The sequence below is a fragment of the Coregonus clupeaformis genome, chromosome 26 (assembly GCF_020615455.1).
Source record: "Coregonus clupeaformis isolate EN_2021a chromosome 26, ASM2061545v1, whole genome shotgun sequence".
NCBI classification, from domain to species: domain Eukaryota; kingdom Metazoa; phylum Chordata; class Actinopteri; order Salmoniformes; family Salmonidae; genus Coregonus; species Coregonus clupeaformis.
This window is the reverse complement of record NC_059217.1, coordinates 40,007,383-40,060,356: the sequence shown is the minus strand read 5'-3', so window position 1 is coordinate 40,060,356 and position 52,974 is coordinate 40,007,383. Positions and strand designations below refer to the sequence as shown.

Sequence of the window (52,974 nt, the reverse complement as noted above, 5' to 3'; positions counted from 1 at the left end):
GGATTCTGAGCAAATGCTGTTGTTTCTTAATCTCACTTTCCCCAACCAGCACCTGATGATAGAAGGGGACTGTGAGTCTGTTTGCTCGTTCGTTCCTGTGTGGTTTACACTTTTCTACGTTTTTGTTTGATACTACAAGCACTAATGTTCCACTCACACAAACTATATTGGCAGCACTCTGCACAGATGAAAATTGTGAGTAGCGTAGGATACAAGACGTCTCAGAGAGTTCTTGTAATATCAACTTCAGTTCTATACATCTATTTGTTTAATCGGTAATGTTTGTTCCACACTGTCAGGTGAGAAGCATCTTCAAAAAGGAGGTGGAGACTATGAAGCGCTTTGAGTCGCCAAACATCCTGTGAATGTTTGGGATCTGTGTCCAGCAAGAGAGCGGTGAGTTAGCTTCTCTATTTGTTTTACAGTATGTGAAATAGTTGCTGAAAAGATAGGAGATGGGATATAATCACCATTTGATTGCAGGATATGATAACAAAATGTGATGATGATCTGCCCTTGTTGCATTTAATCATCCTTTTCTCTACCCTTGTTGTCCTGTAGGTCCCAATCCAAACTATTTTATTGTGATGGAGTTTTGTGAGAAGGGCAGTCTAAGAGAGGTGCTGGATTCCCAAAGCAAGCTGCCCTGGGATAGAAAGGCTCGCATGAGTCTGGATGCAGCACAAGGCCTCTACATGTACAGTATACCACTCTTTACCCTGTGCCTTACACACGTAGACCAGACAGTGCACCTATTACACATTAAGCACCATCTCTGCCATATCGTTGCCATAAATGTGTTATATTTATACAATTTGAACTAAGGAATCGGCCTATCATACATTTTTTATGTTGAATAAGGTCTCTGTCGCAACCAGTACAGACACCTTCAACATGAAATGTTGGCGGACATGAAAGGGTTCCGCCAGCGCGGTGGAAAGCGACATCAAAAGCTGGTTAATAAAGTCGCACCTCTGATGGTCACACCCCTGCCACAGGTAAATGTCACTGGGTACACGTCAGGTACAATTTGGCTAAATTCGACAGAGGAACGTTGGATGCTATTCATGCATCTTATGATCCACCTATTAAAACTTCTACCCACCAATACTATACAGTATGCTCTGGTGTTTCCTCTTCACTAAAATAATGGGTACACTGTATCTGTTCCCTGTGCCTTGCTCACCAACGTTCACAGAACAAGTATATCCTAATCACATTGAGCTACTCTGACATGACTAGCTAATCCCTCTCTCACTGTAGATTACACCAGTCTGAGGAGAAGTTTAAAGTGCATGGGTGCATCAACAGCAGCAAGTTCCTAGTACATACCGGGTACTGAGTGAAGGTATGAGGTTTAATGCATTCCTCTACACATCCATGTGTGTTTGGCACTACAAAGTGATAGGTGAAGTACTCCATCTCAATGTAATTGTTGTTCATCTGTTCTGTGTGGTCAGCTACGAGGTTTGGAGCTGGTGAAAACAGAGACTTCGTTGAAGAAGACTAAGGACAGGAAGAGCAGCTCCTTACGCTACAGCTCCCCTCAGCAGCTTGAGAGTATCAACCACCGCTACAACAAAGCCTGTGAGATGTACAGGTCAGTTTTCCATTACACTTATAACACACTCAGATATTGTAAATGAATGTAAAATCACAGAAAACACATGAGATTTATTATGTTGAAATGGTATTTGTTAGTCTAATTGTAGGCCCTCATTGCAGTTTTGGCATTGTCCTGTGGGAGATTGCAACCCGCAAGATTCCCTTCGGAGGTGTATGTCAACTCCATTAGTAGAAAGGCTGTGGGTAATAAACACTAACAGCAATGCCAATGATACATCTGTAAATAGCATGGTTGGGTTTTCACTCTCTCTATAAGCATATGGTCATATTTAGACATCTGTCATTCCATTTCTGTTTTCTCTTGTCTTCTGATCAGACTGCTTACCAGAAGAGGTGTATCAGAGGGTGAGTAAAGACAAATATACTGAACCTCTTCCTGAAGACTGCCCAAAACAGTTGGGAGAACTGATCAACACCTGTCGCTCCTATTACAGCTTCCACAGGCCAACGGCAGGAGGTAATACCTTCAACACACACAACTAATAGGCCTAGACGTTGTGATATACTGTAGGCCTACATACAATTATTTCACCTGTTCCATATTGATTCCTATTTGTCCTCTGTTATCCTTGTTTCTTATTTCCATTCTGATCATCATCATTAAGAGGTGTTATCATACCCAGGACAGATTGAGTAATCAAGTTTGTCTGTTCCACAGTGTTGGTGGACAAGCTCCGCAAAGTGGTGGAGTAGTTAGAGGAGGACTAACAAACAAAGAGTTTCATCTCCAGAGTTCTCAGATACATGGCTGGAGAAGAGGAAAACCAAGAACAGTTATCAGCTCCAGGTTAAAGACAGACCAACTGACTGCCTCAAATTCATCATGGGATGAACAACACCCACACCCACAGACGTTTGATCAAGTGCATGTGATATAATTTTAGCCTAGTACATTTTCACAACATTAGTCAGGAACAACTTTGATTGAAACTGTGAAATGATTTGCAATTGATTTTACCAACCATTAAACCACCACCATCAAATGTTTGCTACTATGGTACAAAGCTTTGAAAATAAAATATATAATAATAAAGCCATTTTTTGGTGAGTGACAATTTACAGTTTTCAGGCCAGTATTCATTAGCATAATATTTAGTAGTCTGGCTCCGCACCAATGGTGGTGTTGAAACATTATGGGGCGGGCTATTGAAGACTGGCGGGGATATTCGAGCCTTCCAAATGACGGTGGGGATAGCAACGAAACTAGGAATGCGAACGGATTATTTTCTACATCAAATGTTATGCTTTTTAAATTAAAAGTAATGTAGTTGAGCCATTTAGATGTCATGGTAACCCACGAAGTTTGACACTGGCAAGGATCGTTTTGGTAAAACGCGAATTTTCAAGGTAAGAAGAGGCGAGCTGCTACAATGCCAAGCTATTGCCAGCAGCAGCAGACTTTTATCTGAGGGGAGCTAGCTAGCATTATAACTAGCTAGCTTACTAGCAAGGAGGCTATTTCCAAATAGAGTAGCCACTAGCAATATATGAAAACTCTGCTATTTCATTGATCACATTCGAGACTGTCATTAAATAATCACATCGGTAGTGTACCGTAACTAGCTAGCTAACGGTAATTGTGATGTTTACTGTTTCAAGTAACTAACGTTAGCTAGCTAACTAGTTAGCAGAGCGGCCTTCGGTTTCTGTCTTTCAATGTACCGTTTTCCGAATCCTGTTTTGCTCTGCCTGTAGTAGTAGCAGCTGACTAACTAACTAACTAGCTAACTAGCTCTCATTGTTACCAAGCTAGCTGGCTACCTGTGAACTGTGCCAATTGTCGCCTAACATTTACTTTACATAGCTAGCTGGCTAATGTGTTCTCATTTACATAATAACTGGTCTTATCACTAACGTTAGATTGTCCATCCAATTTAGCTTGCTTGTGTTAACCATTTTTCAAGTAATGTGTGGCAATTTAGTTAACTAGTTAGCATTGCATGCAAGTTACAGTGCCTTCACACCCCTTGACTTTTTCCAAGTTTTGTTGAAGTGGGATTAAAATGGATTTAATTGTCATTATTTGTAAACGATCTACACAAAATACTCTGTCAAAGTGGGAGATTATTATTATATATTTTATTTTTATGTATGGAAAATAAAACTCTTGATTAGATAAGTATTCAACCCCCTGAGTCAATACACATTAGAATCACCTTTGGCAGCGATTACAACTGTGATTCTTTCTTGGTAACTTTGCACACCTGGATTGTACAATATTTGCCCATTTATTATTTAAACAATTCATCAAGCTCTGTCAAGTTGGTTGTTAATTATTGCTAAAATCAGCAATTTTCAAGTCCTGCCATAGATTTTCAAGCCGATTTGAAGTCAAAACTGTAACTAGGCCACTCAGGAACATTCAATGTTGTCTTGGTAAGCAACTCCACTCCAGTGTATATTTGGCCTTGTGTTTTAGGTTATTGTCCAGCTGAAAGGTGAATTGGTCTCCCAGTGTCTGGTGGAAAGAGGTCTGAACCAAGTTTTCCTCTAGGATTTTGCCTGTGCTTAGCTCTATTCAGTTTATTTTTATGCTAAACTCCGTAGTCCTTTGCCGATGACTAACCTGATGCAGCTACCACCATGCTTGAAAATATGAAGAGTGATACTCAGTGATGTGTTGTGTTGGATTTTCCCAAACATAACGCTTCGTATTTCTTAGCCAAATTTTTTGCAGTATTACTTTAGTCCCGTATTGCAAACAGGATGCATGTTTTGGAATATTTGTATTCTGTACAGGCTTCCTTCTTTTCACTCTGTCAATTAGGTTAGTATTTACATTTACATTTACATCATTTAGCAGACACTCTTATCCAGAGCAATTTATGATAGCCAGTGGGACAACCACTTTAAAAAAAAAAAAAAAAAAGTATGTAGCTTTGACTGGGCTGAGCGGGAACTGTGCTTCCGTAGAGGTAGGGGAGCTAGCAGGCCAGAGGTGGATGAATGTAGTGCCCTCGTTTGGGTGTAGGGTCTGATCAGAGCCTGAAGGTAAGGAGGTGCCGTTCCCCTCACAGCTCCGTAGGCAAGCACCATGGTCTTGTAGTAGATGCGAGCCTCAACTGGAAGCCAGTGGAGTGTGCGGAGGAGCGGGGTGACATGAGAGAACTTGGGAAGGTTGAACACCAGACAGGCTGCATCGTTCTGGATAAGTTGTAGGGGTTTAATGGCACAGGCAGGGAGCCCAGCCAACAGCGAGTTGCAGTCATCCAGACAGGAGATTACAAGTGCCTGGATTAGGACCTGTGCCGCTTTCTGTGTAAGGTAGGGTCGTACTCTGCGAATGTTGTAGAGCATGAACCTGCAGGATCAGGTCACCGCTTTGATGTTAGCGGAGAACGACAGGGTGTTGTCCAGGGTCACGCCAAGGTTCTTTGCACTCTGGGAGGAGGACACAATGGAGTTGTCAACCGTGATGGGGAGAACATGGAGCGGGCAGTCATTCCCCGGGAGGAAGAGCAGCTCCGTCTTGCCGAGGTTCAGCTTGAGGTGGTGATCCGACATCCACACTGATATGTCTGCCAGACATGCAGAGATGCGATTCGCCACCTGGTTATCAGAAGGGGGAAAGTATTTTGGAGTAATCCTTGTGGCGGGCCGAGCGCATGCACACTGACTTCGGTCGCCAGCTGTACAGTGTTTCCAACGACACATGGTGCGGCTGGCTTCCGGGTTAAGCGAGCAGTGTGTCAAGAAGCAGTGCGGCTTGGTGGGGACGCATGGCTCTCGACCTTTGCCTCTCCCAAGTCCGTACGGGAGTTGCAGCGATGGGACAAGACTGTAACTACCAATTGGAAATCACGAAATTGGGGAGAAAAAGTACCCAAAAAAAGTATTGTGGAGTAACTACAATGTTGTTGATCCACCCTCTTATCTCCTGTCACAGCCATTAAACTGTAACTGTTTTAAACTCACCTCATGGTGAAATCCCTGAGTTTCGTTCCTCTCCGGCAACTGAGTTAGGAGGGGCGCCTGTATCTTTGTAGATGGCGAAGTAGTGCAGTCCTGTTTCTGTCGTGTGTCTGTAAATAGCCTGTAAATACCCTGTTTTTTTGTATTTTTCGTACATATTTCCCTATCAGACTTTTCATCCTTCTACAAAATATACTTTCCTGCAACCCGCCTCACTCAATGTGGAACGGATTCTATTATTGACTTACCTTTATCTAGAATCTCCAGTTGAAACTAGCTAGCCAGCTAACTAGCTACTTGCTATTAGCCACAGCTAGCGGTGTTTCACCCAGAACATTGGATTTTTTTCCCGGGATTAATTTTAATCACTGGACATTGATCACCGGATATTCGGCCAGTCTGCACAGCGCGTTATCGACCCAGAACATATCAGTTTTTCCGCCGGAATCACTGAATCACTGGACCTTTAACTCCGGATTCATCGCTACCAGCTGGCTACAACAAAACGGACGCTGTGGTCTGGCTAATCATCCTGAGCTAGGCCCATCTCCCGGCTATCTACCTCTCTGTCAACCGGACGGGACCACCTAGTGTTGACACGGAGCCCCGCCGATCCTACACGACTGGTCTGCCGACGAAATCGTCTGATGTGGTTACGACGTTAACCACGAAGATTCCATCCATCTGCTAGCCCTGGCCCGCTAGCACACGCTATCCGTGGCCTCTTACTCACTAAACTGAACTAGCTACTGAACTAGCTACTTGCTATTAGCCACAGCTAGCGGTGTTTCACCCAGAACATTGGAATTTTTTCCGCGGGATTAATTTTAATCACTGGACATTGATCACCGGATATTCGGCCAGTCTGCACAGCACGTTATCGACCCAGAACATATCAGTTTTTCCGCCGGAATCACTGGACCTTTAACTCCGGATTCATCGCTACCAGCTGGCTACAACAAAACGGACGCTGTGGTCTGGCTAATCATCCTGAGCTAGGCCCATCTCCCGGCTATCTACCTCTCTGTCAACCGGACGGGACCACCTAGTGTTGACACGGAGCCCCGCCGATCCTACACGACTGGTCTGCCGACGAAATCGTCTGATGTGGTTACGACGTTAACCACGAAGATTCCATCCATCTGCTAGCCCTGGCCCGCTAGCACACGCTAGCCGTGGCCTCTTACTCACTAGTGCTTCACCACCGGACCTTATGATAACTCAGCTATACAGCTGATATCTGCTGGACTGTTCCTTTTACGGTACTACATCCTGTTTATGTTTAGCCTCAGCCCAAACATGGTTAGTTTATTGTTGTTTCGGTTATTTCTAATTGTACTATATCACTGTAGACCCCCCAGCCTAGCTAAACCTGCCTTAGATAGCTCCTTTGCCCCTCCCCCTATACACGCGGAGACCGACTCAATTGATGCCTCCAGCGATGCTATCTCTTTCATTGTTACCCAACGCTTAGGTTTACCTCCACTACTCATATCCTTCCATATCCTTGTCTGTACATAATGCCCTGAATCTTTTCTATAACACCCGGAAATCTGCCCCCTTTATTCAATGTACCCAACGCACTAGAAGACCAGTTCTTAAAGCCTTTAGCCGTATCCTTATTCTAGTCCTCCTCTGTTCCTCTGGTGATGTAGAGGCTAACCCAGGCCCTGCAGCCCTCAGTATCACTCCTACTCCCCAGGCGCTATCATTTGATGACTTCTGTAATCGCAAAAGTCTTGGTTTCTTGCACATAAATATCAGAAGTCTACTTCCTAAGTTTGAGTTATTCACTGCGTTAGCACACTCTGCCAACCCTGATGTTCTAGCAGTGTCTGAATCCTGGCTCAGGAAGGCCACCAAAAATTCTGAAATTTCCATCCCCAACTATAACATTTTCCGTCTAGATAGAACTGCCAAAGGGGGTGGAGTTGCAATCTACTGTAGAGATAGCCTGCAGAGCTCCATCATACTATCCAGGTCTGTGCCCAAACAGTTTGAGCTTCTACTTCTAAAAATCCACCTTTCCAGAAATAAGTCTCTCACTGTTGCCGCTTGCTACAGACCCCCTCAGCCCCCAGCTGTGCCCTGGACACCATATGTGAATTGATTGCCCCCATTTATCCTCAGAGTTTGTACTGCTTGGTGACCTAAATTGGGATATGCTTAATACCCCCAGCCATCCTACAATCCAAGCTAGATGCCCTCAACCTCACGCAAATTATCAACGAACCTACCAGGTACAACCCTAAATCCGTAAACATGGGTACCCTCATAGATATCATCCTGACTAACATACCCTCTAAATACACCTCAGCTGTCTTCAACCAGGATCTCAGCGATCACTGCCTTATTGCCTGCGTCCGAACTGGGTCCGCGGTCAAACGACCACCCCTCATCACTGTCAAACGCTCCCTAAAACACTTTAGCGAGGAGGCCTTCCTAATTGACCTGGCCCAGGTATCCTGGATGGATATAGATCTCATTCCGTCAGTAGAGGATGCCTGGTTGTTCCTTAAAAGTAATTTCCTCTCAATCTTAAATAAACATGCCCCATTCAAAAAATACAGAACTAAGAACCGATATAGCCCCTGGTTCTCCTCAGACTTGACTGCCCTTGACCAGCACAAAAACATCCTGTGGCGTACAGCATTAGCATCAAATAGCCCCCCGCGATATGCAACTTTTCAGGGAAGTTAGGAACCAATATACACAAGCAGTCAGGAAAGCAAAGGCTAACTTTTTCAAACAGAAATGTGCATCCTGTAGCACTAACTCCAAAAAGTTTTGGGACACTGTAAAGTCCATGGAGAATAAGAGCACTTCCTCCCAGCTGCCCACTGCACTGAGGCTAGGAAACACTATCACCACCGATAAATCTACAATAATCGAGAATTTCAACAAGCATTTTGCTACAGCTGGCCATGCTTTCCATCTGGCTACCACTAACCCGGCCACCAACTCTGCACCCTCTGCTGCAACTTGCCCATGCCCCCCGCTTCTCCTTCACACAAATTCAGACAGCTGATGTTTTGAAAGCGCTGCAAAATCTGGACCCCTACAAATCAGCTGGGCTAGACAATCTGGACCCTTTCTTTCTAAAACTAGCCGCGAAATTGTCGCAACCCCTATTACTAGTCTGTTCAACCTCTCTTTCATAACGTCTGAGATCCCCAGAGATTGGAAAGCTGCCGCGGTCATCCCCCTCTTCAAAGGGGGTGACACTCTAGATCCAAACTGCTACAGACCTATATCCATCCTGCCCTGCCTTTCGAAAGTATTTGAAAGCCAAGTTAACAAACAGATCATCGACCATTTCCGAATACCACCGTACCTTCTCCGCTATGCAATCCGGTTTCCGAGCTGGTCACGGGTGCACTTCAGCCACGCTCAAGGTCCTAAACGATATTATAACCGCGATTGATAATAGACAGTACTGTGCAGCCGTCTTCATCGACCTGGCCAAGGCTTTCGACTCTGTCAACCACCGCATTCTTATTGGCAGACTAAATAGCCTTGGTTTCTCAAATGACTGCCTCGCCTGGTTCACCAACTACTTCTCAGATAGAGTTCAGTGTGTCAAATCGGAGGGCCTGTTGTCTGGACCTATGGCAGTCTCTATGGGGGGTGCCACAGGGTTCAATTCTTGGGCCGACACTTTTCTCCGTGTATATCAATGATGCCGCTCTTGCTGCTGGTGACTCTCAGATCCACCTCTACGCAGACGACACCATTTTGTATACATCTGGCCCTTCATTGGACACTGTGTTAACAAACCTCCAAACGAGCTTCAATGCCATACAACAATCCTTCAGTAGCCTTCAACTGCTCTTAAACACTAGTAAAACTAAATGCATGCTTTTCAATCGAACGCTGCTAGCACCCGCCCACCCGACTAGAATCACCACTCTCGACGGGTCTGACCTAGAGTATGTGGACAACTACAAATATCTAGGTGTCTGGTTAGACTGTAAACTCAACTTCCAGACTCACATAAAGAATCTCCAATCCAAAGTTAAATCTAGAATCGGCTTCCTATTTCGCAACAAAGCCTCCTTCACTCATGCTGCCAAACATGCCCTCGTAAAACTGACTATCCTACCGATCCTTGACTTCGACGATGTCATTTACAAAATAGCTTCCAACACTCTACTCAGCAAATTGGATGTAGTCTATCACAGTGCCATCCGTTTTGTCTCCAAAGCCCCATACACTACCCACCACTGTGACCTGTACGCTCTTGTTGGCTGGTCCTCACTACATGTTCGTCGTCAAACCCACTGGCTCCAGGCCATCTATAAATCACTGCTAGGCAAATCCCCGCCTTATCTTAGCTCATTGGTCACCATAGCAGCACCCACCCGTAGTCTGCGCTCCAGCAGGTATATCTCACTGGTCATTCCCAAAGCCAACACCTCCTTTGGCCGCCATTCCTTCCAGTTCTCTGCTGCCAATGACTGGAACGAATTGCAAAAATCTCTGAAGCTGGAGACTCTTATCTCCCTCAATAACTTTAAGCATCAGTTGTCAGAGCACCTTACCGATCACTGCACCTGTACACAGCCCATCTGAAATTAGCCCACCCAACTACCTCATCCCTATATTGTTATTTATTTTGCTCTTTTGCACCCCAGTATCTCTATTTGCACATAATCTCTTGCACATCTAGCATTCCAGTGTTAATACTATTGTAATTATTCTGCACTATAGCCTATTTATTGCCTTACCTCCATAACTTGCTACATTTGCACACACTGTATATATATTTTCTGTTGTATTTCTGACTTTATGTTTTTTTTACCCCATATGTAACTCTGTGTTGTTTTTATTGCACTACTTTGCTTTATCTTGGCCAGGTCGCAGTTGTAAATGAGAACCTGTTCTCAACTGGCTTACCTGGTTAAATAAAGGTGAAATAAAAATAAAAAAATAAAAAATTGGGTGTATTGATACACCATCCAAGGTGTAATTAATAACTTGTTCAGAGATGGTTAATGTCTGCTTTTTCTTTTAACCATCTACCAATAGGTGCCCTTCTTTGCGAACTATTGGATCGTCTTTGTGGTTGAATCTGTGCTTGAAATTCACTGCTCGATTGAGGGACACAGAGTGAGTCTATGCAATTTATTATGTGACTTGTTAAGCACATTTTTACCCCAGAACCTATTTAGACTTGCCATAACAAAAGGGTTGAATACTTAGTGACTCGACATTTCAGCTTTTCATTTTTTATGAATTTCTAAAAACATAATTCCACTTTGCCATATTATGGGTTATTGTGCATAGATCAGTGACATAATCTCAATTGAATCAATTTTAAATTCAGGCTGTAACACAACAAAATGTCGAAAAAGTCAATGGTTGTGAATATCTTCTGAAGGCACTGTACATAACCAGATTTTTGTTGTCACCCTAGTTATGTGGCTCCATGCAGCATTGCATGCCCTACAGGGGTGTATTGTATTCATTACGCAGCTTCTGTTACAAAACGTTTCGTTTTTTGCAACGAAAACACGTTTTGCAACAGAAACCGTTTACTCCAAACGGAAAACCTTTTGCAACGAAAACAAGTTTCTATTAGACACATTCAGGATAATAATAACAATAGATATATTTTATATAGTGCTTTTCAAATGGAGGCGATGGAGGTGGACTTGCAGCTGGGGGGCCCCAGTAGGGAACCAGAACCAGATGCTATGGCAGGCCAGGTAGATCTCCCTATCATCATTCCTGACTCTGGCAGCGAAACTGAGGTAGAGGACGAGGCAGACGCGGCTCCCCTTGACCCACCACGGCTCCCGACCACCTGGGCGTTCAGTCAGAACAGAGTCAGAGTGGAGGGTCAAGTTGGGCCCAGGATCAGAATGGAGGGTCATATTGGGCCCAGGGTCACTACAGCAGCAGCCCTGAGGCAGCGGAGAGCCAGGTAGAGATGGTTGGACTGGAGTCACTCACTCTAAATTGTACCGGAGACATTGTCATATACTTCATTGAGTCCCTATTTCACCCACAACTCGTTGATTGTACCTGTATTGTCTGTGTATTATAAAGGCCAGGCGTCAGGGAGCTGTACCCCACCCAGACCTCTGCTAGCCGCTTCCTAGATTTCCTGCTGCGAGTCCCTACAGCCAACCAGGCCGAGCCTGACTCTGGCAATACCACAGAGGTGAGCGAGTCAGAGGATGAGGCAGAGCCAGTAGACTCTCACAACCCTGGCGAACTTGCCTTTCCCTCCAGCCCTCGTCTGAACCCTCCCGTTGCAGCCATGCCACTGCAAGGCCTAAATCCTTCAGGTAAACCAACCTCGAGCTCAAGTCTGATCCACGCTTTGCCATTTTACACTGTCACCTATGAAGAGTTAAATCTAACCATGTCTATCCTGTGTATAGATTCTAATGCAACCACAGAGGCTGCGAGGACAGAGTCTGGAAATCAAGTGAATCCTGAGGTAAGACCACATTCTTTGCCAGTGATAGGCCTAGAATCTTGGAGGGGAATAATATTTCCATGATTAGCTAGCTAGTGCAGTTTCTGTAGTACCATTGGCATGCTCTCTCGGTCCCCTTTCTAGAGTGTTACAGCCCCAGTGGCCACCAGTGGTGCAGCTCTTCGGTCGTCCCAAGGGGATGAGGGGGACGGGGAGACCTGCTCTATCTGCTTTGAGCCCTGGACCACGTCAGGGGAGCACCGCCTGGCCACCCTGCGCTGCGGACATCTCTTCGGCTACACCTGCATCGACCGCTGGGTGAAGGGCCAGGGCCAGGGAGCCAAGTGTCCCCAGGTCAGTGTCTGTCTGTCAGCCTCGGCATGTCTGCGGGCAGAGGAGTGGAGTTGCTCAGGATGGTCTGTACTCAGTATTTGCAGTCACTCCTTAGTGACAAAAAGAGGTCCTGGTTCCACTGTAATGACTGGTACCAAATTGACTCTGTGCTGGAGATGGAATTTCCTCAAGCACTCAAAAATCATTTGAAACAAAATAAATGCCCTCTGAATTACTTAAATCTGAGAAAATACTGCCACAAAATGAGTAAAATACAGTTGCATTGACTTACCATGCAGACAATGATGTAATTTATTGATAAGAAAACATTCCCTCAGATTATGTCTGGTCCTTATAATGACCGTTTACTGCTCTGTGAATATCTGCAGTGCAACAAGAAGGCCAAGCGCTCTGATATCGTCCTCCTGTACGCACGCAAGCTGAGGGCTTTGGACAACACAGAGCAGGAGAATATGAAGAGGTAAGGTAGCTGAGCTCCTCTCTAGTTTATTTTCTGACTTGCTGATATTGCCATTGATTTGACCTTATTCACAGCTGTGTGTAGGGAGCGGTTCAGAGAGTGATGCACACTTTTCCACAATGCATTGGAAGAGGTGGGCTGCGAGGGATAGGGCCTAGTTCTCTTGAAGTAGCCAAACAACAAAACTAGGCTACTTAATTGGGAAGATGCCGAATAGCAAAGCTTCTGTGGTGGTGTTCAAATGTAGGCTAAGTAGTTTTTGTTCTCCTTAAAATGATCACGGGTATTGCATTGTAGGCTAAACTGAAGTCTTATTTAGTTTATTTTTTTATACATTGTTTCTTGTTCTCTTGGCATTTGTCAGAGCTTTTAAACTAAATACTAAACCATCTTTTGATTTCTGAATGTGTCAGCACCGGGGACTCGGGATGTGTCTGCGTTGTTGATGTTAGTCAGGCCTTTTGATTTGAACATATGGATTGTTTTAGTTTTGTAGGCTACCTATTTAATTTATGGATCAAGCCTTAGCAGTCATTCTGATCTCATTGCCAATGATCAGTGCTTTACATTTGACCTTTTAGTCATTTAGCAGATGCTCTTATACAGAGCGACTTACAGTTAGTGAGTGCATACATTTTCATACTTTTTTCATACTTTAGTTTATTAGGTTGCTGTCCAGCGGTTCTGAATTTGCGATGCACCCGACTGTCCATGGTTTCTATGCAATAGCCTTTTGATTTGAACATTTGAGAAGTTTTGGTGTGTGTACTAGGCTATTTGATTTAATTTATATATGTTACAGCACTTTGGTTTCACTAATAAATATGTTGAAATGGAACCACATTATCTGTTTCTGTCTTCAGTCCTTTTTAAATAGGATAGATGGGCTATATGGGCTACTTATAGGTCTAATGTGATAGTCTGCCTATAACCAGCCTGAGTAGGCCTAGAACTCCTTTCCTATTCTATTCAGAGTTTAGAGAAATTAATGAAATTGCAATTGAGCTATTATCAGGCTGGTTAATGCGATGCATGTCTGTTGAATTGGGAAAAATCCACCCTCGCTCGGCCCCGCCCCACCTACTCAACCAGTCAGGAGCCTCTACTGCGTTGTGGCCGTGGCGTACTGCATACTTTTTACTAAATGGTACGTGCTAAATAGTATACGACGGTGAGTATGCAGTTGAAGTATGTAGTACGCTGGTATGGGTATTTGGACATGGCTAGTGAGTCTGAAGGTGTTGTTATATGTGCAGGTCATTGGAGCAGGAGCAGTCAATGCGGAGGAGGGCTGAACTAGAGTCAGCCCAGTGCCGACTACAACTGCAGGTGATGACAGATGAATGTGGGAAACTACGCAAGCAGATACAGGTACTTTGTTCCTTTTGATGTTCTCATTGATTTAGCTGTCTCCCCCCCCCCCAGTTGGATCACTCTCTACCTTCTCTCCCAGGAGCTGAAGATGCTGATGGCCCAGACTGGCTGTGGGCCCTCTAAGAACTCAGGGGCCTCTCTCTCCGGGCTCTCACAGAGACAGGACAGCACCCAGGGCGGCCACTACGTCTTCTCCAAGGCCGTGCTGGTGTCTCAGGCGGGGGGCTGCAGGGTGCTGGCCTACTGTGAACCACTCAGCTGCCTGCTGGCCTCCCATCCCTCCCCACACACCACCCTGGTGCCCGGTAAGACCTTTGATAAGCGTTGATATGCTTTCAGTACGGAATAGCTGTGTGAATTTTAGTTTTTTTGCACAGATTGCATAGATGTGAAAATATCAGAAGGCATATTTTCAACCATCTGTGAAATATTTTCTACCTCACAATAAGTATTTCTGTGTTTTCTAAGACATGAAAGACATTTCTTGGAATCATTTCTCTCCCTGTGTCTGTCTCTCTCTTCCTCTCTCTGTGTCTACCTGCCAGGCTACGGGGTGAAGAAGGTGAGTACGGTGAATCTGAAGGCATGCCAGTACGTTCCCATCCATGCCAAACAGATCAGAGGCCTGGCGTTCAACAGACAAGCTGACAGCCTCCTACTCTCTGCTGCCCTGGACAACACCATCAAACTCACCAGGTAACCACAAGAGACACATAGTCAGTCAGTGTCCAAGCAGATAGAGATTTATCAGGACAGTGTGTTTCAGAGTGGTGTTGACTTAATAGCCCCAGGCTCTGATGGAGAACAACATTGCACTTGCTAAGGTAGAACATTCTTTGATTGCAAGAATCAGTCAGACCTAGATTGAAAACAAAACCCTGATGGTTAAAAGGACAGTATTTTCCAACCTAAATCAAATATTACATTTACATTTACGTCATTTAGCAGACGCTCTTATCCAGAGCGACTTACAAATTGGTGCATTCACCTTATAGCCAGTGGGATAACCACTTTACAATTATTATTATTTTTTTTTTTTTTTGGGGGTGTGGTAAGGGGGGGTTAGAAGGATTACTTTATCCTATCCCAGGTGTTCCTTAAAGAGGTGGGGTTTCAAATGTCTCCGGAAGGTGGTGAGTGACTCCGCTGTCCTGGCGTCGTGAGGGAGCTTGTTCCACCATTGGGGTGCCAAAGCAGCGAACAGTTTTGACTGGGCTGAGCGGGAACTGTGCTTCAGCAGAGGTAGGGGGGCCAGCAGGCCAGAGGTGGATGAACGCAATGCCCTCGTTTGGGTGTAGGGACTGATCAGAGCCTGAAGGTACGGAGGTGCCGTTCCCCTCACAGCTCCGTAGGCAAGCACCATGGTCTTGTAGCAGATGCGAGCTTCAACTGGAAGCCAGTGGAGTGTGCGGAGGAGCGGGGTGACGTGAGAGAACTTGGGAAGGTTGAACACCAGACGGGCTGCGACATTCTGGATGAGTTGTAGGGGTTTAATGGCACAGGCAGGGAGCCCAGCCAACAGCGAGTTGCAGTAATCCAGACGGGAGATGACAAGTGCCTGGATTAGGACCTGTGCCGCTTCCTGTGTAAGGCAGGGTCGTACACAAGCCTAAATACATTCAGGAGTAAAAATGTGCTTAAAAAATCACAAGTTGCATGAACTCACTCTGTGTGCAATAATAGTGTTGAACATGATTTTTGATTGACTACCTCAAATATGACAACTGTACCATTTCTCTCCTGCAGTCTAATGACCAACACAGTGGTGCAGACGTACAACACGGGTAAACCAGTGTGGAGCTGCTGCTGGTGCCTGGACAACAACAACTACGTGTACGCTGGTCTCAGTAACGGCTCTGTGCTGGTGTATGACACCAGAGACACCAGCACACACATCCAGGAGCTGCAGCCACTACGCACTAGGTAAGTCCGATAGCCAGACCAGGGGTCATAGGTCAGCTAGTCTATATTCTCAACCACAGTTTGCACCACTACACCTATCTATATATCCTACAGTGCCTTCAGAAAGTGTTCACACCCCTTTACTTTTTCACATTTTGTTGTGTTACAGCCTGAATTGTTTTAATTGATTACATTTAGATTTTTTGTCACTAGCCTATTTTGAATTTTTTACAAATTAATAAAAAATGAAAAGCTGAAATGTCTTGAGTCTAAGTATTCAACCCCTTTGTTATGACAAGCCTAAATACATTTGCTTAAAAAATCACAAGTTGCATGAACTCACTCTGTGTGCAATAATAGTGTTGAACATGATTTTTTATTGACTACCTCATATCTGTACCCCACACATACAATTATCTGTAAGGTCCCTCAGTCAAGCAGTGAATTTCAAACACAGATTCAGCCACAAAGACGGGAGGTTTTCCAATGGGAGGCACCTATTGGTAGAAAAGCAGACATTGAATATCCCTTTTTGAGCATAGCGAAGTTATTCATTACACTTTGGGTGAATGGACCAATTTGTAAGTCGCTCTGGATAAGAGCGTCTGCTAAATGACGTAAATGTGCCCTTGAGCAAGGCACTTAACCCTAATTGCTCCTGTAAGTCGCTCTGGATAAGAGCGTCTGCTAAATGACTAAAATGTAAATGTAAATATGGTGTATCAATACACCAAGTCACTACAAAGATACAGGCATCTTTCCTAACTCCGTTGCCGGCGAGGAAGGAAACCACTTAGCGATTTCACCATGAGGCCAACAGTTACAGAGTTTAACCTCTACGGGATTGGTGTCCTGTATACGGGACGGTTGAGCTAACGTGCGCTATTGTGATTAGCATGACTGTTGTAAGTAACATCAAACTTTCCAGGACATAGATGTATTTTATATGGGCAGAAAGCTTAAATTCTTGTATGTATTACCATATCATTTTTGTATGTTCTCTATAGTTATGTACTTCAAAATATATCAATTGACAAAATAGTCCAGTATTGCAATGCTTAACTGGATCAATCTGAAACTTTGCACAAACTGCTGCCATCTTGTGGGCAAAATCAAAAGTGCACATAAACTGCAAGATTATATTTTTTCACATTTGCATTTTAGTCATTTAGCAGATGCTCTTATCCAGAGCGACTTACAGTTAGTGAGTGCATACATTTTCATACTGGTCCCCCGTGGGAATCGAACCCACAACCCTGGCGTTGCAAGCGCCATGCTCTACCAACTGAGCTACACGGGACTCATTTTGTGGCCTTTCTCTTATAATATAAATAATATAATATGCCATTTAGCAGACGCTTTTATCCAAAGCGACTTCCAGTCATGTGTGCATAAATTTTTACGTATGGTCTCTTGCATTTCAAAGATGATGGAACAAAAAAAATAATAGAAAATGCATGTTTTTTGTTTGTATTATCTTTTACCAGATCTAATGTGTTATATTCTCCTACATTAATTTCACATTTCCACAAACGTCGAAGTGTTTCCTTTCAAATGGTAGAATATGCATATCCTTGCTTCAGGTCCTGAGCTACAGGCAGTTAGATTTGGGGATGTCATTTTAGGTGAAAATTGAAAAAAAGGGTCCGATCCTTAAGAGGTTAATGGCTGTGATAGGAGGAAACTGAGGATGGATCAACAACACTGTAGTTACTCCACAATACTAACCTAATTGACAGAGTGAAAAGAAAGGAGCCTGTACAGAATTCCAAAATATGCATTCTGTTTGCAACAAGGCACTAAAGTAATACTGCAATTCACTCTTTGTCCTGAATACAAAGTGTTATGTTTGAAGCAAATCCAATACAACACATTACTGAGTACCACTCTCCATATTTTCAAGCATAGTGGTGGCTACATCATGTTATGGGTATGCTTACCTAGAGCGTAGTGGCTGCAGCTCCTTGACGTGTGTGCTGGTGTAATCGTTAAAAACTGGAGTTTTTCAGGATAAAAAGCTGAGCACAGATCCTACAGAAAAACCTGGTTCAGTCTGCTTTCCACCAGACACCGAGAGATGAATTCACCTTTCAACAGGACAATAACCTAAAACACAAGGCCAAATCTAAGATGGAGTTGCTTATCAAAAAGACAGTGAATGTTCCTGAGTGGTCGGGTTAGTTTTGACTTAAATCTACTTGAAAATGTATGTCTAGCAATGATCAGCAACCAACAATTCAGGTGTGCAAAGCTCTGAGACTTACCCAGAAAGACTAACAGTTGTAATCGCTGCAAAGGGTATGAATACTTATGTAAATTAGGTTTCTGTATTTCATTTTCAATACATTTGAAAATAAAATCTAAAAACATGTTTTCACTTTATGGGGTATTGTGTGTAGATGGGTGAGAGAAAAACAACTATTTTAATCAATTTTGAATTCAGGCTGTAACACAACAGAATGTGGAATAAGTCAAGGTTTATGAGTACTTTCTGAAGGCACTTTCTAGGGCCCTGTTTTTTTCCTTCCTGACCACAGGATCTGACCAGGAGAAGTTACATTTGGTATTTTATTTTCAGCAGTTGGGTTTTGCTACTCATTCTCAAAGATTGTTAAATGTAATATTCATGTACACGGTGTGTGAAATGTCATTCACATGGTGTAATATATTACGTAATACATATACAGCGTGTGATTAAAACCACAAGGCCAAACCATGACCTCTGGCTCCTCCCAGGTGTCCCGTGGCCTCTCTGTCCTACGTGCCTCGCGCCTCCTCCAGCTCGTTCCCGTGCGGCGGCCTCATCTCAGGCTCTCTGGAGGGGGGCTGCTTCTGGGAGCAGGTGGACGGCACCACTTACAGACCCCACATTTTACCCCTGGAGACAGGAGGCTGTACAGACATCCAGGTGGAGCCAGAGAGCAGACACTGTCTGGTCACCTACAGACCAGGTGAGACACTATGATGGACAATGAAGCGCTGTCTGTAGTAAAGAGGAGCTAAAGTGTGTGTCTGCCATCATTACATTTTACTGGTGGCAAAGGGTTGTGTTCAGCTCTTCTCTACTCAGAGCTAATCGAACACCGAAGTGCTAGCTGAATCACTGTGTGTGTGGCTAGATTTCCATCCAATTGGCGACAGATTTTCATGCAAATATTCAAATATATGCATAAAAACAATATGCACATTTTCCCACCAGAGAGATTTTTGTTGTGCGTGATGAAGTAGTGCACACAACTCTTGCGGTTAAATTCCCATGTACCAAATAAAAAATACAATTTAAATGGGTTTCCATTGCATTTTCAACTCTACTGTTGGTTTTATCACAAAATAAATACAGTGCGGATATAGCCTACTACATGATGAGATTATTATAGACAAAAGAGCGAGATTATTTTTATTTGTCAAACGGCAGCCATCATGATCATGTCACCAGAATAAGACCCTCAATATTTATTGGGAAGGAGCATCAAGCTCATCACCGTGCACTTTCACCACCCTGTGAAGTTCATCATAACTTATTTAATCTGTAGCCTAATAAACTGCATGCTTTCCCGAGTCGTAGTGGGAGGACCACCCACCATTTCTCGCATAATTAATTTTACAGACACAAAAAGATCCCACCCTGTCTGCATTTATAAAATTGTACTGAAACTTCCTGTTTCCATCACAGCTGTCGTGAGTTTTTTTTTTTTTTTAATACGGTATGACTTTACATAACTGTGGATAGAAATGTGTGTTTAAAAATAACATGTATAATCTTTTGTCTGTTACAATTCTGCTTGATACTGCTGCCAGAGTCTTTGTTGGATCTAGGAAATCTGCCCACTGTCACACTAGTCCTGGCTTCTGTCCACTGGCTGCAGGATTGATTCTAATATCTCTAAGCAGGTGTTTTTAGCTGGGCATGAACAAAAGCCTGAATTCCCCAGTAGCTCTCCAGGACCAGGGTCGGTGTTGACCACTAGCTCCTGTATTTAGACTGACAGTCTCTGTGTGTTTGGCCCCAGGGCGCTCCAACCCGTCTCTGCGTTGTGTTCTGATGGAGCTGAACAGGACTTTCCAGCAGGATACGGCCCAGGAGCCCTCGTGTTCCTGCTACCCTGTCCAGACCTTCAGCGCCGGCTCCTCCTGCAAAGTGCTCACCAAGAACGCTGTGTTCAGAAGCCCGGCCGGGGAGGGCTCCACACTGGTCTGTGCCGGGGACGAGTCCACCAACTCCACCATGGTGAGCCACTGGCTATGTTGCGTGCGTGCGTGCGTGTGTGTGTGTGTGTGTGTGTATACGCACGTATACAGTGGTGAGCATTGATTGGCAATGATACAATTATGTGTGTGTCACTTGTGTACAGAATGGTGGCCATTGGCAATGATGAAATTGCTTTGTGAACATCTGTATGCAGCACTGAAAACAGGGTCAAGGAAATCATGGTCCACTGTGGAGACAGGGAGCACATTCTGTCAGTCATTACAGATGGAGCCCTAAACTTTCCTCCTGCTGAGATTAGGGAAGAATCAATGGTTCAACTGTTTTGTGGTTGAAATAACTCCATAATACTGAGAGGCATATGACTCTGATTTGAGGCAGTTTTGGAGATAGTTTGAATTATATGAAACAGCATCAAGATCTTCACATTGATCTATTGATTCTAATCATGTAATTTTACTTTTAAGGTGTGGGATGCAGGGAGTGGATCCCTGATTCAGAAGTTGCCTGCTGACCTCCCAGTGTTGGACATCTGCCCATTTGAGGTGAATCAGGGCAGTTACCTGGCCTCTCTCACTGAGAAGATGCTCAAAATCTACAAGTGGGAATGAGGAGAGATTATGGCGGAGAACATACACACCACCAGCATAGAGCATGTATGAGTAGGGCAGCTGCTGCACTGTATAAATGGCATCCATTTAAAACAGCCTTTTCTTAGACTACAGAGGAGCCTTTGTTGGGTTTGCATTGCAGTGGAGGGACTGGAGAGATGTCACACTGCTGCACTGTTATCAAGGAACTGATAACTGGAGTGCCTGTACACATACACCACTGTCCTAAATGTTTACATTTGAGAATCACTGAAAACATCCCATCAAAATGAACAGATATAATACAGCAAGACAGGGGTACCCTACCCACTCACCACTACCCAGCTTTTCCTTTGGATGTGAAGATGAATCTGTGTTTTTGTCAACCATGCTGCCAATGCTTGTTTTAATTTTGCAATGTTATGTTAAAACATTGGGCTATGTTCAGTTGGTGAACGTTGCAGATAGAAATTCCATGAATAGAGCCGATGTGAGTCCTTATTCTACATATCAGAGAGGCATGTTTGAGCTACATTGCCTGTTTCTAGCTGAACGTTCCAAAACGTTAAATCCTGCTGAACGTGCTGCTGGTCTCCTGGTTCACACAGGCAGCCCAATTGTGGGGCGCGTTCAGCAGGATTTAACTTTTTGGAATGTTCAGATAGCCTATTTCTATGTAGATCAAACATGCCTCTCTGCTATGTAGAATAAGGAATGCCATCGGTTCTATTCATGACATTTCTATCTGCAACGTTCGAGAACGTTTAGCAGCTGAACATGGCCCTGAACTTTTTTCCACTAATTGGTCTTTTGACCAATCACATGAGTTCTTTTCACGTCAGATCTTTTTCAGTGCTGATCTGATTGGTCAAAAGACAAATTAGTGAATAAAATATCAGAATTGGGCTGCCTGTATAAACGCAGCCTTTGAGATGGATCCATGGATAAAAATCAGGACATCTATAGCTAACAAGTGTTACATTTCCTGGAATTTGATTAGAGCAACTGATCAGCAGGCTTTATCAAAAATCGTTAAGAATATAAATACAATGATGGTTTGCTTATTTTAGTTCCAGAGGAAATTGTATATACATGTATATTTGATACCAAATGTTTGTGTACAATTTCAAATGTAATAAAATATAAATAATTGGTTATTGTTCATCCTGATGTAGGTTTGGGCGGTATCCAGATTGTCATAACTTTATACCGACCTTGTGCCATACCAGGATATTCAGTAATACCGGCACGGAACACAAGGGGAGCTGTAATCCAAAGGTTAGCAATGCTAACAAGTACATGTAAAATACCATAGAAAATGCTAACGATCGCATTGGGAACATTTAGTGCAGTTTCTGACAAATTATACAAGTAACTCACACATGCTACACAGTTTGCTGCACGCACAAAACAAATATTAGTCAGCAAGGTTCTTGATCCATGAGGGGATTATCTGCTGTTGTCAAGCTAATGCTTGATTTTGGAAGAAGCTAACCCCTTAGCTAGATAACGAACTAGCTACTGAATTAGTAAACCAAATGCACAACTCCAGAGCATTTAGCACATTTTAGACAGTTAACTTAATAGTTATAAGATATCTAGCTGGCAAACATTTTAGTTGTAAATTCCATACAGTAATTAGATCACCTGGTGCATGCTGCACAACAGTGAGTGACTCACAAGGCTCCGGTCTCTCGTCATTGTGTGCTTGTAAACAAACACCACATGATGTGACTGGGTACTATGTGTAAGCTTCATACTAATGTGACAGGTGAAATGAAGAACGCAATGTTCTTTATCTCCTAACTTATTGCACAAGTTAACTGCAGGTATGTACTTAAAAACTAGCTACAAATTCACATTTATTAAACTTTAAACAGTATTTATTTATTTTTTTACTGTTTCAATGGTATTGACGGTATTGAAAAACCCTCCAGTGGCTTTTTCCAAATACCCCGTTATATGGTATATACAGTATACCGCCCAAGCCTATCCTGATGTGATTCATACTGCAGATTGCTTGCTGCAAAAGGTTAGCTAGCTTGCTATTTTCATAAACCTTATTTTTTTCAATAAAAAACATTGTCTTCACCCATGAGCATTGTCTATAGCTATCTTCTAAAGATCACTAATCAATGATTTTGTATTTTCATAGATCAAATATCAGTATCATGGTTTATGTCAGGAACAAATGAGAGCAGACAACATTTAAATTGTTTTACATTTTAGTCATTTAGCAGACGCTCTTATCCAGAGCGACTTACAGTTAGTGCATACATTATTATTTTTTATTTTTTCATACCCCCTGTGGGAATCGAACCTACAACCCTGGCGTTGCAAACGCCACGCTCTATCAACTGAGCTACATCCCTAACTGAAACAAAAGTAGTAGATTTCCCCATTGAGATAGGGAATTTACACAGGCAGCCCATTTCTGATCTTTTTCACTAATTGGTCTGTTGACCAATCAGATCAGCTCTGAAAAAGAGCTGACGTGAAAAGATCTGATGTGATTGGTCAAAAGATCAATTAGTGGGAAAAATATCAGAATTGGGCTGCCTGTGTAAACGCAGCCGAATAGAGTCCCACACTATATTTAATTGTGTTTATTGCAAGTGAAAGGGTGATTGTGCTACAGAGAAACAGTAACGAGACGGACCATATCAATGTTTTCTCAATGAGATTTTCAGTCTAGAAAATGTAGCTCTATGACTTGAGGTTGCCAACAACGCACACGCCGACGTATGCACGGAAACGTCCCATCCCACTGTAGTCATAATTTGCAGCTAGCAATCCAAGCTAGTTAGTTATCCGAAGATGGCGGCTTGTAGACGTGTTCCTCTTCTGCTTTTGATGTCTATCCTTCTGCATGTGCATCCCATTCGAGGACAGAATCCTGTGAACAATGTAATCGTTAATCCTGTAGCTAGGGTTAATATCCAGGCTCAAAATCAAGGCGCAGCACCGGCTGCTGTAAATGGAGGTCCTCCAGTCGTCGCGGCCTCGCCACCTCGTAGGCGCACCAGCGGCTGGAAGCTGGCCGAAGAGGGGGCTTGTCGGGAGGACTTGACCAGGCTTTGTCCGAAACATTTCTGGAACAATAACCTGGCTGTACTTGAGTGCCTCCAGGATAGGAAAGAGGTATGGTGGAGTGAGCGATATTGTGTCCAGAGTTTGGGTGTGGGCTTTACCCAAACTATAACGTTATCGTTAGCTTGCCGATGCTAACTTTTAGCTAGCTGGCTACTTGGCTAACGACGTTAGCTAGCTCGCTGTTTGGGGTGTAAAAAGAGGATATAAAGAAAGTATGGTAATTTATTATTATTCAACTATATCATTTGAGAAAAGTACTGAAAATACTGATTTATTTCTTCACCAGCCTATATCACTTAACTTTAACTAATTAACTAGTCCGCTAGCTAATATGTAAAGATGTGCCAAGCTATGACCATTGCTGAATTAGCAATGACTAGTTTGATCCTCTAATGATATGTTGGGAATTATGTCAAACCCTGGTCTAACACATGTGTCCTTTTTACTGTCTATCAGAGCCAACATTTACAGCAATGTCCTGTTCAGAAGAAGAATAGGAGGATGTAGGAGGAGATTCAGTGACGGTTTTTAAGCTTCCAGCCAATGGTTATGGATAGGCTTGGAAAGGCAATATATACAGGAATCTGTGTTGAGGGACCACCTCTGCCTGGGGCCAGAAAGCTAGAGGTGAGACCGTCTATCCTAATCTGAACCAGTACCTGGTCTTGAGGAGACGATGAATATGACGAGTTCTTCTCTGACGCCCAGGATCCTTAAATTCAAAGTCCCATTAGTCAGCTCTGCAAACGTTATGTCAAAATACTTTCGGTACTCACCAAGATATGGAGTTTCCCAGAGCAACTATCGTCATTACTGCCGTTACGCACGTAAGCACGGTATGTACTTCCGAAAAAAGGGCTAAATAAAATCAATTATCGTTCGGGATACTGTACTGTTGCTGGATCAGCCGACCTGTGCGTGACAGTAATGAGGGAATTTATTTGAGGTGCCAAAGGTGGATTTGCCGCATGGACACTTTTTGGTCAAAAACAATGCTTTTTATTTAGATCTTTTTGGGAAGTAAGTACACGCCGTGCGTAACTGCTGTAATGGTGATAGTTGCTCTGCGAAACGCCATATTTTGGTGAGTACCGAACGTATTTTCACATAACCTTTGCAGAGCTGGCTAATGGGATTTGAATTGAGGTATCCTGGACATCAGAGGAGATCTCATCATCCCCTCAAGCCCAGGTACTGGTTCAGTCCTAATCAGGTGTTTGCAGAAGGCAGATTTGTATAAGCACCTGAGTCTCAAGGCAATGGCCCTGATAGCTCCAGGGGCTAGTACCTGCAGTGGTCTGGTGTGATGATTGTTAGTCATTCTGTAGACATTCTGTAGTCTAGAGTATCTATTCTATGTTAAGCCTTGATTTTTTTGGGGCAAGGAGCTTGTTGTCCTCTGTTTATGACAGGTAGTTTCTCTCATCTCAGTCCTCTTCATTGTGAAATGCTGATTATTGTTTTATTTATTTTCCACCAGATGTTGAAGCCTATTTCAGTGGCCTTTTCATTGAGGAGGCTGGAGAGTCATGTAGTCTTGGCTTAGCTCTCTTGGGTGTGGGTAGGTTTAGAGGCACACAGCATTTTGCCTGTCTCCAGGCTGCTGCTCTCACTGTCAGCCTCCCCTGTAGTTGTGGTTTTGTTTACGTGGTCCAGTCAGAGTAGGGAGGAGGCCATGGCAGTGTGGCTTTACTTTCAGGCCTCGTGGATTGACTCGTTTAGTTCTGAAAGTTCTGGTTTGGAATTGTTGAAAGGTCTTCAGCTTCAGAGCCCTGTACTACGAACACAGTTTGAGGAGTTGGCGAGGTAACGTTGGTCAACTCAGGATAACCGGTACCACGAAAGTGGCTCAACTTTTAGCCAGGAACATTTCTATAGCAACGAATCCTTCAGCACTAACCTGCTCCAGAGAAGGCTAGCTCGGGGCTCCATGATTATTCACTGTTGTATTGATGGGCCCCCGTGTAGCTCAGTTGGTAGAGCATGGCGCTTGCAACGCCAGGGTTGTGGGTTCGATTCCCACGGGGGGCCAGTATGAAAAATGTATGCACTCACTAACTGTAAGTCGCTCTGGGTAAGAGCGTCTGCTAAATGACTAAAATGTAAAAATTTAATGATATTATGAACACTGATTCTGTAGCAGTTGGCAAAGTCACTGCCTTTTTGTTTTGGCTTCCTACAAGCCTTTTGGGCTGGTGTTTAGAGAACATATGGTGCTGTCTCATTAGGATATAAAGGACCTGTCTCTAAGAAGCCAGTTAGACATTTTCTCTGCTTCTGTGCAGGGTGGTGTCTCCCTGTTGCAACTTGTAATAAACCGGATAGATTTTTGGTGAACTTTACCACACCTGCGCTTCTTTTTGTTCACCTGGAAATTCCTATTACAACCCATACAGCCATGTTTCATTAGTTTTTGGAAAAGAGTTGTTTGTATTGAAGAAGCCTATGGGATTAGTCAGACCGTGACAAACCAATGAGATGTAGACGCAATGACAAGTTCAGATTTGCTCCAGAAGCTGTCTGTCTGGTATTGACGAATCCATTAAATGAAGTCATAATGTCATGATGGCTGTGGAAATGGCTGACGTCTCATCTTGTGCAGTGTCGATTTCCCTGCCCTATAGAGGGAGAGCCTTTTTCACTCCGATATGCTTCAGACAAGACAAAGAGTCTTTGAGAGCTGACGTGATATTTATGGGTTTAACATTAACTTGCTTTCATGCAGTTTAGGAAATGAGTGTGGATATAAAGAGTGACATCTGGAGTGAGGGTCTCTATAGGGAGCAGTCTGAAGGGAGGTGACATTAATGCCCCCTCAGTGATGTACAGTGGGGGAAAAAAGTATTTAGTCAGCCACCAATTGTGCAAGTTCTCCCACTTAAAAAGATGAGAGGCCTGTAATGTTCATCATAGGTACATGTCAACTATGACAGACAAAATGAGATTTTTTTTCTCCAGAAAATCACATTGTAGGATTTTTTAAATGAATTTATTTGCAAATTATGGTGGAAAATAAGTATTTGGTCAATAACAAAAGTGTCTCAATACTTTGTTATATACCCTTTGTTGGCAATGACACAGGTCAAACGTTTTCTGTAAGTCTTCACAAGGTTTTCACACACTGTTGCTGGTATTTTGGCCCATTCCTCCATGCAGATCTCCTCTAGAGCAGTGCTGTTTTGGGGCTGTTGCTGGGCAACACGGACTTTCAACTCCCTCCAAAGATTTTCTATGGGGTTGAGATCTGGAGACTGGCTAGGCCACTCCAGGACCTTGAAATGCTTCTTACGAAGCCACTCCTTGGTTGCCCGGGCGGTGTGTTTGGGATCATTGTCATGCTGAAAGACCCAGCCACGTTTCATCTTCAATGCCCTTGCTGATGGAAGGAGGTTTTCACTCAAAATCTCACGATACATGGCCCCATTCATTCTTTCCTTTACACGGATCAGTCGTCCTGGTCCCTTTGCAGAAAAAAACCCCATGCTTCACAGTAGGTATGGTGTTCTTTGGATGCAACTCAGCATTCTTTGTCCTCCAAACACGACAAGTTAAGTTTTTACCAAAAAGTTCTATTTTGGTTTCATCTGACCATATGACATTCTCCCAATCCTCTTCTGGATCATCCAAATGCACTCTAGCAAACTTCAGACGGGCCTGGAAATGTACTGGCTTAAGCAGGGGGACACGTCTGGCACTGCAGGATTTGAGTCCCTGGCGGCGTAGTGTGTTACTGATGGTAGGCTTTGTTACTTTGGTCCCAGCTCTCTGCAGGTCATTCACTAGGTCCCCCCGTGTGGTTCTGGGATTTTTGCTCACCGTTCTTGTGATCATTTTGACCCCACGGGGTGAGATCTTGCGTGGAGCCCCAGATCGAGGGAGATTATCAGTGGTCTTGCATGTCTTCCATTTCCTAATAATTGCTCCCACAGTTGATTTCTTCAAACCAAGCTGCTTACCTATTGCAGATTCAGTCTTCCCAGCCTGGTGCAGGTCTACAATTTTGTTTCTGGTGTCCTTTGACAGCTCTTTGGTCTTGGCCATAATGGAGTTTGGAGTGTGACTGTTTGAGGTTGTGGACAGGTGTCTTTTATACTGATAACAAGTTCAAACAGGTGCCATTAATACAGGTAACGAGTGGAGGACAGAGGAGCCTCTTAAAGAGGAAGTTACAGGTCTGTGAAAGCCAGAAATCTTGCTTGTTTGTAGGTGACCAAATACTTATTTTCCACCATAATTTGCAAATAAATTCATTAAAAATCCTACAATGTGATTTTCTGGATTTTTTTTCTTCTCAATTTGTCTGTCATAGTTGACGTGTACCTATGATGAAAATTACAGGCCTCTCTCATCTTTTTAAGTGGGAGAACTTGCACAATTGGTGGCTGACTAAATACCTTTTTCCCCCACTGTATGTACATAGTGTGTGTGTGAGACTGTCAGAGGGAGGAAAAATATACATTTTGAGATTTTTGCCTGATGTTCCCCCACAACACTGACCATGGAAATGCTTTGTGATTTCCCCCCAAGATTTAGTCCTTAGTCTGAAATGAATGATTTTTAGTGGACTGGATTAAAACGGCACAGAGAAGCTCTGGCTGCATTGGTAAAGAGCGTCTGCTAAATGATGTAAATGTAAAATGCGAAAATGTTATGTAGATCTGTGCCCAAGAACGCCAAGGTGACCTGTCTAAATGACTACCGCCCCATAGCACTCACATATGAAGCCATGAAATGCTTTGAAAGCCTGGCCATGGCTCCCATCAACACAATCATCCCAGGACCCACTCCAATTCTCATACCGCCCAAACAGATCCACAGATGACGCAATCTCTATTGCACTCCACACTGGCCTTTCCCACCTGGACAAAAGGAACACCTATGTGAGAATGCTATTCATTGACCACAGCTCAGCGTTCAACACCATAGTACCCTCCAAGCTCATCACTAAGCTAAGGTCTCTGGGACTGAACACCTCTCTGCAACTGGATCTAGGACTTCCTGACAGGCCGCCCCTAGTGGTGAGGGTAGGTAACCCATCCGCCACGCTGACCCTCAACACGGGAGCCCCTCAGGGGTGCGAGCTTAGTCCCCTCCTGTACTCCCTGTTCACCCACGACTGTGTGGCCAAGCACGACTCCAACACAGTCAAATTTGCCGGTGACATGACGGTGTTGGGCCTGATCATCAACGACGATGAGATGGCCTATAGAGGTCAGAGACCTGGCAGTGTGGTGCCCGGACAACAACCTCTCCCTCAACGTCAGCAAAACAAAGGAGCTTATTGTTGACTACAGGAAACGGAGGGCTGAGCACGCCCCCATTCACATCAATGGGGCTGTAGTAGAGTGGGTCGAGAGCTTCAAGTTCCTTGGTGTCCACATTGCTAAGGACCTATCATGGTCCAAATATACCAACACAGTCGTGAAGAGGGCACGACAACGCCTCGTCCCCCTCAGGAGGCTGAAAAGATTTGGCATGGGCCCTCAGATCCTCAAAGTTCTAAAGCTGCACCATTGAGAGCATCTTGACTGGCTGCATCACTGCTTGGTATGGCAACTGCTTGGCATCCGACCGCAAGGCACTACAGAGGGTAGTGCGTACGGCCCAGTACATCACTGGGGTTGAACTCCCCGCCATTCATCCCCTCTATATCAGGTGGTATCAGAGGAAGTCCCTATAAATTGTCTTACTCCAGCCACCCAAGCCAGACTGTTCTCTCTGCTACCGTACGGCAAACAGTACCGGAGTGCTAAGTCTGGGACAAAAAGGCTCCTGAACAGCTTCTACCCCCAAGCCATAAGACTACTAAATAGTCAAAATAGCTACCCGGACTATCTGCATTGACCATTTTTGCACTAACTCTTTTTGACTCTATGCACACCCACTGGACTCTACCCACACTCTCACACATACTGACACTCACTCACACGTACACACAGGCACACATTCGCCCACACACACACTTCCACACTCCTCACATACACTGCTGCTACTGTCTTATCTATCCTATCGCCTAGTCACTTTACCCATACCTATATATACATATCTACCTCCATTTCCTCATACCCCTGCACATCGACTCGGTACTGGTACCCTCGGAAAGTATTTAGACCCCTTGACTTTTTCCACAGTTAGGTTACAGCCTTATTCTAAAATTTGATTTAATCGTTTTTTCCTCTGCAATCTACACACAGTACCCCATAATGACAAAGCAAAAATAGGTTTTTAGATTTTTTTTGCTAATTTATAAAAAAGAAAAACTCACATTTACATAAGTGTTCAGACCCTTTACTCAGTACTTTCTTAAAGCACCTTTGGCAGTGATTACAGCCTCAAGTCTTCTTGGGTATGACGCTACACGCTTGGCACACCTGTATTTGGGGAGTTTCTCCAATTATTCTCTGCAGATCCTCTCAAGCTCTGTCAGGTTGGATGGGGAGCGTTGCTGCACAGCTATTTTCAGGTCTCTCCAGAGATATGCGATCAGGTTCATTTTACATTTTTTTCCGGTTCAAGTCCGGGCTCTGGCTGGGCCACTCAAGGACATTCAGTGACTCCTGCGTTGTCTTGGCTATGCGCTTAGGGTCGTTGTCCTGTTGGAAGGTGAACCTTCGCCCCAGTATGAGGTCCTGAGCGCTCTGGAGCACGTTTTCATCAAGGATATCTTTGTACTTTGCTCCGTTCATCTTTGCCTCGATCCTGACTAGTCTCCCAGTCCCTTCCGCTGAAAAACATCCCCACAGCATGATGCTGCCACCACCATGCTTCATTTTAGGGATGGTGCCAGGTTTCCTACATATGTGACACTTGGCATTCAGGCCAAGGAGTTCAATCTTGGTTTCATGGGACCAGACAATCTTGTTTCTCATGGTCTGAGAGTCTTTAGGTGCCTTTTGACAAACTCCAAGTGGGCTGTTGTGCCTTTTACTGAGGAGTGACTTCCGTCTGGCCACTCCACCATAAAGGCCTGATTTGGTGGAGTGCTGCAGAGATGGTTGTCCTTCTGGAAGGTTCTCCCATCTCCACAGAGGAACTCTAGAGCTCTTTGGCCGGGCGGCCAGCTTTAGGAAGAGTCTTGATGGTTCCAAACTTGATCCATTTAAGAATGATGGAGGCCACTGTGTTCTTGGGCACCTTCAATGTTGCAGAAATGTTTTGGTACCCTTCCCCGGATCTGTTCATCGACACAATCCTGTCTCGGAGCTCTACGGACAATTCCTTCGACCTCATGGCTTGGTTTTGCTCTGACATGCACTGTCAACTGTGGGACCTTTATATAGACAGGTGTGTGCTTTCCAAATCATGTCCAATCAATTGAATTTACCGCAGGTGGACTCCAAGTTGTAGAAACATCTCAAGGAAGCACCTGAGCTCAATTTCAAGTCTCATAGCAAAGGGTCTGAATACTTATGTAAATAAGGTATTTTTTCTTTTTTTGTTATACATTTGAAAAATATTCTAAACCTGTTTTTGCTTTGTCACTATGTGGTATTGTGTGTAGATTGCTGAGGATTTTTATTTAATCCATGTTAAAGTAAGGCGGTAACGTAACAATGTGGAAAAAGTCAAGGGGTCTGAATACCTTCCGAAGGCACTGTATATAGCCACGCTAGCATTGCTCATTGTGTATTTATTTATTGTGTTACTATTATAAGTATATATATCAGCAAAAAAAAAAAAACTTCCCTTTTTCAGGACCCTATTTTTCAAAGATAATTTGTAAAAATCAAAAGAACTTCACAGATCTTCATGGTAAAGGGTTTAAACACTGTTTCAGATGCTTGTTCAATTAACCATAAACAATTAATGAACATGCACCTATTGAACGGCCGTTAAGACACTAACAGCTTACAGACGGTAGGCAATTAAGGTCACAGTTATGAAAACTTAGGACACTAAAGAGGCCTTTCTACTGACTCTGAAAAATACCAAAAGAAAGATGCCCAGGGTCCCTGCTCATCTGCGTGAGGACTGCAGATGTGGCCAGGGCAATAAATTGCAATGTCCGTACTGTGAAACACTTTAGACAGTGCTACAGAGAGACAGGACGGACATCTGATCGTCCTCGCAGTGGCAGACCACGTGTAACAACACCTGCACAGGATCGGTACATCCGAACATCACACCTGTGGGACAGGTACAGGATGGCAACAACTGCCCGAGTTACACCAGGAACGCACATTCCCTCCACTTTATTTTATTTTACATTTTAGTCATTTAGCAGACACTCTTATCCAGAGCGACATACAGGAGCAATTAGGGTTAAGTGCCTTGCTCAAGGGCACATCGACAGATTTTTCACCTAGTCGGCTCGGGGATTAGAACCAGCGACCTTTCGGTTACTGGCACAACGCTCTTAACCACTAAGCTACCTGCCGCCATCAGTGCTCAGACTGTCCGCAATAGGCTGAGAGAGGCTGGACTGAGGGCTTGTAGGCCTGTTGTAAGGCAGGTCCTCACCAGACATCACCGGCAACAACGTCGCCTATGGGCACAAACCCACCGTCGCTGGACCAGACAGGACTGGCAAAAAGTGCTCTTCATTGACGAGTCGCGGTTTTGTCTCACCAGGGGTGATGGTCGGATTCGCGTTTATCGTCGAAGGAATGAGCGTTACACCGAGGCCTGTACTCTGGAGCAGGATCGAGGTGGAGGGTCCGTCATGGTTTGGGGCGGTGTGTCACAGCATCATCAGACTGAGCTTGTCATTGCAGGCAACCTCAACGCTGTGCGTTACAGGGAAGACATCCTCCTCCCTCATGTGGTACCCTTCCTGCAGGCTCATCCTGACATGACCCTCCAGCATGACAATGCCACCAGCCATACTGCTCGTTCTGTGCGTGATTTCCTGCAAGACAGGAATGTCAGTGTTCTGCCATGGCCAGCGAGGAGCCCAGATCTCAATCCCATTGAGCACGTCTGGGACCTGTTGGATCGGAGGGTGAGGGCTAGGGCCATTCCCCCCAGAAATGTCTGGGAATTTACAGGTGCCTTGGTGGAAGAGTGGGGTAATATCTCACAGCAGGTGCAGTCCATGAGGAGGAGATGCACTGCATTACTTAATGCAGCTGGTGGCCACACCAGATACTGACTGTTGAATTCGACCCCCCCCTTTGTTCAGGGGCACATTATTCCATGTCTGTGGAAGTTGTTCAGTTTGTCTCAGTTGTTGAACCTTGTTGTGTAAATATTTGTATGAACATATGTTAAGTTTTCTGAAAATAAACGCAGTTGACAGTGAGAGGACGTTTTATATTCTGCCTTGTTGGGAAAGGCCCGTAAGTAAACATTTCACTGTTAGTCTACACCTGTTTATGAAGCATGTGACACATTTTTTTATTTGAAATGTTATTAGCCTAGGTGTCAGCATAGCCTACGTAGATGTTGTCTTGGCTGCTCATCTAGGATGTAGCCTACTATTTACTTAGACAGTTCAGGCAAATTGTGGCAGTGTTGTTTTTATCGGTGCTCTGTTTCTCTGCTTGTGAGGGTGTGAACCACTCCTTATGAATGGGTGAGACTGACTAAGAACATGCTGCAGCAACTGAAGATAGCAGATGGACCACAGAGCTAATGTGTGATTAGCATGATAGCGGCACTCAAGCTCTCCTGGCACACATTACCTCAGTTGGTCTCTGCCAGGGGTAGATAGATGAGATCGAGGCTTTGGCATGGGGTGAATTGGTTATCACTGTACCAACTTTACAGAGGAAGATAAAATGCAGTTTGTGAACTTCTAGTGTATACATACACACTAGGGAGGGGCACAGTTATTCGCGTATCCGAACGGACGTTAGCATTTGAATACTTGCAAGAGTAAAAAAAAAAGAAGCCTATTTTATCAATGGAAAAGGCTTTGTCTAAATATAATTGACATCGCTACACAGAAGGATATTTCATGACATTTGAAATTCTTAATTCAATAAAACAAAACTTAGAATGTAGTGTTCATGACTTGTGCCCGGTAAAGACATACCGTAGCCTACACGGGTTTCACGGGTTTGTTATTGTCGGCCAATCAAGGTGGCACTAGTCAGTGGCTCCATGTGTAGCAAGTGAAGTGGGAGATCTCTAATCAAAGCAAAATTGAATAAAAATTACGGAATTAAGTTAGCTAAATGAGGAGTCTGCTACAACGAGCAACCATCAGGTAGGTTGTTTAATCTGAATGGATTTGTTGTAGATAAGGACGGGAAGCGCAGCAAAATACAGTAGCCTCAATTAGCCAGCTAGCTAGCTACCTAGGCTATCTTAGCTAGTTTCTTTACATCGATTTGAATCATTAGACGGGCACTACCAGATCGGATAATAAATAACCTATGACATCTACGTGTTTGTCAAACTAGCGAGAGTCTGTATGGTCGCTCTCTCGCTCGTCAAACACACTGACCTCTGCCCATCCCCCGCAATGCTGCAAGCAGAGTGGCACCTCTCCCAAGTTTAATCAAAAGTTTATTTTTTTTATTTTGACTGTCTGAAAAAAATGCTTGATATTCGAATAGTGAAATTATTTAAAATGCTAACACAAGATTTGGCTGCCATGTGGCCTTGCCCTCAGTAGATTGTAGTAGGCTATTTGTAGAGAGATTTTATCACAAGCGCTGATGAGTGCTTAGTTGGACAGGACTGCATTGTTGACACAGTCTCCTGCGGCTCAGCTCCTCATAGGGAGGCCATACATCAGTCAGCCTGGCCTGAGAGGTGCTAAGGAGAGACATGCAGACAGTCCTCTCCTCCTTGTGATAATTTAGGAGGTGGGCTCAGTCAGGACCGTAGCTATATTAAGCACAGGCCCACTAACAGTATAAAGTAAAATGGGACTGATTTTGACAGGTGACACTCAGTCTATGGGTTTGTTTCTTCATCTCGTGTACAGTACCAGTCAAAAGTTTTAGGACACCTACTCATTCAATGGTTTAATTGTTTTTTTTTATTACTATTTTCTACATTGTATGAAATAACACATGGAATCTTGTAGTAACCAAAAAAGTGTTAAACAAATCAAAATATATTTGAGATTCTTGGAATAGCCACCCTTTGCCTTGATGACAGCTTTGCACACTCTTGGCATTCTCTCAACCAGCTTCATGTGGTAGTCACCTGGAATTCATTTCAATTAACAGGTGTGCCTTCTTAAAAGTTAATTTGAGGAATATCTTTCCTTCTTAATGCGTTTGAGCTAATCAGTTGTTGTGATAAGGTAGGGGTGCTATACAGAAGACAGCCCTATTTGGTAATTTTGTCTTTTATGGCAAGAAAAACTCAAATAAGCAAAGAGAAACGACAGTCCATTACTTTAAGACATGAAGGTCAGTCTATCCGGAACATTTCAAATACTTTTTAAAGTTTCTTCAAGTGCAGTCGCAGGAAAGGAAGACCCAGAGTTACCTCTGCTGCAGAGGATACTGTAAGTTCATTAGAGTTACCAGCCTCAGAAATTGCAGCCCAAATAAATACTTCAGAGTTCAAGTAACAGACACATCTCAACTTCAACTGTTCAGAGGAGACTGCGCGAATCAGGCCTTCATGGCCGAATTGCTGCAAAGAAACCACTACTAAAGGACACCAATAAGCAGAAGGGACTTGCTTGGGCCAAGAAACACGAGCAATGGACATTAAACCGGTGGAAATCTGTCCTTTGGTCTGATGAGTCCAAATTTGAGATTTTTGGTTCCAACCACCATGTCTTTGTGAGACGCAGAGTAGGTGAACGGATCTCCGCATGTGTGGTTCCCACCGTGAAGCATGGAGGAGGAGGTGTTATGGTGTGGGGTTGCTTTGCTGGTGACACTGTCTGTGATTCATTTAAAATTCAAGGCACACTGAACCAGCATGGCTACCACAACATTCTGCAGCGATACACCATCCTGTCTGGTTTGGGCTTAGTGGGACTATCATTTGTTTTTCAACAGGACAATGACCCAACACACCTCCAGGCTGTGTAAGCGCTATTTTACCAAGAAGGAGCGTGATGGAGTGCTGCATCAGATGACCTGGCCTCAACAATCCCCCGACCTCAACCCAATTGAGATGGTTTGGGATGAGTCGGACCGCAGAGTGAAGGAAAAGCAGCCAACAAGTGATCAGTATATGTGGGAACTCCTTCAAGACTGTTGGAAAAGCATTCCAGGTGAAGCTGGTTGAGAGAATGCCAAGAGTGTGCAAAGCTGTCAAGGCAAAGGGTGGCTACTTTTGAAGAATCTAAAATATATTTAGATTTGTTTAACACTTTTTTTTTTTTTTTTTTTTTTTACTACATGATTCCATATGTGTTATTTCATAGTTTTGATGTCTACTATTATTCTACAATGTAGAAAATAGTAAAAAATTAAAAACCCTTGAATGAGTAGGTGTGTCCAAACATTTGACTGGTACTGTATGTTTCTACAGGCCTACTTGTTGAGTAATCATTACATTTTACGGGTGGCTAAGCAGTGTGTTAAGCTCTTCTCTACTCCAAGCTAATCGACAACCGAAGCGCTGCATCACTGTGTTTGGCCTTGTGGTCTTAATTGCTCACTGCCCAGCGTTTTCCTGCTTCTCTTTACGGTTCTGATCATAATTTGACTATTTTCTCTCTCTCCAGGAAACCGAGATCGCTGCTGACTGCAACCATGTAAGTGTTCTGAACTCCGTCCCGCACGTCATTAAACCATCCTGTCAGTTTGTGTTACTGAATGTGAATAACGATTTAATACAGCGTTGTTAGCCCCCTCTTGTGGCCTGACCTGCTATCACACCCCTGCTTGAATTTCCCGCTCACAGTGGGCCTGTACTCTGTTTTCTCTGAACTGTCAATAGACTTTAATGTCTTCTTCCTCCAGCTCCTGTGGAACTACAAGTTGAACCTGACGACTGACCCCAAGTTTGAGTCTGTGGCTGTGGAGGTGTGCAAGACCACCATCACCGACGTAAGTTGGCTAGCTACTTTCACATATGTACAAGTGTGTATTATACGCATGCGTGAAATGGAAATTGACTTTTTGCATATCCCAACTCCCCCCTGGTCATAGCCAGGATCAGCCATTATCAACGGCGACCCTGGAGCAATTAGGGTTAAGTGCCTTGCTCAAGTGCACATTGACAGATTATTTACCTTGTCGGCTCGGGGATTCGCACTAGCGACCTTTCGGTTACCTGCTGCCACCGTTAGGTCCTGTCCTCATGCTACTACTGTCACGGTCCCTGGCACCTAGCAACACCTAGTAGCAACACAACATTTTTAAGTAGGCCTAACACTTGTGCACTTAGCTGGAAAAGCTTCAATTACAGAAAAAAGGGGCCTGCCTTCCATTTCTTTAATCATGGATTGGTTTTGGATTAATCCCTATGTGCACAGGCCTTTGATGCCCAAACAAACTAAGTGTCTAAGAAAGAGTTTGTGACATTGACATACGCCAACCGTAATGTTTCTCTCCTCCTTCCTTCAGATAAAAGAATGTGCGGCGGAGGAGAGAGGGAAGGGCTACCTGGTTTCCTGCCTGGTGGATCACCGCGGCAACATCACGGAGTACCAGTGCAACCAGTACATCACCAAGATGACCAGCATCGTGTTCAGCGACTACCGCCTCATCTGTGGCTTCATGGACAAGTGTCGCGAGGACATCAACAGCCTGCACTGTGGCAGCATATCCACCGGCGAGAAGGTGACTGCTCTAGTAGCCTTCTCTCACCTGTCTGTTATTGCTCTATAATATTTCAGAGTATATGCTATTTGGTAGGCGCTTTACATACAGGTGGTCCCGGGAATCGAACCCACTATATCCTGGCCATGCTCTACCAACTGAGTTAGAGGACCACAGCTATAGGCATATCACTAGCCTTCTCTAACTGTTAAACACGCCTGTCTCTTCTTACTATGTGTACTCATTTCACTGGCCAATCAGCCTTTGTGGGAAGAGTAGCCTACACATCTGTAAAGATTGAACAGACTTTTTAAATCAGAAATTGGTCATGAGGGCTTTATATAGCTGCTCCAGCATTAGATTTGTATGAAGCTGTCTCTGTGCTGTATGTAGAGGTAACAAAAAAAAACTGACAAGCGCAGGATCTGCCCATTTTTGTTTGTGCTGATTTCTAATTTGCTAGTTTGGTTCTCATTTTTATTTGGCACCTTGTGTTCCACCATGTCTTATGACTACATGAGGTTTCCTGTTTTGGGCATAATGTAGTTAGGCTTGACTTAATGCCTCTGTACTGCTCTGAGCTCCAGTGTGGTTTTCCTGGCTATGAGTCCTCCTGAGTGTTTGCTCTTACTACAGTCACTAACTTAGCTACTTCAGTCATGATTTATGACAAATTTAGCTTCCACGCTCTCAAAACTCCCAGTGTTTAACATTAATTATTAATATCTACAGGATTATTAATGTCCATGCCTTCAGGAATCAAATGCCAGTTGTCAGTGCAACACAACAGCAAAAACACTGAATGAATAATTTTTTTGTTGTCCTTTTTTAAATATTTAACATCTCTGTATTTACTAACGTATTTCCTCCCCTCTGGCTGTTTTGTATGTTTTTGTGGTTGTGTGTTCTATTCAATTGCTAAAAGAAATCCTTTGAAATAAAATATTTGATTAAAAACAACGGATCCAAAGCGCAACTCTGGGAGCTAACACTTCTCCAGGCCCCACACAGAGATGCGTGAGTACACAAAGGCTCATCGGTGCTGTAGCCAACTTGAACCTATCCATCTCACTGTCCCCACGCCACCCTTTCTGTCCCTCAGGACGTGCACTCCCAGGGTGAGGTGATAGCGTGCCTGGAGAAGGGTCTGGTCAGGGAGGCAGAGGAGCAGCCCGGGGCCCATGCCATCGGGCCCGACTGTAAGAAGGCCATCATGCGTGTGGCCGAACTCTCCTCAGACGACTTCCACCTGGACAGATACCTCTACTTTTCCTGCCGGGAGGACCGTGAGCGCTTCTGTGAAAATGTGAGTACCTCCTGCCCTTCCCTCTCAGCTCTTTCATTTCATTAGAGGCTTCATATTGAGATGCAGGGTCAGATGCATTCAGACTTTTATTCATCATTGAATCACAATTCTATTGTCTTTAATTTCTAGACTCCAGCTGGAGAGGGCAGAGTCTACAAGTGTCTCTTCAACCACAAGTTTGAGGAGGCCATGTCTGAAAAGGTATGTGTTCTGCTGTTCAGCCTGGTTGGAACGGAGTCATTGCCAAAATAATCATATCCATCTTCTGCTACTTGTTAGTTGTCCATATGAATAATGCTGTGATTGCAAAGCATTTTGTCAGCATGGTTGTCTAAAATATAGAGAACACACTTGAATGGGAATATCTGTTCTGTTAATTCAATTTCAATTCTGGCTATTAGTCAGTGAGTCAGATGGTGATTGTGACCAGAGCTGTGTTGTGGTTGTCCTCCACAGTGCAGAGAGGCCCTGACCACGCGTCAGAAGCTGATTACCCAGGACTACAAGGTGAGCTACTCCCTGGCCAAGGCCTGCAAGACAGACCTGAGGAAGTACCGCTGCAGCGTGGACACCAACATGCCCCGCGCCCGCGAGGCCCGCCTCTCCTACCTGCTGCTCTGTCTGGAGTCTGCCGTACACCGAGGTTGGGCTGGCTGTCTCTTCTTCCTAATCTCCATCTGTCTCTCCCCCTGTCAGCCTGTTCTCTCTTATGATTTGTCAATCTAGATTAGTCTTTGGTGGAGTAAAAAACTAATCTGTTGTCACGCTGGTGTTACTTTGAGGGTTTTTCTCTCCACTTAATGAAATGAAATGGCTTTCTAGTGCCCCACTTGCAGTTCCTTTAAGACATTTCCTGACCTGTGTGTGTTCCAGGTCGTACGGTGAGTGGGGAGTGTCAGGGGGAGATGTTGGACTACAGGAGGATGTTGATGGAGGACTTCTCTCTGAGCCCTGAGATCGTGCTGCACTGCCGTGGGGAGATCGAGGCCCACTGCTCCGGCCTCCACCGCAAGGGACGCACCCTGCACTGCCTCATGAGGGTGGGCCGAGGAGACATGGGCGCCATCGACAACCTCTGCCAGAAAGCTGTGAGTTCACAGGGTTCTCCCCAGTAGTGGTGCTGCTGAGTAAGGTGGGCGGGGGAGGTCTGGAAGGGGGCAGTACTCAGTAAAGAAAACAATAAAAAAGGTTTTGGTAAAGAAAAAGACTGTAAAATCACCAGGAATTCATTTAAAATTAGTTTAATTTAGGACATTTGTTCCCAAATATTCCCACAAATAAAAAGAGACGTGATCATGTCTCAATGTAATCAAGGTAGGAAATGATTGTTATTTTCAAATAAAATCTCTTTTTGGGCTTAGTTGGGGTCAATTTGCAGTGTACAAATTCTTGATATTATGTGCTTCTACATCTGCATTGCTTGCTGTTTGGGGTTTTAGACTGGGTTTCTGTATAGCACTTTGTGACATCTGCTGATGTAAAAAGGGCTTTATAAATACATTTGATTGATGTTCCAGCCCCCCAACCATCCGCTCTGACAAAAATCATCCCGCATCTGAATTTAGTTGCCTACCCCTGCCATAAGGCATTAAGATGGAGATTAACGAGCACTATCCATTTGAGCTTTGAAGAGCAGTCCTCCCCCCAACCCTGAGGTCAAATAGAGAAGTGAACCACTGTCAAGTTTCAGTACACGTACAGTTTGCCTAGTCATCTTGCTGTGCAGCCCTCCCATTACCAGACAGTGGTTGTTGAGGTTTAGGTCTCCTCTCTCTCTCCTCTCTCAGCTCCAGATCCTGATCCAGGAGGCTGACCCTGGGGCAGACTACCGTATCGACCGGGCCCTAAACGAGGCCTGTGAGTCTGTCATCCAGACCGCCTGCAAACACATCCGCAACGGAGACCCCATGTGAGTAACCAAATTCTCCCTCTCTCCTGCTTACTTTACACAAAGCTACCAGAACATTTGTATGTCAAATTGCATGCAGTAATTTGTGTATCTGTGGAATGATTAAGCTGTAACATGTGCTTGTGTGTAGGATCCTGTCTTGTCTGATGGAGCACCTGTACACAGAGAAGATGGTGGAGGACTGTGAACACAGGCTGCTGGAGCTGCAGTACTTCATAGCACGGGACTGGAAGTAAGTAGCAACACTACTAGTTTATGGTAATGCTCCACACAAATGGTGACGCTCCACACATTCAAAGCCTTTTAGGAGCCTGATCAGGTTCCATATAAAGGTTTTTAGTATGCCTGGTCAGTGTGCCCGGATATGGTTTCCTACACTGCTTTTGCTTGCTCTTTTGGGTCTAGGCCAGGTTACTGTAAAAGCACTTTGTGACAATTGCTGATGTTATAAATGTATTTGATGAATCCTCACACACTCTCCTCTTACTGTCTGCCAGACTGGACCCCATCCTGTATAAGAAGTGCCAGGGCGATGCCTCCCGCCTGTGCCACACCCACGGCTGGAACGAGACCAGCGAGATGATGCCACCCGGTGCCGTCTTCTCCTGTCTGTACCGCCACGCCTACCGCACAGAGGAGCAGGGACGGCGGGTAGGACTGATTTCACCGCACTGTGCCGCACTCACAAAACGTAGCTACCAGTGGCTAATGTAGAGGAACATCAATATAGATGTAGGTTAATGTAAAATTATCACAGAAAGAATATATTGTCTGAAGTGATCTAGGACCTTTTTAGAAATGCTTCTGTCCTCAGTACATTCTGAAAGTGTTGTCCTTTTAAAAGGGGAATGCAGTGGAAGAAACAGGAAGGCGTGTTTTCGTTGTAAGTTCAGTGTTTGTTGGTGATGATCATCACGATTTGATTGGGTTCTGATTCCTGAAGATGATTCTGGTCAAAATGAGGGCAAATTATGGATTTTGCTTGTTGAAGAATGTAAATTCGAATATACACTGCTCAAACAAATAAAGGGAACACTTAAACAACACATCCTAGATCTGAATGAATGAAATAATCTTATTAAATACTTTTTTCTTTACATAGTTGAATGTGCTGACAACAAAATCACACAAAAATTATCAATGGAAATCAAATTGATCAACCCATGGAGGTCTGGATTTGGAGTCACCCTCAAAATTAAAGTGGAAAACCACACTACAGGCTGATCCAACTTTGATGTAATGTCCTTAAAACAAGTCAAAATGAGGCTCGGTAGTGTGTGTGGCCTCCACGTGCCCTGTATGACCTCCCTACAACGCCTGGGCATGCTCCTGATGAGGTGGCGGATGGTCTCCTAAGGGATCTCCTCCCAGACCTGGACTAAAGCATCCGCCAACTCCTGGACAGTCTGTGGTGCAACGTGGCGTTGGTGGATGGAGCGAGACATGATGTCCCAGATGTACTCAATTGGATTCAGGTCTGGGGAACGGGCGGTCCATAGCATCAATGCCTTCCTCTTGCAGGAACTGCTGACACACTCCAGCCACATGAGGTCTAGCATTGTCTTGCATTAGGAGGAACCCAGGGCCAACCACACCAGCATATGGTCTCACAAGGTGTCTGAGGATCTCATCTCGGTACCTAATGGCAGTCAGGCTACCTCTGGCGAGCACATGGAGGGCTGTGCGGCCCCCCAAAGAAATGCCACCCCACACCATGACTGACCCACCGCCAAACCGGTCATGCTGGAGGATGTTGCAGGCAGCAGAACGTTCTCCACGGCGTCTCCAGACTCTGTCACGTGCTCAGTGTGAACCTGCTTTCATCTGTGAATAGCACAGTGCGCCAGTGGCGAATTTGCCAATCTTGGTGTTCTCTGGCAAATGCCAAACGTCCTGCACGGTGTTGGGCTGTAAGCACAACCCCCACCTGTGGACGTCGGGCCCTCATACCACCCTCATGGAGTCTGTTTCTGACCGTTTGAGCAGACACATGCACATTTGTGGCCTGCTGGAGGTCATTTTGCAGGGCTCTGGCAGTGCTCCTCCTGCTCCTCCTTGCACAAAGGCGGAGGTAGCAGTCCTGCTGCTGGGTTGTTGCCCTCCTACGGCCTCCTCCACGTCTCCTGATGTACTGGCCTGTCTCCTGGTAGCGCCTCCATGCTCTGGACACTACGCTGACAGACACAGCAAACCTTCTTGCCACAGCTCGCATTGATGTGCCATCCTGGATGAGCTGCACTACCTGAGCCACTTGTGTGGGTTGTAGACTCCGTCTCATGCTACCACTAGAGTGAAAGCACCGCCAGCATTCAAAAGTGACCAAAACATCAGCCAGGAAGCATAGGAACTGAGAAGTGGTCTGTGGTCACCACCTGCAAAACCAGTCCTTTATTGGGGGTGTCTTGCTAATTGCCTATAATTTCCACCTGTTGTCTATTCCATTTGCACAACAGCATGTGAAATGTATTGTCAATCAGTGTTGCTTCCTAAGTGGACAGTTTGATTTCACAGAAGTGTGATTGACTTGGAGTTACATTGTGTTGTTTAAGTGTTCCCTTAATTTTTTTGAGCAGTGTATTTTTGATAATAAAGTGATTTTGCTAACGACTTAAAGTATGAGTGCATGCACCTCTACATGTTGAATGTGTCATTGGTATCAGAAGTGGGATTATGTGATGTAACGATCACTATACTCAGGAATGGTCTTCAGTCTTGTCATGAGAATGACTATCAGAATAATTTCTTAAAGGCCCAGTGCAGTCAAAATTCTGTTTTCCTGCAGAAACGAACACTGTGAAAGTGTGAAAAAATGGAATCTGTGTTATTTCCTGATAGTTGCTGGTTAAAAATACAATCTACACAAGACCTTCTCATCAGCCTGTTTGCATGGAGTTTCGGCTTGCCTGGTGTCATCACCAGGCGGTAAATTGGTTAATAGATCAATAACAGAGTTCAAAACCTGTCTGCCAATAACAGCTAGTTTTAAGTTTTCCCCTCCCCACCAGACCACTCCCAGACAGTCCTAGCAAAATTATTGCTTGAGAAGTAGTTTTTGGCTAAAAAGCTATTTTTGTCAATTTTAATAAATCTATTACAGTAAGTAGGGCGTTCACTCACTGTTCTAGAATGCAGTGAAATACGGGTAAATTCAAGAGGGTGCTACTAAATTAGTGTCTAAACCTAGTTATATTTTTTGCCTATGTCAGAATGAATCACATACAATTCATCATTAGATTGTTCTCGACAATATTATAACAATATGCTTTTACAGTGTTGCTTAAATAAGAACGTTTGACCGTTGCTAGTTTAGACCGCGCCTGTCTTGGTTGTATCGCTTCCATATTTCGACGTTGTGAGGTGGTAACATTTGGAGGCGTTTCCGCACTTTGGCCCAATCAAAATCAACTTGATACCCTTGTAATTTTCATCTCTAGATCCATGGCTTTCTATTCCTCTAGCCCCGGTCAATCAACTTTGAGAGGGGCCGTTTCTATGGTGATTTAAAGGGAAAGACTCAGAAATAAAAAAACATTTTTGGGGGAGGATATATATTGAAATTCAGTTTGTTAGCTTTCTAAATGAATGTGTATGCGCACGCTCAATTTTGTTTTGTATTCCGTGGATTTCATTTAGAAAAAGCCCATGTTATCACACACTAACCTGCAGGTACTAGCTAGCTTGTCAGTTGACGCTCGACGTTGGCGCCGTTCTGCCAACAGAGCAGTGTCAGAGTTCTATTGAGCAGTGACCACTTTTTGACCATGGCTGTAATCACATTCTAATCTCTCATCATGCTAAATTCTCTGAGTAAATAGTCTTTACCAGAAATTATTTGATATTGATCATTTATTTTAAAAAACGTCTGCATTGGGCCTTTAATATTTGACTGGAATGGTTGATTGGTGACGTTGACAACAGTGGGATTATTTATTGTGGTCGCCCAATCAATATACTGAAGGTACACTACAAGCAAACAAATTCATTCTGATGGGATGTTCCATTAGTGTTGACGCCTGTCTGTCTTGGGGGCTCCTATCTCCCCTACTTTCTGGTTATCTCTTGTCCTGCATCCTAAACAGGGTTGGCCACAATTCCATTTCAAATCAGTCAATTCAGGAAGTAACCTGAAAGTCCAATTGACTGAATTGAAATGGAATTGACCCCGATCCTGAGTTTTATAATGTTGAGTATTATTATTTTGATATTCTCTAGCTGTCCCGGGACTGTAAAGTGGAGGTGCAGCGTATCCTCCACCAGAGGGCGCTGGATGTGAAGCTGGACCCGGAGCTGCAGAGGCGCTGTATGACTGACCTGGGGAAGTGGTGCAGTGAGAAGACTGAGTCTGGACAGGTACTGTCACACAAAATTCTGATGACTTGCATATTAAACCATCTCATCCGTTCATTGAATTGTAGCCTGTAACTGCTGAAGTGATGGTTTTGCTTTAGAATGCTGGATGCAGACACTCTGTTACTATAGAATATGGCCAGCCATATTGGGGCTAGATCAGGGGGACAGTAATAATTGCACAAGCAGGGTATATTTTTGCTGTAGTGAAGTCTGACATGGTATTTGTTGGTGTTCCAGGAACTGGAGTGTCTACAGGACCATCTAGAGGACCTGGTGTCAGAGTGCAGGGATGTGGTGGGCAACCTGACTGAACTGGCGTCTGAGGTAAGAGAGACGGGAGTACCAGGGACAAACTGGCTGACTAGCTAGCTGGCTGACTGACTGCTCTGTAAGAAGAACTGGCTGTGGTAAACTATGGTTGGTCACATGGTAAAAGGGTGTTCTTATCTCTCTTCCCACCAGGACATTCAGATTGAGACCCTGCTGATGAGAGCCTGTGAGCCAGTCATCCAGTCCCACTGTCACGTGAGTCCTACCTCTACCACAGCCCTGAGTGCTCTCTCAGGGCTTCTCATACCACCAACCCCCATTTAACTCCACTAACAATGACAGGGATATCTCTCCTGTCAAGAAAATGTAAGAATTTCAAATGATCCATTAATTGATTTAACTGATCAGGTTTTTCTGACCACTTTGTCTCTCCCAGGAGGTGGCAGATAACCAGATCGACACAGGGGATCTGATGGAGTGTCTGGTGCAAAACAAACACCAGAAGGAGATGAACGACAAGTGTGCCGTGGGCGTCACACACTTCCAACTGGTGAGTCTGTTCCAGATAATTCCAAATAAACTCCCAACACTGGTGTCCATCTGAAATTATTGGATAGATGGAAGTGAGAAACATACAATATGCCACTAAAGAGACGTTTTCATCCAAAGCAATTTACAGTGCAGTGAGTTCATCCAGTTTGATAGTGTGTGTGATCCCTCCCTGTGAGAATTGAACCCATGACCTTGACAGTTGCTTCACTCCCATTTCTCTGCTCTTCCCTTCTCCTTCCGCTGCTCTTCCCTTCTCCTTCCGCTGCTCTTCCTTTTCAGGTCCAGATTAAGGACTTCCGTTTCTCCTACAAGTTTAAGATGGCCTGCAAAGAGGACGTGCTCAAACTCTGCCCCAACATCAAGAAGAAGTGAGTCATCTGAGCGAGAACCTGGGCATAGTTGACCACGTTACAGTCAAACTTTAAACGAACCCAAACGTTGTCTCTCATTCTCTCTAGGGTGGACGTAGTGCTCTGTCTGAGCACCACAGTGAGGAACGACACTCTGCAGGACGTCAAGGAGCAACGTGTGTCTGTCAAGTGTCGTAAGCAGCTGAGGGTGGAGGAGCTGGAGATGTCTGAGGATGTCCGTCTGGAGCCTGAGCTCTACGACTCTTGTAAGCAGGACATCGGGAGGCTGTGCCAGAACGTGGCCTTCGGGAATGCCCAGGTAAGGCCCACTGACAACTGTTTGTGTGCCTTGACAAAGCATTTAGTAAACATAATATTTCTACATGATAACTATTGATGAGGGTGATGTTGACGATGATAGCAACTATTGATGATTGTGACGTCTGTCTGTAATAGGTGATAGAGTGTCTGAAGGAGAACAAGAGGCAGCTGACCCAGCGCTGTCACCACAGGGTGTTCAAGCTGCAGGAGGTAGAGATGATGGACCCAGAGCTGGACTTCCAACTCATGAGGGTCTGCAAGCAGATGATCCGGGTATGTACTTTTCACTGAGTCATTTTAGCACTGAATGCATAACACAAGGATCCTAGTCCAAAGCAAGCATTGCAAGGCATGTAAGGAAGTCTTCAACAATTTAGCTGTGCTCAAAGGTGCCTCAGTCAAACCATGATTGCTGATTACATTGTCTGTATGAAGTTATATTTCAGAGTAATTACCATTTTCTGAAGGAGAGGTCCGTGGCTGTTAGTAAGACTGTCCCAGACATGACTGTGGCTTGTCGTCTATGTTGGTCTCTCCCAGTGTGAATATAGTCTGCATAGTCTGTGGCTCTGATGCAATACATTGAATCCCTAATGAAGAGCAATGTTTCGCCAGCTACACTACCTTCATCTGGGTTTCGTCTGAGTGTCCTAGTGTTGTCTCTCTCTACCAGCGGTTCTGTACTGAGGCTGATGCCAAGAACATGCTGCAGTGCCTGAAGCAGAACAAGAACAGCGAGCTGATGGACCCCAAGTGTAAACAGATGATCACCAAGAGACAGATCACACAGAATACAGGTGGATACTGAATGCACACACACACACACACACACACACACACACACACTATAGCGCTCAATATGAGCAGAGATTATGGCTTCCATCATACATATAGTACACAACACCTTTGTAGCATTACCCTAACCCTGTGGTTCTCCCCACTCGAACCCTGTGGTTCTCCCCACTCAAACCCTGTGGTTCTCACCCTGTCTCCTCCCCTGTGTTCTGTCCAGACTACAGGTTGAACCCAGTGCTGAAGAAGTCTTGTAAGGCTGACATCCCTAAGTTCTGCCAGAGCATCCTGAACAAGGCTACAGGAGACAGTGAGCTGGAGGGACAGGTCGTCTCCTGCCTCAAACTCAAATATGCAGACCAGGTCAGAATATACAGCTTTATCTTCTTATACTGAACAACAATATAAACGCAACATGCAACAATTTCATCGATTCTTTCTGAGTTACAGTTCATATAAGGAAATCAGTCAACTATAATAAATTAATTAGGCCCTATCTATGGATTTCACATGACTGGGCAGGGGCATAGCCATGGTTGGGCCTGGGAGGGCATAGACCCACCCAATTAGGAGCAAGGCCCACCCGCTGGGGAGCCAAGCCCAGCCAATCTGAATGAGTTTTTCCCCACAAAAGGGCTTTATTACAGACAGTAATACTCAGTTTCATCGGCTGACTGGGTGGCTGGTCTCAGACAATCCCGCAGGTGAAGAAGCCAGATGTGGAGGTCCTGGGCTGGTGTGGTTACATGTGGTCTGCGGTTGTGAGGCCGGTTGGATGTACTGCCTAATTCTCTCAAACGACATTGGAGGCGGCTTATGGTAGAGAAATGAACATTCAATTGTCTGGCAACAGCTCTGGTGGACATTCCTGCTGTCAGCATGCCAATTGCACGCTCCCTCAACTTGAGACATCTGTGGCATTGGTTTGTGTGCAAAACTGCACATTTTAGAGTGGCCTTTTATTGTCCCCAGCGTCAAGGTGCACCTGTGTAATGATGGATGGATAGATTATCTTGGCAAAGGGGAAATGCTCACTAACAGGGATGTAAACCAATTTGTGCACAACATTTAAGAGAAATAAGCTTTTGGTGGGTATTGAACACTTCTGGGATCTTTTATTTCAGCTCATGAAACCAACACTTATATTTTTGTTCAGTATAGTTTACCATGTTTGAGTGATTCGTAGGTAGGCTACACATACTGCTATGTCTAGTTGATTTGTCTCATTCATAGTGTGTGTGTGTACTTACACCATTCTCTTACACGTGTGTGTGTGTGTGTGTGTGTGTGTCCACAGCGTCTGTCTCCAGACTGTGAGGACCAGATCAGAGTGATCCTACAGGAGTCAGCTCTGGACTACAGACTGGACCCCCAGCTGCAGATTCACTGCACTGACGAGGTGAGTGGTTCTAAACAGGGGTTTATTCATTAAGTCTTGCAATGGAAACCGTTTGTTTTAAGAACCAAACGGAACGAAATGGGGAGGGAACTACCTGAATTTGCCAAATAGAAACTCTCGGTTTCGTTGCAAATTGTTTTTTATTTGGAGTAAACAGTTGAAAACTGTTGCTATAGAATCGTCACAATGAATACACCCCAGGACTATTACAAACACAAATGCTTTGTAACACAGTTAAGAAATTGTGGTTATACATTCCCCTTCTGTGTGTCAGATCTCTCGGCTGTGTCCAGAGGAGGCTGCAGCCCAGGAGCAGACCGGTCAAGTAGAGGAGTGTCTTAAAGTCAACCTGCTGAAGATCAAAGTGGAGGGCTGCAAGAAGGTGGGTGGTTCTGTTCCCCCTCCTCTTGGTAGACATAAACTGACAGTGTTCAGCCATCTTAAGAGTCAAGAGTCTGAGAAACTCCCTCTTTTTCTCTCCACTTCTTTCCCCCTCTCTTTCTTCTCTCTGCAGGAGGTGTTGAACATTCTGAAGGAGAGTAAGGCAGACATCTTTGTGGACCCTGTCCTCCACACGGCCTGCGCTCTGGACATCAAACACCACTGTGCTGCCATCCCGCCAGGACGAGGACGCCGTGAGTAGTACACACACCTCTGTCCTTTGTACAGACATCCCTGTCCCTGTTAGGCCTTTTCATCTGTGTTGAATGGCCTTAACTTTGTGCTTGTATTCCTTCTCAGAGATGTCCTGTCTGATGGAGGCTCTGCAGGACAAGAGGGTGCGTCTGCAGCCAGAGTGTAAGAAGAGACTGCAGGACCGCATCGACATGTGGAGCTACGCTGCCAAGGTGAACAAGACATTTGCACAAACACACCAACAAGATGTCACTAGCTTGTCTTAACACTCACACCCGAGTCCTTTCAAAAACAAGTGTAAACCTACCAAACATTATCACCATACCTTTTAATGCACTTACATTTTCTGTCATGAATTGTGAGCTATCAGTGGATGCTACCCTCTTATGGCCTAGCATTGAACTCACACTATCACATTGAACAATCTCTAATTGTTCATACTTTGACACCCACACCTGCTCCCCTCTGTCCCTCCCAGGTGGCCCCGGCCGAAGGCTTCTCAGACCTGGCCATGCAGGTGATGACTTCCCCATCCAAGACCTACATCCTGGCTATGATTGGCCTGAGCGTGTGCGTTCTCTTCCTGTTCGGCCTGCTGTGTGGCCGCATCACCAAGCGAGTAATGCAGGAGCACAAGGACAGGTAGAGAGAGGGGCCTCAGAGGGCCACAGCAGCAGAACCAGGACAGGGCCCTCACTCAACATAGCCCAGCTGCCCTCACCTTAGCCTGGCTCCATGTACAAACCATCTCCTCCTACTTTCCATCCTCCTGTTTTAGCCCCCCAGCTGCCTTGTCAGTCCCTGAGACTGGGTTCTAGGGTGGAGCAAGCCATTCGAGCTTCTCTGTCATCATTGCTATGCTGTTGCAGGGCCACGTAGGGTCCTGGCCTGTATCCCCTATAATAGTTGGTTTCCCAGTTTCACTGGTGTGAGAGCGGACATGCCCTGACTGTGAGACCGACTCATAACCCCTCCACCATCTCCACTCCAGTGTCTGACTGATGGAAGTCTTCATTCACGTTATGTTCTAAAGTTTTACAGGAGACTTCTAGAAGGACTCTGCCGCCACCTGTTTGTCCTCCATCGCTCCACTGCTAACCAGCTAACACTAACAGACCTGTACCGTCGGGCAGCCCGGAAAGGCGAGCAGGATGGGGCATAAGCAGAAATTCTGGATTCTGCTTTTGGTTTCTCTTGCAGTGGTTTTTTCTTTCTCATTTAGAGGTAATATTTCTTTCCAGATGTTTTCTGTGGGGCAGAAGGGGAGGTGGGTTCACAGTAAACAGTAAGAGTTATGTGAGAGAGCAAGAACATCTCCATACTTATGGCCTGCCTGAGAGGCTTTCAATGATTTCAGTACTGATAAATTGCTATTAGTGTGTGTTTGTGTGTGAGAATGAAAGTGTGTGTGAAAGGGGAATATTAACGCTTTTTTTCTATGATTTATATTTTTGTTATTCTCCTTAGAGGGTGGTGGGGGTGGTTGACTGACTTCAGGTTGCCGATGTTTTATTAGATTCACTGATTTGCCATGGGACTGCCAGGTGTGAACTGTCCTCCACTGACTGAGCCACATAGGAGAGGAGTCCAACAGCCTACAGTATATTAGATCAGTCTTACACGTAATAACTGATGATAAACAATATTGATTCCTCTATTTGGGATTATACTGACAGACCTGGCAGTGTTTCATAGATGGCGCCAGTGCCAAGGATGCCTGCTTATTTAGTGCAATCTGAAACGGTACTCCAGTCACTCCATGCTTGGCCTGTGTTAGGGTTAGCATGATGCTAACCAAATGGGTGGTATGGTAGAGAAACGGTTAGCATTGACCAGGTGGCTGGACAACCAGGCGAGTAGTCACACAAATTTCTCTCAAGGTACTCAGTTAACAATGGACTTTTCGAAGTTGGAGCTGGGTCTAGGTGGTCTGAGTGGACACAACACTGGTGACAGACGGTGCAGAAAGATACGTCTAATTTTGATTCACTGGCTTCTAACATTTCCAAAGCTTCCTGTCTAGTTTTCAAGTAGTGAACCTGCAATGTAGCAGGTTTAAGCTAAGTAATGGTAAGCTAGGTATTTAAGCTAGGTATTGGTAGCGGTGTTACATTGGTATTGAAGAGAGGTTGGTGGTAGAAGGGGTCAAGAACAATGAAAAAGGAAAAAAAGACTAATGCTTATAGAGATGTGAAGTTTTTGTTTGAAATTATACTGGAACCATTGCACATTTTTATGTTCTTTTTATATCTATATATATATATTGTTTGGTCATAGCCTTATTTATTTGTTTACTAATGGTCAAAGTTTGAGTTCTTTTTTGATTTGAATATTCTCTTGTTGCCTTTTCTTCATAGAGCCCCACAGTGGAGGTGTCAAAATACCCATTAAACCTAGTGGTCAAACAGGGAAATGGTTCCTATCGTTTTTCCACCATTCATTTTTCCCATAGGGGATTTGAGAAACACTTAAAATAAGGGCTGTGTTTCATGTAGACTTACCCTGGCGTGTTAGTTTGATAACCATGTAAATCTCAATCCGACAAGGTGACTTTTATCAATATATTCGGCTCTATTTACTCTGATTCGAAAATGCTAATTAGCATCAAAGTAGACGTCATGCAAAACTACAAATCCCTTTTGACACCTTTGCTAACAGGTATTAGGTCAATTTTAAAACTTGCACAAGACAATTCACAGAATTATCCATTTAAAGACATGTAGCCAATTTGTTCATTACTACATTTAGCTAACATTGGTAGTTCTGCATGATTTCTACTTTTATGCTAATTACCATTTTCTAATCAGAGTAAATGGAGCCAACTATATTGATAAAAGTCACCTTGTTGGAGAGAGATTTACATAGTTATCAAAACGTCACGCCAGGGTAAGCCTACATGAAACACAGCCCTTATTTTAAGTGTTTCTAATATCCACTGGTGGAAAAATTATTGGAACCATTTCCCTGTCTGACCACTAGGTTTTATGGGTATTACGAGACATACTGTGGTACTCTATTGCCTCTAGCCAAAGGGTTTCACCATCAAGTGAAGCCTGGGAGCAGAGGTTGGTGGTGGGAAGGAGGAGGAGTTTGGGGGGAGGGGCTTGGTGATGTCACTCCAGGAGCTTCTTGGCTCAGTGTGGGAATGAAGAATTCTGTCTGTTGCCATTTTAGTTACTGAACTCAAAAGTACTTCTTCAGATGGGTCCTAAACTTTAACCAATCCAGTCAGAGGAAAGCCCTCCTCTCAACGAGGAGAAGCGTTCAAAGGCATTTTCATGATTCAACAATCGTTTTCTCAAAACAAACTGTCATGCCATGTAAATGGGATTTTAGCAGTTTTTCATTGCCTTGCTCTTGAATTGGTGTGAGCGCTTCCTTCCATGCTTGTAATAACTGTTGATAATTTGACTTGTAAAATGGGCTCTGCTGTAACCATCCAAAAGGTAGATTTATCAATGTGTGCCTACTCTGACAATCCCAGATAGGGATCCCCCATGTATGTACATAAAATATATA

General features: G+C 44.4%; 2 protein-coding genes and 1 long non-coding RNA gene across 7 annotated transcripts; all 3 read left to right on the top strand.

Moving 5' to 3' along the window:
* Positions 1-1,254: 1,254 nt before the first annotated feature.
* Positions 1,255-2,609, top strand: LOC121539966. 3 transcript variants are annotated; one of them, XR_005995438.1, is made up of 5 exons: positions 1,255-1,348; positions 1,461-1,600; positions 1,726-1,805; positions 1,943-2,083; positions 2,285-2,609. It is a non-coding gene; the product is annotated as an uncharacterized LOC121539966 (long non-coding RNA). The 3 variants fall into 3 exon arrangements; XR_005995437.1 differs by having other exon boundaries at positions 1,726-1,809; XR_005995439.1 differs by lacking the exon at positions 1,726-1,805.
* Positions 2,610-2,779: 170 nt separating this feature from the next.
* LOC121540580 (E3 ubiquitin-protein ligase RFWD3) lies at positions 2,780-22,943 on the top strand. Of its 2 annotated transcripts, none has more exons than XM_041849563.1 (13): positions 2,780-2,973; positions 11,162-11,464; positions 11,590-11,831; positions 11,928-11,986; positions 12,110-12,319; positions 12,688-12,779; positions 14,036-14,150; positions 14,233-14,458; positions 14,699-14,849; positions 15,900-16,076; positions 18,792-19,006; positions 20,066-20,283; positions 20,730-22,943. In XM_041849563.1, the coding sequence occupies exons 2-13, from the start codon at positions 11,172-11,174 to the stop codon at positions 20,871-20,873; spliced, it is 2,142 nt and encodes a 713-aa protein (XP_041705497.1). In that variant the 5' UTR covers positions 2,780-2,973; positions 11,162-11,171; the 3' UTR covers positions 20,874-22,943. The 2 variants fall into 2 exon arrangements, with proteins under 2 accessions (XP_041705497.1, XP_041705498.1); XM_041849564.1 differs by lacking the exon at positions 2,780-2,973 and adding an exon at positions 10,618-10,647.
* A 617-nt stretch (positions 22,944-23,560) lies between these two features.
* On the top strand, positions 23,561-51,874 carry LOC121540579 (Golgi apparatus protein 1). 2 transcript variants are annotated; one of them, XM_041849561.2, is made up of 26 exons: positions 23,561-23,993; positions 36,532-36,561; positions 36,770-36,856; positions 37,376-37,591; positions 38,673-38,876; positions 39,006-39,077; positions 39,333-39,519; positions 39,750-39,964; positions 40,664-40,785; positions 40,916-41,017; positions 41,283-41,436; positions 41,630-41,668; positions 44,998-45,135; positions 45,373-45,459; positions 45,598-45,660; positions 45,842-45,955; positions 46,237-46,325; positions 46,416-46,626; positions 46,764-46,901; positions 47,302-47,425; positions 47,641-47,783; positions 48,718-48,819; positions 49,094-49,201; positions 49,334-49,454; positions 49,561-49,667; positions 49,934-51,874. In XM_041849561.2, exons 1-26 carry the CDS (start codon positions 23,670-23,672, stop codon positions 50,099-50,101), a joined length of 3,465 nt encoding a protein of 1,154 aa, XP_041705495.1. In that variant the 5' UTR covers positions 23,561-23,669; the 3' UTR covers positions 50,102-51,874. The 2 variants fall into 2 exon arrangements, with proteins under 2 accessions (XP_041705495.1, XP_041705496.1); XM_041849562.2 differs by lacking the exon at positions 41,630-41,668 and having other exon boundaries at positions 23,563-23,993.
* The last annotated feature ends 1,100 nt before the right edge of the window (positions 51,875-52,974 follow it).

What these genes read in the sequence shown, in the direction of transcription:
- LOC121540580 (XM_041849563.1), top strand. Translation starts at nt 11,172, where the DNA reads ATGGAGGCGATGGAGGTGGACTTGCAGCTGGGGGGCCCCAGTAGGGAA. An exon ending in GAAATCAAGTGAATCCTGAG is followed by an intron (nt 11,987 to 12,109) that starts GTAAGACCACAT and finishes TCCCCTTTCTAG; the next exon opens with AGTGTTACAGCCCCAGTGGC. An exon ending in ACACACCACCCTGGTGCCCG is followed by an intron (nt 14,459 to 14,698) that starts GTAAGACCTTTG and finishes TCTACCTGCCAG; the next exon opens with GCTACGGGGTGAAGAAGGTG.
- LOC121540579 (XM_041849561.2), top strand. Translation starts at nt 23,670, where the DNA reads ATGGCGGCTTGTAGACGTGTTCCTCTTCTGCTTTTGATGTCTATCCTT. An exon ending in AGGAGGCCATGTCTGAAAAG is followed by an intron (nt 39,078 to 39,332) that starts GTATGTGTTCTG and finishes TGTCCTCCACAG; the next exon opens with TGCAGAGAGGCCCTGACCAC. An exon ending in AAGTGGAGGGCTGCAAGAAG is followed by an intron (nt 49,202 to 49,333) that starts GTGGGTGGTTCT and finishes TTCTCTCTGCAG; the next exon opens with GAGGTGTTGAACATTCTGAA.